The sequence below is a fragment of the Xiphophorus maculatus genome, chromosome 15 (genome assembly GCF_002775205.1).
Source record: "Xiphophorus maculatus strain JP 163 A chromosome 15, X_maculatus-5.0-male, whole genome shotgun sequence".
Taxonomy (NCBI): domain Eukaryota; kingdom Metazoa; phylum Chordata; class Actinopteri; order Cyprinodontiformes; family Poeciliidae; genus Xiphophorus; species Xiphophorus maculatus.
Window position 1 is genome coordinate 13046527 of NC_036457.1, and position 57868 is coordinate 13104394.

At 37.4% G+C, this 57868-nt stretch overlaps 3 protein-coding genes across 3 annotated transcripts; 1 reads left to right on the forward strand and 2 right to left on the reverse strand.

Annotated features, from left to right (window-relative positions):
• Positions 1-18360: 18360 nt before the first annotated feature.
• tcf21 (transcription factor 21) lies at positions 18361-21016 on the reverse strand. The gene is made up of 2 exons (XM_005800233.2): positions 20439-21016; positions 18361-19615 (listed from the first exon to the last, which is right to left on the reverse strand). The coding sequence occupies exons 1-2, from the start codon at positions 20874-20876 to the stop codon at positions 19526-19528; spliced, it is 528 nt and encodes a 175-aa protein (XP_005800290.1). The 5' UTR covers positions 20877-21016; the 3' UTR covers positions 18361-19525.
• Positions 21017-37420: 16404 nt separating this feature from the next.
• Positions 37421-44039, forward strand: tbpl1 (TATA-box binding protein like 1). Its single transcript, XM_005800234.3, has 7 exons — positions 37421-37522; positions 39253-39468; positions 39963-40045; positions 40721-40784; positions 41420-41523; positions 41846-41940; positions 42904-44039. The coding sequence occupies exons 2-7, from the start codon at positions 39334-39336 to the stop codon at positions 42984-42986; spliced, it is 564 nt and encodes a 187-aa protein (XP_005800291.1). The 5' UTR covers positions 37421-37522; positions 39253-39333; the 3' UTR covers positions 42987-44039.
• Positions 43595-54189, reverse strand: slc2a12 (solute carrier family 2 member 12). The gene is made up of 6 exons (XM_005800290.2): positions 54071-54189; positions 53275-53397; positions 47534-48829; positions 46546-46668; positions 44954-45086; positions 43595-44858 (listed from the first exon to the last, which is right to left on the reverse strand). The coding sequence occupies exons 2-6, from the start codon at positions 53366-53368 to the stop codon at positions 44765-44767; spliced, it is 1740 nt and encodes a 579-aa protein (XP_005800347.1). The 5' UTR covers positions 53369-53397; positions 54071-54189; the 3' UTR covers positions 43595-44764.
• Between the last annotated feature and the right edge of the window lie 3679 nt (positions 54190-57868).

Sequence of the window (57868 nt, forward strand, 5' to 3'; positions counted from 1 at the left end):
CGCATGTTTGGTGTTTGACGAAGACACAACGATACCATTGAGTCAGTAGCCGGGCCAAGACAGTATTATGTTGCTTGTGGGCGCAAAGTTTCTCAGGTAAGAGAATATGCTTTAATATGCTTTTAACATTTTGTGTCCTATGTCAGAACAATATCTGCTGGTGTCTGGAGACTGTGTAAGTAAATTAAATCATTAACTTCTTCTAAATTCACAGGGCTACATGGTGGCACAGTTGGTAGAACTGCTGCCTTTCAGCAAAAAGGTCTTGGGTTTGAATCCCGGCCTGGGAACTTTCTACATGGAGTTTAGGAGGGTTCTCTCCAGGTTCTCCAGCTTCCTCCCACAGTACAGAAACATGACAGTTAAATTGTACATTTGAACTTCTCCTCCAGTCAGCACATTAGTGACATCATCTATAAGTGAAATGTTGTGAGAAAACTAACTGTAGATAGACTTATAAGGTCTTACAGGGAAGAAAATTGATAGATATTGCATTTGAACATCAGAGTAATTAGATTATAAGCAATTAGAAAACATTGTTGCCTGAAGGCTTTTTTGTCACTTTCTGCTGTAGAGAGCTGTGGCCAAACTGTTGCCAGTCTCAGGGCAACACAGAGACAGACAGGACAGACAACCATGCACACACACACTCACACCTAGGGAAAATTTAGAGAGACCAATTAATCTAACAGTCATGTTTTTGGACTGTGGGAGGAAGCTGGAGTACCCGGAGAGAACACAAGGAGAACATGCAAACTCCGTGCAGAAGGACCCCGGGCCGGGAATCAAACCCAGGACCTTCTTGATGCAAGACAACAGTGCTACCATCTAACACAGTGCCTTACCTCTGTGATATATATATATATTCTGCTGTTTTGAAAAAAACAACACCATTATTGTCTGCAAGAGTTCCATTTAACCTTTTCCTCGCCTGAGTTTGCTTTCTTATATGCAACTTTAATTATAAGAACAACATTTGTCTCTGTTTAGATTTCTGTTTTGTAAAGCCTTAGCTAACAGCATCCTCTTTTCTACTGCCTCTTTTATCCTTTATGTTTCATACCAACAATATCATTTTAAGACTTTTTTTTTCTCCACCCCTTATCATTCTCTACCTTCATGCGGTGCCACAGAGAGCTCCGTTCACAAGGTGGAGGCCCCAAGGGAGCTTCGGTAACCTGGTCTCCTCTACCTACCAACTGCTGTGTTGAATAGAGGGTAGTGTTACACATGCATGCTCACCCCCCCACACACACACAAACTAAAACAGTAGTTCACATAATGAAATTAACAAACCCACCAGGCTATGCTCGCAGATATCAAGTCAGATCTCTTTCTTCTCTGCAAATTGAAGGAAATAAAGAGTGAAGTAGAGGAAAAATGACAAATGGTGATAATGCCCTTGCATTGGAACTTTTACATCAGACTCCATTGTGTTTTTAAATGCAAATCAATGCACTACATGACGGACACTGTGATCCAATAAAAGTACTTCTTCCCTACATTTCAAAAGCATTTTGAAATGAAAATAATTTCCCCGCTCTCGTGTCACTTCACAGAGTGCAAATGTGTTTAATCAACGTTGAGTTTGTGTGTGTGTGTGCGTGTCTTGAGCCCGTAAAGCTGTTGTTACTGGCTGCTGGAGTTGAGTCCAGCTCCAGTTTGGCTGCAGGCTGCAAACCTCAGACTTATACACACACACAAAGTGGTCTGTTAAAGTGTATGGAGGGAATGTTGTGGTCACACCTGGGAATGCTCTTTCAGCGAACCTGCCCGACCATTTCTCCCTCCCCATCATTTCCACTGATTTTGACGAGCAAAGAAAGAAAACACATAGATTTTTTTTACCCATTTTTGATTCAACTTTCAAGTGGAACGGAGTTACAGAAAGAATATAACAGATTTATTATTTACAATTAAACTTTCTTCCCATATGTCAAAAGATATTCGGACGAGATTTAAATGTTGTCCAGAGAAAAAAAAGTATTTCTTTAGTTCAGTACTTGCCCATGGTTAAAAACTAGCAGAAATATATTTAACTTTTCATTCGTGACATAACTTCATCATCTGCTACTCTTGTACAGGAACACATGAGTGTATTAAATCATTTCAAAAACACTCAGATCTCATTAGTAAAGTAAATCTTCAGAAGATTTATTTTTACACCCACTTTTGTTATACAGTATTATGATTTAATTTCCTGTTTAGGTCTCTTTAGCTCTTTAAGTATAAGAAAATATGACCATTGTTTACTCCAAACAACTTTGAGTGAGCTGCTGTTGATTGGGATATATCAATTACCTACCAGCTGACTATCCTGACAAGATAGGTGCAAACTTGCTAATGGTCAATGTATAATTTCATGTGGAAGAGGACCGTAACTGTAATTGTAATTGTGAAAGGATGAAATGTCTAGCAGCCTTTTGCAACCAATGTTCAACATGATTCACAATGCATATATTGCAGACTAACAGAACTTCCTATGAAATGTTATAAACTTCCTAAGCAATGTCTCTGGATTTCCAAGCTCAAATGAAACCCTTTTACAAGAAAACTGCTTTCCAATGCAGACTGAAACAACAGAAAGTCTCAAAAAAACAGCTCTGCATCCATGTGCAGTGAGACCTTTGGGACATTTTGAGCGTGCGGGGGCTTGTATTAGTTTTATATTTGGGACAGCATAACCAGTTGTTGAGCCAAAAGCCTTTTCACCCATTCCCTCTTTTTTATCCTCCATTTTGCACATTAATTCTTGAGTGATCTAATGACATTGTGTGCTTCCTATCTGTTTGGTGTCATTTAATCAAGCAACTGTATCAAACACAAAAAAATAGGAAAAGCACTGTTGTATTTATCCTTTAAACATGTTGATGTCATAATAAGCAATACAAATTGAAGACTAATATATAAAATTGTACTTTACTATGATGTCAATGAAAAATTTTGTTACTTAAAAGTGCTATTTTCATGGCAATAAATAAACAGTTGCAGCTATGTTAATGGTGGAGAAACATGTTACCATCACAGGAAAATTGCCTATTCGCAGTTTTTGGTGGCTATGCTAACTAGCGTTTGCGGTAGACTTCAGTGGGGGCAGCGTGTAGCACAGCAGAGACCAAGAGGAAGGGTATCAGAATGTGTACACAAGTATGATTGACAAAACTAAGACCCTTCTAATTGCTCTGATTGGTTGTTTCTGACCAAGCTGTGTATTTCTGCAAAAGGCAGAAGGTCTACAAACTACAGAAAAGAGGTAAAAGAGCTTGATTTTTTTTTCACAGATTATCTGTTTCATATTATGCTGTCATGACATGGTGACAGTTTAAATATATCTATCTATATTTTGTATATATATCTATATATCTATATAGATATATATATCTATATAGATATACTGTATATATACAGTACAGACCAAATGTTTGGACACAACTGTGTGTCCAAACTTTTGGTCTGTACTCAATACAGACCAAAAGTTTGGACACACTTTCTCACTGAATTCAATGAGAAGGTTACATATATATATATATATATATATATATATATATATATATATATATATATATATATATATATATATATATATATATATATATATATATAGTTCACAACCGGATTTATTGTAAAAGTTAATATATAGTGAAATATATATATACTGTATATATAGAACTTTCACAATAAATCCGGTAACATTTTGATAATTTCAAGTTGGTATTTTTGTCCACTAACTGTTATTAAGTTTAAATGCGGAAAAGTCTAATCACACTGCAGCTTATTCATTAAGAAGACTGTGTCATTTCTCTCTTCACACTGAAAAAAAAGAATGGAACACAAACCCCAAAAAATTAACTTGTTACATGTAATTGAATTAAGTTTGCCAATTTTTTTTTAACATGACAACCTAATAAACTTAATATATTTGCTTGGATAAACTTAGTTTGATTGCCTGTAACAAATTAACTCACTTTTTTAAAAAGTTGGACCACCTTATTTTATTTTTTCAGTGTTAACAATTAATCCATTCAAGGTATCCCACACAGACTGTCAAATAGTAAGCTGGTGTCGTAATGCATGTGGTCTTACAGTGCGAATGTTAATTCTGATTTGATTGGAACTGACGTGATTTTAAGCCAGAGTTAATGGATTTAGACCTACTCTAATCCCAGTTTAATGAAGGGCTCTTTAGTAGACTGCTTGTCTCTTTCATCATCCTGGACTTCAGCCCATCGCAGTATAAGTGGTTAACTCATCAACCAAATTTTCCTAAATAAGACTGTTTGTGTCTGTATGATTTGTCCAAACATATTTCGTAATGTCTTAAAAAGAAACCCTGTTACGTAATAATGTTGCTTCAAGGAATTGTTGGCATTGTCTGTTTCCATATACTTAGTATCTTGCAGAATCTTTCAGACTTTCTTTTTCAGTTGTTAACAGTGCAAGTATGTGTATCCGTGCGTGTGTTTGCTTGAGTACGTGGGCCGCTCACTGACTCCCCATCCCTATGTAACTGGAGCCCACCCTTCCCTGTCAAAAATAAAAATCATTTGTCCATTGCATGAGTGTGTCCATTAAAAATGCATGGGAGCTTGGGGCCACTGGGGAAGAAAGCTGATACTTGGCTCTCTCCGGAAGGGCATCAGAGTGTACCACAGTGGACAAATGGCATCCAGAGAGAAAGTACAGAAAGGGGAAGGATGTTGATGGTGAAGGCAAAGGGTGAGCAGTTGAGTAGTGTTATTTCTGAAACCAGCTCAATCCTGACATGCTCATGAGGGCCTAAACTATCTCCTTTACGTGTCTGTCAAAATCGCATGTCGAAATTGCTAAATGTATCGATTGGAAATCTGTCAGTGGTTGCTGAGTACAAATTTGCTGTTTTTCAGTACAGAAAGTTCCAATTGTCTTTAGCTGTCTCACATCAGTTTACGTTCTATGCTTGTATAAGATCTCTAAAGTATTTCAAATCAAGAGAACTTCAATGAGAGACTTCACTATTTTAATTATTTAAAGAAGTCAAAGGGAGGCCTTTTTGGGAGCAAAGCTGGCAAAACTGGCAGTGATTGACAGAGTTCTAACTGGCTCTAAGATTGGTGTCATTAAGTGAAGATAAGGCAGCACATTTACAAGGAATTATATGTTTCTCACAATTTTAAGAAAGCAACAAAGGCTACCTTACTAAAACACAAGCATTTCAGTACTAATGTTGGTATGGCCAGAAAAAGGTCATGCAGTTCAAAACTATTGCAGTTTACTTATGGCATTCCTTACAGTTGGTAAATCCCCAAAGAAAAAAATCTTAAAAGTTATTTTTCTTTTTACTATTTACTGACTTGTGCATGTAGTAAATCTTTAAGGTAAGCATAGGAGGTTGGGAGCAGGGTTAGGTCCTGAAAGCTAATAATTTGGTGAATGCATGAATCAGAAAACACCTGAGAATGGCAGTACTGGAACTAAAAAGGTACTTGCAACTTGATACGTTTCAACATGAACTGCAAGTTGGAACAGTTGTTTGCACTGCCGCCTTGCAGCAGAAAGGTACTGGGTTTGAATCTCAGCCTTTGTCTTTCTGCAAGGAGTTCACATGTATCTTCTCTGTGGTTTGCTCGGTGTGAACAACAGAGCGAACCACAGACTTCTTCTTATTTTTTTGACTTCTTCCTCCAGTCAGAAAAGATGCATATTATGTGAGCTGCTGTCCCAAATCAGACCTTAGGTATTAGTGCCTGTGTGCAGGGATGTGTTCTCCTGTGTGCCGCTGTGATGGGCTGGTGTCCTGCCGAGGGTGTTCCATATCTCCAGATCAATGACCACTTGAGATAGGCAGCTGCCATTCTGAAGCCCTGCACGGACAAGCAGATAAGGACAATTGAAGGATGGACACTTCAACTTTGCAAGTACACAAACAAAGACACATCAGCTGCAGATTGCTTTCTTTTTAGACACGATTGTGTTCTGGAGATTCACTTTAGGAAATTGCATTTGCTTTACCTCTGTGAAAATTCTGTTAAAGAGTCTGTTAAAAATGTCTTTTATGTTCCCTTCACCTTTGTATGAGACACACATAAAATTAAAGATTTGAATGGATAAAATGCCTGTCTCACACATAACCCTGCTCCTAGGAGCAGTGGATCTTTCACTGTTCATGACTTGGTAGCTCGCCTGACCTGTTGGTTTAAGTAATAGCAGGAATTGTGCCACTACATTCACCAGATAAATCTGTCGAAATACAGCTGTGCGTGAATTTGTGTGTTCTTGAACATATGAGACTGGGTGTATGTTGATGAATGATTTTTCCTGTGTCAAACCTGTTCACTGCTTTGCTTAATACTAAAAAAAGATGTTGAATTTATGGATTTTGCAGATTTAGATCCCTGGAAGCTGATTTTTTTCATTTTTTTCAATTTCATTTTCATATTACTGCTTTTCATCCATCTAGCAAAGTTTGATTTCAACCTGAACCTCCTTAATCCCTCTTCTTGGGAAACCTGCTTTGCTTGTTTTTCATCTCTTCCATATGCTTCCTATAACACACTAGTCCAATCTGGTTTGAAGAAACACCTCCTGCAAAATCAGACATTTATGCACGTACAACCAAAATAGTCCTCTCTTTCAACCAAGTAACCCCGCTAAAGAAACACATTTGGTTGTGTTCAGTAGGGTGGTCGTATCTGGAGCTAATTAAAAGGGGACCCTCTAAATTTCCTTCACACCCAGCATGAGGAAGACCTCAGATTAGGGGAATATTTTCCTTATTGCCAACTTTACTTTTTGCAGAATTCCAGCGGATAATAATGGAATCCATGTGTGCTGAGATGTGTTCCCATGTTGTTGTTGTTGAAGCCATTGGGGCAATAGCAGGTTGATAAATTATTTCTTTTTCTTCCTCTATTTGGGTTTGCACTACAACCCTTGGAATGTTGCTTAGTTTTATTAGAAGGTTGTGACTTGATTTTTTTTTTTTTTGTATGTCTCAATGCACATCACAGTGGAAAAAAGCTGACGAAGTGAGAGATTTTGGCTAATGTCAAGAAGCAACTTCAATTGGTAAAATGTCCATTCATAATGGCTTGTGTTCTCATATTCACTTTGCTAGTTCTTTTTTAAGCAGGTTCTGCTGACACATTAATGTTCTGCCACTTGGTCCATGTGCTCCAAGTACATGCACTTGCACAAACAAGCAGGGAAGATCACCTGGAGTTTTTTTTTTTTTTTTTTTTTAAACTTCAACAACAGTGGTTGCTTGTGTTCTGCCCCCCTAAGCAGTGACCCATCATCCTCCCTCTGGATTTCAGAGAACTTTAGATATGAATAGCTACTTGTTATACCAGGATGGTGCTTAGTTGTGACGGTTGTCTAGAGGTGTTAATTTAAGTGATAATAATGAAAAAAGCAACTTTTATTTTCTGCTCTCCTAGAATAACTACCTTATGATTGCTAAGGAGAACCATATAGTAGTCAGGCTTTGATTTGCTTCTTCCTAATAGCGATAGACCTGAATCCCCTAAAACTAACACATGGGTAATTCTTATACATACACAGACACACACAGAGCCACTCCTGCTGCAGAGTCGCCCACATGCTGCACGCACAGGTAATTGTGCCCACCTGGGAAAACATAATTTAGTCAGGCGCCCCTTCCTTCCACTAACACGCTCCTATACCCTGGGTTTGTGTGTGTGCATGAGTGCATATGTGTCTAAGCATGACCTCCTTTAGCTTTTTCTTGCTCTTTGATCCTAGAATGTATTTGGTTATCATAATTCCCTGAGCCCTAATCCAATCAATTACATTACGGGATTTCATAGAGCAGCAGTTCAAGATTTCTCTATGCATTCAACTGTTATTGTCAGATATTCAGCTGGTTAGTTAATTATTTTAGCTTATTTATAGTAAGGTGGATGGGTATAGCGAGACATGCAGCTTAGATGGTGAAAAATAATTGATGTTCCTCTGTCAGCTAAAGAACACTTAGATTTGTTCTGTTTGACAAAGCTGAAGACCGGGACAGACACTTTTGCTGTTTTTGAATTTCATTGTGATTGAAAAAAAATATTTACACATATTAGCCTTTATAAAAGTTCAAGTGGATTCAAATTACCTAAGTTGCATAGATTTTGAGTTTAGATATTTTTGGTGAGGACGCCATGGAGACGTCCTCTGAGGTGCATGAAGAAGTTTTCAACTTCTAAAGAATCTGGTTTCCTCTTTGTCTTTGCACAAATATGTCATTTTAAAAAAAATCCTTTTTAAATGTTCTGATCTGATCTGAATTGTAAGCCATGTATTGCATACATATTCATGTATTCCCCCAAAGTTATTTGGGGGAATTTTAGATTTCTCTTGTGTTGTCTAGCAAAAAAGGGTTTTCTACTAGTTAAGGAATGACAAAAAAGCCATAAGGCCAACTACAGGCACCTACTCTACTCCTTTTAATAATAATGATGTGATAGCAGCCATAATATGGACACACACATGCATGCACACTCACACACAACACAAGTGCAAGCATGCCAGTAAACATGGGTTGGTGATCTGGGCAGGCCCCAGCTATCTTTGGCATTTCCTCTGCTCTGCTTGTTGCTGTGCCACTCTGTCAGGTCAGCGATGCCATCTGATACAATTTGACACCAACACCAGCTGTCATCCAGCTTTTGCCATGCTAATATACAGTATCTGGCAATTTTTTGAGTGCAAGTTCAGCGGCTTTACATAATCTGAAGCAGCATGGGTGCCAAGTACTTACCTAACAGAAGCAAATGTCACAGCAGAGAAGATTTTTACACTAAAACCTGCTCACCCCTGGAATTCATTAGAAAAAAAATCTGAAGGAATTAATTTAGGCCTTGACTGTTAGCAGTCTGGTGAAGATGTAGCAGTTCGACCTAAACACGGTTATAATCCCATGTTGTTTTCTTTTAATGGAATCTTCTCGAATCACTTTCAAATGGGACACACCACAGAATAACAATTTTCTTGGAAAGACAACTTTGAATTAAAGCAACAAAACCATTGACGTAACTGCAACATTCTAAGAGAGTCTTTGATCAGTATGTTGTGCAGCTTTTCACTATTTTTGTATTTTTGAGCTCTTGACATAATCTTCAAGTTCAAGTTCAAAGCTGTAATTTTAAACTAAATGTAAATCATTCATGTTGAAATTTGTCCTTATTTCCTTCACAATAAAATAAGTCAAAATTTTAAATATGTTGCTCTGCCTGAGGATTTATGTTGCTATTGGGTTTTTTTTATATAATAACTTAGTGAAGTTATTATATTTTATTATTTTGTTTTGTTTTTATTTTTCTGTACAGCATTTTAGTCTAAATAACGTTAGATTGGAGTGAAATTGTGTTATTACACTTTCATATGTGCTTGTTAATGCTAAATAAATAAAGTAAAAAGCATTTTTGTCTCATAAGATCAAAATAATTCTGCTGTTGTTTGTTCTATTGTTGTAAAATATCATCTTTGTACGGAACTTTAAATCCTCATATGTCTGGCATTTTTGGCCCCTACCGTGCTGCCTAAAATACGCCACGCATTTCATCATAGGACCTCCTCTGCTGCCATCTACTGGCTAACGTTGACAATCAACTGCAAACAATTACCCTTAAATTCAGATCTTTAGGGCTAAAGTGTGAAAGCAGCAGATAATTGGTGGGAAAATGTCGTTTGTAAATTATTAGCCCAAGTATTTACACAGATTGTTTATTTTGATATTTCATTAACGTAGGTTACATTAAGCTGCAAGAAAAATTGATTTAGATTTTAGTAGAACTGAGTTCACCTTACTCTGTCATGTTTGTATACATATTGTATACTTATTTATATGTATACGAACATAACGGAAGGGAATGTTGTTAATAGCTTACCGACTTTTTGAAATAAAAAAGACCTGATAATTGCTGTTCTTTACAAAATTACATCATATTTATAGTTATTACACTATACACTTATTGTTCAAATAGCCAAATACAGTTTTTGAACCCTATCTTAACACAAGCCTTCCTCCCATACTGATGAGAGTAAATCAGCTAAGCAATATAAATACATTTTTTAATGTATTTCACAGGAAGACTGTTGTTTTTTGCCTAGCAATATATATATTGCGTCCAGAAGAGGGCGCTCTCTGGGTGGAGCATGCCTTTCTGTCCATAGAAAGAAACAGCATGAGTTGTAACAGTAAAGAAAAATCTCCAACTCTTTTCAGATGGCAGCAGTTGGAGTTGTGATTGTTCAGATTTAGATTTGAACAAGAGAAAAAAAAAAACATTAGTTAATGAATTCATGACGTCTTGCATGGTGTATGAGTGCCTTGCATAAGTATCTAAATCTCTCACATCATATATAATGATGTGACACCAACAAACTTCAACATATTTTGTTCTGATTCAATGAGATCAACCAATACAAAAAGTTGCATAACTGGGAAGTTAATGGGAAAGTTGTACAGTTTTCTTATTTTTCTTGTTTTTACACTTTTAACAATTTTATTCATTTTATCTCAATCTGATACACCAAAATAAAATCTGTTTTGAACATTTATCTTTAGCAGCAATGCAATTTGTAAATGAGTCTGCCTGTCTGTAATTTAATCTCGGTATGAACAGAACATTAGTGAACAAGCAGCAACATAAAGAGCAAGGAACAGATAGGTCAGTGATAAAGTTGTGGAGAAGTTGAAAGGAGGAGGCTATAAGAAAACCAATACAAGACTTTGATGTCTCAACAAGCACTATTCAATTCACTAAAATACTTATTGAAAAACCTTTTGACCTACATTAAAAATGCTGTTTATGAAATAAAATTAACATTGGTAATCATCCAGACCCAATGGAGCTAAATACAGGGTAATCGAAACCATGCTAGTGATATTAGAACCTTGACATTAAACGACAAGAGAGGGTCAATAAACATACAGCCGGGGCTGTAATGGATTGGCTTAGATCAAAGAATAGGGAGTTTATAGCATGACTGTAAATACTAAGCTCACAAATCAAATATGAATGATCAATAGCTACTTTGCAAACATTGTGCACAATTATTATTCTCAAGATATGTAAAATTGGTATAGACTGGCAGCTGTAACTGCAAAGAGAAGGGTCCCTTAAAGTTGTGGCAGTATGTCACACATGCCACACTTTTCAGATTTTACTTATAGAAATGTCATATTTCTTTGTTTTCATAAGTATGCGTCTTTTCTTAGCCCAAGAAAAAAAAGTCTAAAAGTTCAATATGAAAAATATGATAAGGCATCATTTGTGAACAGAATGATTAGTAGAATGCAAAACACATAGCTGAAGCACGCTAGCAACAGAACTACTGTGGAAATGCTGTCCACAATGGCAACTTGTTAAAAGTTAGTATTTTGAAAGGACAAGAACCAAAGAGATGTGAAACATGACGGGATCAGAAGGAAGAATATTGGATTTTTGTCCTCTCCTCGGTGAGAGTACTTTGTTCACATCCCAGTTTGGGCAGCAGTCCAACAAAACAATTAGCAAATATGGGAATCCCAGTCGTGCTCTTAAACAAACCCCTCCCTCCCGCCTCTCTTTCCCCTATTCTTTCTGGTTTTCTGCAGATGGCCCCAGCAGAGAGATGGCCAAGTTTATTTTCTCCACGGTGGTCCCTGTGTGGCGACGGCGAGGCCCCTGCCATGCAGCTCCTGATGTATTAGGTGAGGGTCCCTTAAGAGATGTCAGCAGGACTCTTTTATTGCTAAAGCACTCAATCTTATTTTTCCTGTTGGAGAGGACTTTGGTGGCGTCCTGTCTGAGAGGACAAGGTGAGGTAACAAGTGATTACAGTCTAAGAGGGACATCCATCCTACTGTAGATGGATGTAGAGTAAGCTATTAATGAGAAATTAAGAAAACATATATAACATAGCACATTAGCACATAATTAAAGCAAATATCTTCATAAAACAAACATTTAAAAAAACACTTTTCATGTAAATGTAATTTAAAGTGAACAATTAGAACAAAATCAGCCAATTTATACTTCTTCAATTTGTACTAAGTAAAGGCTTATTCAATGTTTTTATTAATAATAATAATAATAATAATAATAATAATAATCATATTCAAACAGATGTTTTGTAATTAATGGTATTGTCCAACATTGTTTCCTCACCACAAACACATTTAAACAATAACAAGAAATATACTGTATATATAAAATAAGGCCACATCTAAAATTTTGATGAGTTGGGACCAGAACATGTATATTAGTTTATTTTATGACAGCCAGAGCCCATGGCAAATAGCAGTGACGTCACTGTGCATGACAAAATCTAAGCTGTAGATTCGCAGAAAAAAATGTGATAAGTTTATTTTATTCCTATCTAGCAAGGATTCAGACCAGTCGTGATTGTCTTTTCTGCAGAATAGGAGGGAAGATCCGAGACGCGACGAATCGCTGTAAAACACTGTCTGGGATCAACTCTGCCAGATCTTTCTCTGCATTTGGCTTTATTAGAAAATACAAGGAAGGAGGTTGGGCCTTCTCACATAGTCACACAAAGAATTTGACCAATGACCTTTTTCTACAGGGTGTCCTAGAACCTTCTGTGGGCATGCCCTTAAAAGGGCATGGCTGACCACAACTAATCAGTTACAGATGGAAGCTGATACCACAGGAATGTGCAAAGTCTCTAGCCTCTAGGCAAACATCCTACAAATGGTTAATAGTGTTTCACAGAAGAGAAGAAGTCAAGTAACATCAAATAATAATATGAAAACATAACCTTTCAAATAAACTCACAAGTAAATGAACTTAGATAATTATTCTAACATTCCCTCCTGTTTTTCATATTATTACTTATAAAGTCTAACTCAGACATCAGAAATACATTTCTTGCTGGTACATTTCAATGCATGGTCACAACGTTAGACATCAGAGTTTCCCTCAGAGATGGAGGCAACAAGTCGATATTGATACATAACATTTCCAACAGTTTTGGCTATCATTGATTTTAAACATGGAATTATGCAGGCAGTAAAAATACAAAACAAGAAAAGAATAAGAAGAAGCATCATTAATTTCAACAGCAGATGCCACCATAGTCCAGATATGAGCCAAAAAAACTTCTCCATATGAGGGAACTGCAACATGGCCTGTTGCAGGTATTTCAAACAGACATTGTCATCAAAATGAGTTTCATTAGCATCAGAAATATAAGTACAACATTCTCTAGTGTCATCTTCATCAGTGTCAGCATAATCAAACAATGGCTTAACTTAAAAAAAAGTTTTGCTCTGTTATTTTCCATCAGGGGAATTATTTTAATCTTTTATCAAAGAACGCAGACTTTGAATGAGACCACATCCGCAGGGCACCAGGAAACCAAACTGAAACGACAAAACAGAGATCAGATTTGTCCAAGGGCATCATTCATTTGTGTATTCATCACAAACATCTTCAATTCACTGTGTCTTCGAGTGAATCCTCCAACGCTCGTGGCTCTGTGGCTGTTATCTTCGAAATAAGTGTGAAACCGCTTCTCCAAGCAGCCCCACCCCGCCTCGCATGACAACAGCTTGTTTTTACAGAGTCCAGAGTCCTACCTGGAGCTCGGAACTCCAGGGCAGTCCGTGTGCAAAACCATGAGCAACTCATCACGTGAAGCCTTATCTCCTACTTTGTCCAGTTCTGCTCATTAAATGGTGGATGTGATCCATTCAATCTACGTTTCTATTATTATATACTACACTTCCAACAGATGGAAAACACCAAAATCCTGTAATCACTTGCTTCAAAAGACATGTGTCCAAAGTAACGTTTTGCCAGAATGTTCAACAAATGCAGATCTTCATTTGAAACTAATCTTGTAATATAAGACTGAACAAAACAAAACAATAACAAAAGCTTAAAGATGTACTGTAGTTGTATAGCTTACATTTATCATCATAACTATGAATATCAGTGTAAATTAAACAGTCCAGTTTAAATTACTTTTATAGAACAAACTAGATCTTACTGGTTGTTTGTCTAAAACATTCTACATGCTTTCCTTAAACAAAGATTCAAAAGAGTTAGACCTGGAGAAATTATAATGTCAATGTATAACTTAACAAATCCAGACATTTTCAAAATACACCAATTTTTCTCCAGGCCTTTTACTGGTAGTAGAATTTAAAGTTTTATTCAAAGTCATTTTAAATGGATGTAAATCAAAAAATCAAGTTTAGAAAAATCATTATAATCCCACATCTCAGACCCACCTGAGGACTTTTCCTGATTAGTGATAACTTAATCAATAACAGATTCTTCAAAACATTTCTTAAAACATTCTTAATCCATTAAATTAATGCTCTGAAAATGGCTAACACAATAATATTTTAATTTCTATAATTATTTTCCCAAGTTAATTAACCAAAATATGCTTCATTATCACTATAAATTTGTCTATTGGTTTCAACATACTTTAGCCCATTGTCAGAACATTTTTTAATGGAGAACAACTCAAATCCATTTAAAATGAGCACATATTTCACCAGACAATATCTTTCCTTTCACTTTTGTGTTTAGTACAGATCAGACATGTTCTTCAAAAATTTGTTTAAGTAATATAAGTGTTTCAGTAATCTAATTAAGTAATATAAAAATAAACCCATAACATATTCTCCCCCTTGTGATGCATTATCTGCTAATGCAGCACAACTACCACTACTTCAAATAAAAATGTTGATGAAACAGGGTTATCATGTTAGCTGAGAAATCCCACCGATATGCAATGCTGCCTTTGTCTAAAAGGTAAATTTTTCAACAACAGAACAATTTATTTTAGCATGGTTTAAATCTTCAAGATTACCCTATTTTCCCAAAACACTTCACATTACAGTTTTAAAGCTCATTATTTCATTTTACTCTTATGATTTTCAAATAATTCATTTTACAAACTTCTCAAGAATTTACACTCATGTGTGATAAAGCATGTTTACCAATTAAGACTCTGTGAAGGTTTTGCATAAACCAGCCAGAGAGACGTTGAAGAAAATTCAAAATATAGTCTTAATTTATTAACAAAGAAAATCCAAAACTGATAAATTGGGCCCAAACTGAGGTCAACATAACAAGGTACAACTCAGGTGGTAACAGAACAAACTCGAGCACAAACTGACCTAACAAACAAGACATGAGGGGAACTTAAATAGTGGCTGATCAGACCATTAACACACACTAGGGTGTAATTAAACACATAAAAACCTAACAAATACTGGTCAGAATATTACTAAATCTACAAATGAAAGAAATTAAACTAAAGACCAAATTTCCCCCTCCCCTGGTGAACAAATGGAATGGCCCGCTAAGGAAGTTTGACACCCATATATGGACACCAATCAGCTGGAGCTCATCTGTATGATTTTCAGCAACAGGTCCAGAGGAAACTGGCAACTCAAAAGAAAGAAATTAATTTGTTATATTTAACAAAATATACAAAGAACTGACACATAAAGTTAACTAAATGGGTGCACAACAAATAGCCAACTAAAGAGTCAGACAATTTTAAAGATAAAAATCTAAACTACTCACTAATCAATATATAAAATAATATGAAGGGAAAACAGAAAACCATTACCAAGAGTGTCTGTGTGTGACAGTCAAGACAGCTGTCACAGACTCAGTGTTTTGATGCTAAAAACTTACATTTAACATTTTCCACATTATTTAATTGCTCACTATGTATTTGCTTGCCTTACTGCTGCTTGTTCTATAGCTGAGCTGCTGTGAGCAGGGGTTGCTTTGTACTTAAAAAAAAACATATACTAGTGGTTTGTAAAGAGGCTTCACATGTTGGTTAGTTGAATCTAGTGGAGGTAGAAGTTACAGCCCAGCTCTGTGGCCCCCCTGCGGAGCTGCTGCAAGGGGGGGGGGTCTACAAGTCCCCTGATCTACATTATTCTCTACAAAAGTTCCACCAGATCCTCTTTCATTAACCCATAAGTTATTTCTAACTTAATATTATCCTTCAACAACAAATTTGTCAATTTTAGCAAACTTTTCTATATTTAATCAATTTCTATTTAACAAGAGAGTGACTTCTAATTTATTCTGTCTTAATTATCAGTAAGTCCTGTAGATTTAATGATATTTATCTATCTTAAAGTTTTGGTCAGTTTTAAAAAGACTGATTGTGAAACTATCTAAAATCGGTTGCATGCTACAGTTAGTTGTTATCTGAGCAATTCCTCTTAGAGTTAGAGCCTGTTTCTCTAAAGATCTTTTCTGTTTTTTCTTTATCCTCAACTCATTTAAAGAGGTCCTATTGTAACTCATTGTATTTTATTCTATTTTTCTGCTACCTTCTCAGCCTAGAAGGAATAATTAACATTTTTATCTAAAATTTTAGTTTTCAATTCTATATAAATTTTTTATTTTATTTATTTCTCTACCTAATCATTTATGTATTTATCTATTAATTTGCCAATACATCATTTCTACAATCCTCTGTGACCTAATTTTCTTGGCTTATTCTTTCTTTCTTTCTTTCTTTATTTATTTAACCATAGAACCCATAATTTATTTTCAATTTGTTCAGATGATTTATTTTATCAGGATTCTATCTTTCAATAACCTTCCAATCTTTACACTGCAGGTCACATTTACTGCTGTTATTGCCTAATTTTAATAATTTAGTCCAATTTAACACATAGGATGTTTGTAAAAACTGGAAATTTTGCACGACGAGACAGCACTAAAAAAAATACTCTGTAGGGTAATTTCTACTTCAACTTGGTATCCCAAGTGAGAAATTCTTGCCTATTGCATCCACTTACAGAGGTGCTGTTTACATTCTCGTTGTATTTATATGACATAAAATACAAAGTGGTATTTTATCTCCAATCACACAATCTTTCACACCAACATGAATTGCAACACAATACAAAACACAAAGCACAGTACAAAAAAAACACAAAACACAACACATCTGGCCAGGTATGTAGTCCGTCAAAGTTTCAGTCAGTCATTATTTTATCAAAGTTTTACTGTAATTTATATCAAATTTTACTGAAGCTTCAGGAATTTTCCAATGTTTTATTAACATTTTTCATGTTTTAATTTAATTAATTTTTAAACTCTCGTCTTCAGGAACCTGTTTTAAAAACCCGTGCACATTTAAAAAGAGACATCTCAAACTTATGTTAGAATCTAACAACAACCAATAACTTCCCGTTTTCTGGTACCAGTTTTTTACTTAACCCTTATTTTAAAACCAAAACACCACGTTTCTTCTTTACTTTCAACATGCCATCTGCACCGTACTTCTTTTTCCATTTAGTCAGGTACATTAAGTTTCCTGGCTCCATCTGACACATTAACTTCTCATCCCCTTTAAGACTTTTCTCCTTCCCGTGTGAAAAACCCATTTTTTACAGTGTTTTCGTCCCGTTCTTTATGACACCTAGGGTGGCCGCTATAGAACGGGGGATTGGAAGTGGGGTGGTGGTTAAATTCTTGTTGTGGCAATCCTCACTTCGACTCAACTCAATAAATGATTTGAGTGGAGGATTCTTGCTACTCAACCCCAACAAGGCCCACCACTTGCTTTCCCACCGTTTTTTTCAAAGGTTTCACAGTTTTCTTTCCCTTCGTGTGTGTGTTTTATACTTTCCCTTCTTTATTTTCAAACGGGGGACTGAAAACCACCCGGATACCACATTATTTACTTACTTGGCTGATTCCTGCTCTGTCTCGGTTCTGAGTCCCGTCAATCCGCCGTTGGCCGAAAGAGATTGACCTAAGACACTGGCCCAGCGAGGAATTTACCCCCCGGGACTTTCAGGTTAAAGAACCTGACTGCCGGCAGTTTTCAGCGCGTCTTTTCTCTGTCCGTCAGCGGCGGGTATGTTGGGAATGCCGGACGAGCCTCCAAAAATGATAAGTTTATTTTATTCCTATCTAGCAAGGATTCAGACCAGTCGTGATTGTCTTTTCTGCAGAATAGGAGGGAAGATCCGAGACGCGACGAATCGCTGTAAAACACTGTCTGGGATCAACTCTGCCAGATCTTTCTCTGCATTTGGCTTTATTAGAAAATACAAGGAAGGAGGTTGGGCCTTCTCACATAGTCACACAAAGAATTTGACCAATGACCTTTTTCTACAGGGTGTCCTAGAACCTTCTGTGGGCATGCCCTTAAAAGGGCATGGCTGACCACAACTAATCAGTTACAGATGGAAGCTGATACCACAGGAATGTGCAAAGTCTCTAGCCTCTAGGCAAACATCCTACAAATGGTTAATAGTGTTTCACAGAAGAGAAGAAGTCAAGTAACATCAAATAATAATATGAAAACATAACCTTTCAAATAAACTCACAAGTAAATGAACTTAGATAATTATTCTAACAAAATGTGTCAAAAACACACACACACAAAAAAATTGAAAAAGCATTGTAAAACTTACACTTGTTTTCTTTCTTTTTCAGAATGCACGCAACGAAGATCATTTTGATCCATTTCTGTTCTCTAGTCAAGTTAAAGTGTTTGTTGTTTTAATTTAGGCAGATAATAGCTGCAGGGTATTTTCTGTTGGAAGAGACACCAGAAAATTAGGATAAAAGTGAAGGAATTTCTATGAAACAAACAAAAAAAACAACGAGATGTATGCAAACACTTTTTCTTTGGGATCCTTCTGTGAGAAAAAAAAGGAGAGAGGGAGAGCGAGAGGCGGTGTGTGCATAAATAACTGTCGGCATGATGTAAACACTGCGGTCATAACCCGGGCAAATTAAAACAACTGGCCTGGGCGGGTTAAACTGGGGATAGGTTCCCCTCTGCTTTGAAGGGCCACACATTTTTATTGACTGAACCAAGGAGGAACCAATCAAGCCTTTGCCTAAACAAATATAATCCCTTGGCCAATTAAATCCAATTAGCGACTACTGAATGCATTAAAGATATGAAATAGCCCAAGCAGAACAGATTTACCAGAATGAGCCGCAGGTCCATTTCGGGACTTGGACTCATCTCTGAAAGCACGAGCGGTTTGTTTATGCAATGGTATCCACGTCCACCGTTATCTTTCAGAAACAACAGAGAGGGCCTTATCAGGAACCACGCTTTGTCGGTGCTCAGGTTCTGCTATTCTGAAGGAGAACACTGATAAGAAAGGTGAGCAGGTCAGAGAACTGGCCCACACAGCGACATTAAAAAGGAAATAATAATAACATCCAACACACATGGTTAGAGGTGGAGAAAATATTTTATATACATGCAATCTGTACAGAAATTTAAGACAGGAAGAAAAAAACACCTGCAGATTATAACAAAGTACAAAAAAAGTATAAAAAGGTTATCTTTGAGCCAGCAAAGATAGCAGGTGACGGAATCTACTTAAATAAATTGATCTTTTCAAATACGGGAACGTCGAGAGAGAGGATGCGCTCCCTCTGTTATTCCCACTCACAGCCTGCGGAGATGAGACTGTATTTTAGTCAAACTTAGATGTTTTTCTGTCTTTTGAAAGAGAGACAGCGAGAGAGAGAGAGAGAAAAAAAGCTTCTCCCACTTCATCGCATCAGGACGCGGTCGTTCCGCACAACCGAGTCCCGTTCAGCATCTCCTTCAGGTCAGTCTCCGGTTTCCCTGCGACCATGAAGGGCCACGTCTGCGGGAGGGAAACAGAGTTAATTTGAACACCAGTTATTAAAGAAATCCAAGTCAAACAGAAATTCTAGTAAGAGCGTGAATCGTGGCTTTCGGCCTTCGTGACTAAAATAAATAAACAATACAGAAGCAAACTCGTGTCATTGTGGTTTGGTTTTATTCTCAAATTAACTTTAATTCTTGACATCTTTTGTGGATTTTCTTTAGTTTAAGTCGTTGTTTGGCATTTTAATTATATTAAAGCAACATCAATTCACTCTTAAAAAATAACTCTTCTGCCTACAGCAAACCGTTGCATCAATATCAAAGTCTTTCTGTTCTCTAAATATATTTGAACTTCAGATGTAATATACAGTTTGACTTAGAACTGGTCATAAAAAGAGGCTTTCTTCCTCCGTTATGCACCTGCCCTGCAACGCCATCACCTACTCCATCCATAAGGCTTTAGATGGGCCTTTGGAGGCCCTATAAAAAATTGTTGACATGCAAATTTAAAGCCACCACAAATAGGTAACAGCGGGACAATTTCATCCTTTATAGTATCATATACATTTCAAAACTATTTATCTAAAATCACGCCTGGTATTTATCCTTGTGTCATTTTAAGCTTTATCCTATTTTTAAATCCGTCGCTCACTCCTGGCTCCACCTCTCTATCTGACAGCAGCACAATACGGCACTTTTTTCGAAAATGGAGGCGCCAATTATAACAATAAAAATACATTATTTTCTGAAACCTGCGGCCTTGCATGTTTTCCTCAACTCTCTCCTGCAGTGGATAGCATAACCTGCGTTGTGAATAAACCCTCAGGTTGGAGTCTCACCAGGTTAACTGGGTGCGTATATCCGTTTTCATACTTGTCGTTAGCCAGAATCTGCCGGAGATGCGCGATGTAGCTGGACGCCAGGCGCAGCGTGTCCAGCTTGGAGAGCTTGGTGTCCGGCGGGACCCACGGCAAGGAGGTCTTCAGTCGCGAGAACGCCTTGGACAGCACGCGCATCCTGGCTCTCTCGCGCGCGTTGGCTGCGTTCCTCTGCACCTGTTTGCCCTCCTGCTGCGCCACACCCTTGGGCGCACTTTTGCGTGACGAGCTCTTGCGCTTCTTGCCAGACGCCTCTCTCCTCCTGCCCTCGGTGACGAAGCTGCCCTCGCAGTTGGAGCTCTCCTCCGTGCTCTCATTGGAGTCCTTACCGGAGGAGCCGAACTTGAGAATGCCGTCCAAGAGCTCGTCGTCGACGTCGCTGAGAGATCCGGTGGACATGGTGATGCTGGGACAGGACGGGAGCGGGCTCAAATCATGGGAACGACAGAGTTGATTCTTGACAGAACCGAACGGGGTGCACAAACACACTCCTGGGAGTTCATGTACAAACTAAGTGAGCGTGAAAGAAACAGAAAAAAAAGAACACTTTTTTATCTCTATGAGCTGAGAGGGCGTTACCTCATGCTGGGAGGAGACTGATCTGAGTCGGTTCCCTAAAGTTTCCAGGACCCTGATGGACCCTGGATGAGTCACTGGGAACAAGATAAAGCGTCAGATATTGAATTGATTGAGCAAAATGAACTTTAAACAGCCTCATTTGAAATTGATTTAACTGAGACGAAGAAAAATATATCAAGCAGACACAAAATGAAGTTGTGTCCTAATGTAGCCTGTTGTTCAAATTGTAGTTTGAGACCACTTGCATACTATGTAATATACAGTATGCACTTTAAATTTCCATATAACATTATCTCTAATCTGTTTGCTAACAAATCTCTGAGGCCTCTATAGGGCAGCGGCATTTACAAAGTAAGGTTAATTCTGTTTTAAAAGATGGGGATTTCTGAAGGTATAGTTGTATCCACTGGTTTTTATTTTAGGGTATCACAGTAAAGGAGGTCAGGCACATATTCATCCTCCACTTTTCAGGGTTTAATTTCTAAGAATTATTTATCTAAATAATTTTTTATCATTTCCCAGTTCACAGTGATGCACTACTTTGTGTTAAGGTCCAATTTAAATAATACATTAGTGCTACAAAATAAAAAAAAATGAAAAAAGAAAAAATGAATAGTTTTGAAATGTGATGCATAACATTACATTTCTAGCTCCTGTATACAATATTGCTATTGTAGGTAAGAATCTGCATTTTTGTCGTTCTGCTCTGTTTCTGCAGAGCTTTCTGCACTTCCTGGCTCTTAAGTGCAAGGACAGGGGGTGTCACTTCTCAAATGGCGAACTGGCGCCTTGGTCCCCTCTGATGTAATGGATACCTAGCACCCACAATCCTCTGTTTGGCCTTCCACATCATTCCACACTGATGCTCTTTGCACCAGCCCACTCAGGGCCACGTCCAAACAACTGGAGCGCTCTGGAGCTGCATGAGAGGAAATCCTGAAGGCCTGTGATAATCCTTTACTTCTTATGCACTTCCGCTTTACTTTTCTTTTTTTTTTTTTGCATTATTCCTCAATGCAGCCTAAGATGTTGATTATATTTCTAACACGAGTGCGCGTTTGCCCAAGTATGTGTGAACGCAATGTCTTTGCATGCACAGTTTAAGCATGCAGGGTTAAAAAGTGTGTCTCCAGAGAGCTGACCTTTAGTTATTTTGTTTTTGGTGTCTCAGCCCATCTAAACAGGCATTACCTTGTTAATCAGTCAGAAATAAACGATAAAGCTACCTTTTGTTGATTCCTTTGCTTTAAGCTTTAAATACATTATCATAAATAAGAGAAATGGACATTAGCAATACTTAATTGACTCGCTGGGAAATGTACATTTGCAATGATAACAACAAAAATAGATTAGGATGGTGCCAAACTAAGCAGAAAGCAGGGGATAGATAAGTGAAGGGATAAAGAGAGAAAAGAGGCCATAGACGGGGATTAATCTTCTGGGTGGGCTGAAAATCAAAGCACTACGAGGAAAAGTAATAATAGAGTCTGTTAGATTGATGATCACCTCTGAGATACATGGATCTACACATGAGAGAAACAAGAAGACAGATGGAGTGGGAGCCAAACTAAAATAGCCTATAAAAGAAAAGTCAAGGGACTCTTTTTCTATTCCCTGTATAGCAATAAGAAATTATGTAATATAGCTATCATCAGTGCTGAAAAACAGCTTAATTTCTGTATGATAGAGAACACCAGCCAAAGAACTAAGTACTTGCTGTTTTGTGAGCGGGTGATTTTTTTTTTCTTTTTGCAACAACCCTTTATGAGAATGATAAAGTGTCTCGGAAACCCTCTCTCAGAGCTGCGGTCACACTGAGAGTGACACGAGGCAACAGGTGAAGAGGGGGCAGAGAGAAAAAAGAGGGGACCCTGGCAGTCATGGAGGGACATGCTGCTAATTAGCCGGTTTGGGGGCAAAGGTTAGGCTGGTTGTGTGATGTCACCATTAAAGGAAGGGTTCCAGATGTTGGTCACATGCAGGACCGCAAAGGAGGGCATCCGATCCCCCCAGTCATTATCCGGTCATGTTTTCGTTTAAATGTGTTGGTTGTGCAACAATAGGCGCCCCCTCTCGCACTTTTATTTCTCTGCTCTTCTTGGGCTACTGCAGTGTTCATCTTTTTTTTCCAAACTTTGGAAAGCTGGATGAATTATTTTTGTAACATTCTAACAACAAATAGGTGTAATTATCAGGCCTTGTTGTATCCCACTCAGCAGCGGTTTCTGATTTTGGTGAAATAGTTCTTTGCCCAATAATTCCATATTTTAGCTCTGAACCGTAAATAAAGGGATGTTGCCTTGTTTTTTTAGATGCAGAAAGAAATTGCAGACAGTGTGGCAAGACAAAAGGAGTTAATGGCAAAAGGTGCAACCGTGGATGGATTTTGTATTTTGTACCCTTTATTTTTAATTGTTGCCTATTCGTTTTGTTCAAGATCACATGCAAGCAAAACTGTAACTTCAGCTGCTTTGTACTCTGTATCTCTGTAACCTATGAGCATTTATCTCTAAAAAGAAATGTTTAAAAAGGTTAAAGCCATTCATTTCGGAGGAAGTTGGAGATTAGGTGTCAGTGTCATTTAAGATGCTTTTTTAGCCCTTTTAGCTCTTTGCTATAAACGGAATCAAATGGGTGTGCAACCACTGATTAATGCAAGAACAAGGGGTCCATAGTGCAAATCAAAATACCATTTATTTACAAGAGAAACATTCCCATGTATTTTTGTTGCACACAAAGTGAAAAGAAAAACAACAAAAATAAATGAAAGGCAGAAACTGATTACTTGGTAGCTGTACAAACCAGACCAGAGCTGGAAGTCTGGAGTCAGGCTTAGGGTGAGAAAAAACATCATCCATCTATGTCCAAGCAGTGCAGTTGCCCTGTCCCTTATCACAGCTGTACTCCCCCTGCCAACACACACTCTTACACACATATTTACAAATTGTTTTTCACCTCAGTTCAAATATCTGAAAAAAGATTAAAAAAAAAAAAATGAAGCAAAAATAACCAACAGAGAGGTTGCGGAGAGTGCAAACACACAGCAGGGAGTGAAGAAAACCGGGCCAAAGGGATAGGGCGGACAATCTGAGCAATAAGAGAGAATTATGTACAAGATGATGGGAGTAGGAATATCATGCTGTATTTCAAAAAAGCCACAATCCTTTGATATTCAGTGACAGGAATATCCGGGACGAGGCAAAAGGGATTCTGCGAAAAGAGATGAATTTTCTGTCATTGTGTGGGTTGCTGACCCGGAAGTCTTGGCCCTGCAATGTAAGTGAGCTATTGGTCTCTGGAATGTGAGCGCACATGCACACTTATCTATGCAAGTGTATGCATCTGTGGTGAAAGTGCTGGTTTCACAATGTGTGTGACGGATGAGTTTGGGCCACGGGACATTCAGCATGCCAATTCATTAAAATTACAACTCTCAGTACTGTTCACCATTTTACGTAGTTTTGTTTGTGTTTCTTGCCTTCACAATAGTCTCACATCACAAAATAACAACTGGCCAAAGATGACTCATCATAAACAAGTTACAACGTGTAGCCTTAAGAAATGTTGACTGAACATTTTAAACAGTCTTACTTCAACAATTATTTTGAAGAATTGACTTGATCCATTTTTCATCAGATTCAGATTCAGACCTTGAAATAATCTGACCTCTTTAAATGCTAACCATTAATTTTGACTAGTCTCTGAGATTTATTTTGAAAAGCCAACATTCTCTCTTGCAACATGGAACATTTAGTTTTACAAAACTCTATGAAATGTCAAGGCCTTTATTGTGAATAGCATTTTTACATTGTATTTTCAAATTCCAAATTTCTTATCCTGAACAGACCTGTTAGATATTTAATTTTTTCCTGATTACTGACCACACTGAAATCAAAACACACACACAGTGATTTGAAAATCATTAAACACACTTATAGTATGTGTCTTTGGTGTTCCAAGGAAATAACAATATGATGATTACAAATGGTTATACACAGCCCCCAGATGTGCACAGATACAGGTGAATGATTAGGGACACACCAATCAGATCATCTGTTTCCAACAAAAAATTATAGACATTGATGATGGCCACATTTTACCTGAGTACATCAAGAAGAAGAAGACATATTATTTGCCACAGGGCTATTGTCAGTGAGTATAAAATAAAATTTTGTGCAACAATATCATGGTTTAACAAAAAGCACTATTTACAGTTCTCCACCGTCCTCCATACAAGCCCCGTCCTGGTATGATCTCCGGCCGTATGTCCAGATGTCGCTCATTCTAGCTACGGAGAAAGCCAAGGCTGTAATTAAAAGGATTTCATCAACAACATTTAAACAAACAGCACCCTTCTTTGATCATGACTGGCTGTATACAACACAGATCAATTAATGCCTCCATCAATAAAAATAGGTGTTATAATTATTTACAACTTCTTTCAGGAAGACTGACTGGCAGTTTATGGTCCAATGTTTCTGAGAATCTGGAGGGGATAAACAGCACCCTCTGGTATTACTTCAGCGACTGGTCCATCACATTGTTTTAGGAGAGACAGTAGCATTAGACTGTGAACCCTCTGAGTGTCCTTAATGTCTTCCAGGAAGGTTAGAACATGAACACATGTTGGTGATTTGGGATATTTCTTCATGATTTGGTAATAACCACAGGTGAAAGAGTTGAGGAGGGTGATGTTCAGGTGGGGAGTTTCCATTGTAGGTCTCTACTCCGGTGCTCTTCTCAATTTAATAAAGCCAACTGTGCAGCACAGGGCAATCTTTTCATTTCTTTCCTTCTCCCGAAAAAATCTGCCTGTGACACTACAAGGTATTCAAACCTGCCGTGCTTTTTGCCTTAACTGTACGACAGACTAGAACAAAATAAAGAAAATGGTTTTCAAAAAAGCATTCAGACACATCAACAGCTTGTTTGCCTATTTTTTTGTTGTTGTTTTGACTGCCAAAATAAAAGAGTTCATTTTGAGCCTTCTGACTATCTTTACTGTGCAATTTTTGCCCCCTATAAACATTACAACATTTTACATTTTTAGGAAGATTTTATTATTTTATGTTCTAAAAGTTTTTTATATTAAAGACATATTACAAAATAAATTAAATGCAAGGTTAGGGACCTGTGGACAAAATGTGTTTTTCATTTTTTTTTCAATAATGGAAAATGCCAACAATCACCTAAGTAGTCAACATTTTTATTCTAACTCGATTAAGCAGACCATCAGCATGAAAGTCAAAGATCGAGAGGCTTAACCATGACATGTTTTTTTTACTGGATGAGATTCTTTCCTGTGATGTTTTTTTTTTTGTCCCACTGCTCAGAGGGAAATGACAGGTGTGCGTTATGTTTGTTGACATATGGGGACTTCTCAAATAGTGGAAACGTACTTCAGTTGTTAAAAAGAGAAATGTTGTTCATAGAGCAATCCGTATTATAGGATCATCATTGTTGCTCAGTGCAAATGCTTCCAGTGGAGATTTTTTGTTATATTCTGAAAACTAAACTTCATTTTCTTCTCCTGAGATAATAACGTGATCTCATCCCTACATATCTCATCTTTTTCAGCACTTCAGTTAGCAGACACATGCCCACATATATAAAGAGAGACGCTTTATCTTTAACTTTCTGTGGTGTGCTGTCCAATTCCTGTGATTGGTGATGCTGCTATCACACAGCAGGAAAAGAGATAGGATTAGTCCCCAAAGAGTCCACGCAGTTGGGCTAGTGCATGCACAAACTCCTCTATGAATCGTGTATATCTTGCATTCATAAATTTCTGCCTGACTCTCTGTGAAAGGGGGTATCAGGCTGCTCTTGTCTACAGGAACAAACTCCAGGCTTGGCTCAGATAAGCCCCCATAACCTGCTGATATCTCTGGATAAACCATCCAGAACTGCAGATATGTGGGACGTGTTGATTTCTCCAAATGCAGGAAAACTCCTGCTGCCCTGGGCAAAGACATTACACACATCCTCCTCCTCCCTTCCCTTTGCTTCCATCCAGTCTGCAGCCGTCCCTGGTGGACCACACTTTTAAGGAGTTTAGACATGTTGTATTTTCATAGCTGTCTCCAAGAGACTTTGACATGTTAGTTTCAAACCGACTGGAGGCATGACGGAATAGAAGTTTTAAGAAATCAGTTCTGTGTGTGTCAAACTGTGTTATTGTTGGTAATTTTTATAAAGGATTTCAATAAACAAATTGAAATTGAGCTTTTTTGACAGGAAACTTGTAGCGAAGTACAATGTTTAGTAGCCATAAATACTTGGATTAATTATTCATTTACAGAAAGTGCATTAACATATGTTAGACATTTTATTTTTAATGTCTTTTCAAATTTTCTCATAGTTTCACAGGTGAATGTATGACTGATACTGTATGTTAAATTATTAATAGAAACAAATTAAATACATTTACACCAAATTATTACTATGTGTGCTTCAATGTGACTTTGTGTGTTTTTGAAACAAGTGTGTGTGTGTGTGTGTGTGTGCGGACATGGGGGATGTGTGTGTGTTTGTTTGTAAAAGGCTAACCTTTGCAACACCCCCTCTGGTCTCATTTCAGCCCAATCAGATTTCTGTGTGAGTTTGTCCATCAGTTGTCCCTGGAGAGAAAAACGTAAGGCTACCGGAGGCTAACAGGAGATGACTGGAAGGTGAGAGGTGAGTTGTGATAAACATGTTCTTGACACACACACGCACACCCACGCCCATCTAAATATCAAATCTCAAGAGACCCCCCTTTAGGTCCTCTGAACCCCAAGTATCCAGGAAGGAAGCAGGCAAGCAGTGCCGCTGACTCATTAGCATGTGCATATATTTGTTTGTGTGTGTGCAATTTACAGGCAGGCTGAATTAGAAGACCAGGAGCAGACACAACAGCACCATGCCTTAACGCTTTAAACCCAGATATCTGAGCACATCTGTTGCGTGAAATTGTCGGCTGTATCTTCGATTGTATCTTCAATGATGTCTGAGGCAACCAAATTAATCAGTCTGTCTCTAATCAACAAAATTAGTTGACATGCAGAATATTAAAGGTGCTGCCTTTCCTTTAAACTAGTTAAAATGGACAATATACACCAACGGGAATGGTTAATTAAACTATCTTTGTTTTTTATTTTAATCACAGCAATGTTAATTTTGATATTTTTTGCATTATTGCTATATTCTCATTCATTTATGTATTTACTTACTTATTGCCACTGAACAGGAAACATGTGCTTTGATGTAACATTTCTTCTTATCCTTCATTGTTCCAAAATGGCTCTACTGCAAAAATATGTACTAACTAATTCTGTTAGTTCAGACAGTCTCAAGAAGACCAAAGAACACACCACTCAGGTCAGCAGTGAAGTTATGGAAAGGTTTAAAATCGAGTTTAGGCTTTAAAAGAATCAGCAAAACTTTAAACATATCACATAGAACTCTTGAATGAAATGTGAACATTAAAAGGAAGAGCTGCATGGTATGGTATGGTACGGCTCCAGAGGAGGTCGGAGACCCCTGGTCATTGCTTAAATCCATAAATTCCCTCTATCCAGTCTGACCAAACTTGAGAAAAGTAGAAGCATCACTATTTGAGCTCTAAATTACGCCCATTTATATTGTTATGCCTATTAAGTGACCCAAGCTGAGTGCGAGTTTGCTTTAATCAGTCAGTGACACCAAAGAAAACTGTCCAAATAATTCTGACATTTAATTCAATTTCAAACACTAACTGTGCTTTTGACTGCAAAAGTAAAAGCAAATTAAGCCTCAGCTCGAGACATTTGAACCTTCTGCAATACTGATAATATATGTCTTCTACTTTTTCTCTTTTTTTTAGTACAAGGAATAAACACAGAACAGATCCATCAGCTAAGTGGTGGTCCTTATCTATTTCTCTCCCTCTTGATGCTAATTAAAGACAATAAACCTCCCGGATCATTTCTCTGCAGCTTCAAACTCACCGTCACCTCTCGCTCCCCTCACACTCGAGCACACATGGCCAGATGGGGTGAGAGCTCATTTAGCACACCCTCTCATTCGGTCCCCGAGGCGGCAGGTGAGTGTAAACCCAAAGTCTCGGTACATTTCGGATTCACCTAGACGAAAGTGAAGTGTGAGTTTAAATAAGCGCCGGATGATAAAAATAGTGTTGCTGGCTTTTACGTATACATAACGCAAGATCTTAAACATATGACGGCATATGCATTAAAGCAGACACACACACGCACTCTCTCTCTGTGACACACACACACAGTAATTCCTCTGTATGTCTAAGCTTAAACCCCTCGTTTATCTTCACTCCACGCCTTAAACACAGGTGTTTGGAGAGTGCACAGATGAGAGCTTGAAGCCAGATAAAATGATATCATGTGTTTGACTTCTCTGTCTCCATAATTTCCCACACAACATTCCCTCTTTCGCTTAATGCAACGTTTTCCGAGGGACTTAGAGACTTAGGAGCAAGCTACTCCTGAGAGTTTCACGGCGCAAGAACATAAAAAGAAAAGATCTGTCGTTTGTCCGTTGGGGCTTAAAATGGCCTGAAGAGTGTCTGTGGAAATGGGATCAACTGTTGTGGTTAACTTCTCCCTTTGGTGGCTGCTGTAGTGGAGCCAAGTCAGAGGGGGAAAAACATGACTAAGACTACAAGCTCAGGAAACTATGCGATGCTACACAAACTCAAAATCATTCACACAGATTCTACTGCTCACTCAGAGTGCAAATCTTCTGTTCCGTGGTATTGCCCATGTCTGTATTTATTCCTAACCATAACAGAGCTGGCAGATAATGGCTGATGCGCAGGATAGTCGTAAAAATAACCTGGCACAGCTCTGTTAGGATTAGCCTCTTAACCCCTCCCCCGTCTCTGTGCTTCCATCATGCTTTATTACACTCTCCTATCTATCTATCTATCTATCTATCTATCTATCTATCTATCTATCTATCTATCTATCTATCTATCTATCTATCTATCTATCTATCTATCTATCTATCTATCTATCTATCTATCTATCTATCTATCTATCTATCTATCTATCTATCTATCTATCTATCTATCTATCTATCTATCTATCTATCTATCTATCTATCTATCTATCTATCTATCTATCTATCTATCTATCTATCTATCTATCTAATCGACTTTTTTCTCAGACTGAAACATGTTACACTATTTATTTTAGAGAAGCCTTAACAAGAAGAAAGCACCAGGGACTGCCTGTCTTCCCTGGTTTCCTTGTTTGCGTAACACATAAAATATTTTTCCAAATAAGTTAAATTACTGACAATGGGAGGAAATCATAGTCCAAGCCGAGACCAACCGAAACCAAAGAAATCCTTTATATAATCAGTGTTTAAACGCCTTTTTTTTTCATGGATGGAAACAATGAACATAAAGTTGTAAAAATTTCATTTAAAAAAAAAATTGCTGCTGAAAGACCCAGTGAGGTTTTAAAATGTCCTCTGGGCCTTTGGAGGAGAAACGGGCCCACAGTCTCCAGATCCTCAGACATGCAGTGGCCAAAAGGTTCTTTTCCACATTTGTAGACCCATCTATCTGTTACAGTCTCACTTTGCGTTTCACTGATACAGTTTACCAATGATTCAAAATGCCTCCCTTTCCACTAGTAAAATATCCAGGCCTGCTTTACTCCATCATCGCTTACATCTGCGTCAGTCAGGTGAAGGCTCAACTGCAAAGTCTGCACGTCTTCAACTAGAGCCTGAGACAGTAGATGGCTCTGTGAAACATGTATTTATTTATTTATTTATTTATTTATTTATTTATTTATTTATTTATTTATTTATTTATTTATTTGTTTATTTAATTATCACTGAGGGTACCACTTCAGTTTTGTTATGTTCTAGAAACATAATGACAAATAAAAGCTTTTATGTTTTTATTTGTCTAAAAACGCTGTTGTTCTATTGACCCAAATGTAGAAAATGTTAAGTTGCACAAGTTTATTTACGTAAGACCAGTTCATATCAAATATTTGAATTGTGGCTTATCTTGACAGTTTTTTCTTGCACATACATTGAAACTTTTTTGTTTGTTTGTTTGTTTGCTTGTTTTTATATATTAATGCAGTAAGCTTAGCCACTGGCTTCTGAAGAAAAACGAAATCAACTGAAGACTCTTGTTACCCAAGATTATCTGTTATTGTGAGTCATGCTCAACAAAAAAGGAAACAATTAGTTTGAAATCCAACAACAAGAGAGTTGATTGAGTAAACTCTCTGAACCTGCAAAGGAGGACATTGTGGGCCTGTAAAACACTGATCCTCAAGTCTGATGTGAATGGGAGGCCAATATTTTATATCTTTATGGAGGACTGGGAATACAATATATCTGACAGAGCTTTATTGGCTTACTCTTTAAAGACTTCCTGCAAAGAGTCAGACTCAAAGGGGACAAAGGGAGTGTAAATCATGGCGAAAACATTTTTTTTTCAATCTTTCATTTCATTTTGGGGCCTTCTATAAACAATACCTGCCATGGCTGTCACTACCTGTCCCAGCTGTGCATTGAAAGCTTACTGTCATGTATCTCTACATCTCTTTTTTCTTTTGTATTTTCAGAAAAGATAAAGTTCATCTTAAAAAGTACATGAAAGTTGTTGGTGTGCTCCATTGTCTCTCCAAATGGCTGAGATGGGGTTACTAATGAGCAAATGTTCAAATGATGAAGTCTTTTTTTCCAAGAATCTTTTCTCCCAAACGCCTGTGGCCTTTGGATGACTCCCCAAGGAGACCATTAATTTAGATATCTGCATGTGTGCGTGTAGGGGTGTGTGATTGTGTGTGTACATGGTCTGTGTGTCACTCCCATACAAGTGGAAGATTTCTGTTGCCCTGTTTTAACATACACTGATACAAAGTGTGTGCAAAATCAGTTAGGAAGTGTTTGTCTGCGAGCACGCAGCAATACGATTCGCTCCGCAAACAACACAGTCTTAGTTGTGCTAAAGTAATAACCCTCTTATCACACATCCCTCCATCTCCGGACATCCTTCTACACCTTTACCCCAACTCGCTCCCCAAATGTCACCCCAAAACATCCTTCCACATCAACACCTCCCACCCCCATTCCACCTAACTTTAAGCCTTGGGCAGGATAAATCTTCGAAGGGTGCTGCTCACACACATCTACATATGCAGAACAACAGAGAAAATGCAAAATATTGCATCTTGCATGCCAGTATCCTGCAGTGCACTATATTTTGAATATATGTGTAGCCAGAGCAAGATGGATTTCAGTCATAATTGTTAGGCTGCATCCAAATATTTGGAGCCAACTGTGTGTATGGTTAATGCCAACTCCAATGACACCCTCCCCGCCCCCAGTGCGCCGCCTTCAGTGAGAAGCACTTGTGTGGTTCTCGGTTGTGATTGTTATGTGCCGTTCATACCATGCTCCTCCGTGTTCTTACAACAGTTTGTTTTGAGAGTGATCTGTTTTCTAGAGCGAGAGGAAGAATCCACTCCACGGGGCTTACAGCACCTCCTTTCCAATCCAAACAGTGTCTGTCTGAAGTGCTGACAAATTGCACAGGCCCCAGTTCTGGAGCAAAACTGTTGTGTTTTGTCACTGTTGTCAACATTGCAATGTTCTTTTATTTCCTATTTGTGTCATCCTAAAAGTCTTCGATACAAGATTTAACAGCTGGTTTGACTTGAATCTGCAACATGTGCTTCAGATGTTGTCAGCAGAGCTGTTTCGATACGCAGTTCTCAAAAATACCAAAGCAATTTTGCATACTTTGTTCCACAATATATTGCAAATAAAATACATGAATTGCCTTTTAATCCAAAAGATTCAAACACTCAAGCATCCTATTTGCTAAAACTGCTTTTACCTTTCGATATTATGACCTCACTTGCCACACTTATGAACAGGCACCCGCAAGCCTGTGGTCCACATTGAAACATATAATGCAAAGTATAAAGTAGGAATTACTTTTTTTTGCTAAGGTTGATTTTAGATAAAGCTATATACCCTCCAAATGTCTAGAATTTATAATACATACAGTAAAAGTAGTTGGAGGAAATTCCACTTAGGGCCTCATAAAACCTTGGCCTGACTGAAGACAGTAGAAATAATTTTTCTACTCTTTGCTAATTAGTAGCATTAGGAAAATCATTTTGATCCATTAATGGCATTAAACCCTACGTTGAGGAACATGATAAACAAGCCTTTGTTTCTGTGCTCATCAAACAATGAGGATGAGCATTATAAATTCAAAATATTTGTTTTGGTGTACATCCATGAAAGTCATTATAAGTATATAAGGATAATAAATTCCATCTTAAATTAAGATGTATTATTCCATTCTGTGTATTGTTTCATTACAATGCATTTGGTGCTGCAGTTCTCTAGTTCTCTTCTTAAAACAGCAGGTGCTATGCCCTGCAGACCAGACTGGAATTAGATAAAGCTCCAAGCTTCATCAGCTTTCATGTTATCATTTTCACAACTAGTCTAAACATGGCTTCGTAGGGAGCTCCATCACATTTTTGCAGATGTGTTAATGTTGGGCCATAAGTCTTGCACGGTGAGTGTTGGAGTGATTTTCTGTCTGTGCAACATCACCCACACCTCTCGAGGTGTAGTGAAATCGGTTAGAGGACTGTCTGATCAGTGAATGCTGATGTATGCATGTTGTCATGAAGCAAGGTGTGGTTTCAATGTAAGCTTAATAAATATGTTTTGTACAGCATTATTCATTATATTACTTACATCACTTACCATAATCCAATATGTTCTTGTTTCTAAAGAGAATCTTGTAGCACACCTTAAGTCTGAAAAATTGCTTCTCACTTAACCACAAGACCTCTGAAACAATGTTCTTTGGCGAGTGAGCCCAAAGTGGAGGTGTTTAGTCACAATGACCAGTGTCATGTTTGGCAAGGTCACGGCAGGACAGCTAATATGGCACCAACCCCTCATACTGACTGTCAAACATGGTGTTGGAGGGATGATGGTTTGATCTGATTTGCAACCATGGCAACTTGCCACTTTTCATTCACTTTGATATTCCAAAAGAAGGGCCATCTCTCTGACAGCTAAAGCCTGATCAAAAATAGGTCATGCATTCAGTGATATAATTTAGTATAAGATTGTGCCAAATTCTTCCACAGTGACGTAGCAGACAAAAAAAATAACGACAAAATTATAAAGTTATGTAGCGGTAGTTGTATCGAGCATTAAGTCATAGTGGGTACTTTTCATACATAGTTTTTTACTTTTTGCTTTTGCCTTATTTAGGAAAATTGAGAGTGTAAAACATTTTTGTACATTTGAAGTTATATTTAAATAGTCTTAGAACCTGGTGAAGATCAGATCATTTTGTTGTACAGATATATAAAACCATAGAAGATATCCATGGCACTATATCAGTTAAAAGTTATCTGTGACAACACAGGAGCAGGTATGCGCCCCTGTTGCCTGGTGGACTGGTCCTAGTAAGAGTTAAGCTCGTATAAACATGCTCGGTCGTTCCCACGTCTCTGTTTATACTGGGAGACCCTGGAGCAGCACTACCAGAGATCTGGATTCTCTGTATACTACAGCTTCACACAACATTCATCTCTATATCATAAAGAGACACTCATAGGTACACTGTGTGGTAAAATAATATAATGTAAAATAGCATAATATCATATTTTATAAAATCATAGAAAAAATATATATATATAACATACATGATATCAAATATATTTTTACTATACTAGACAATATTATTATACAAATCTTCACACACACCAGTCATTGTCCTTCCTAGTTTCAAAAAGGAGAACTAACAAACATTTGACTCAACTCCATAATCGAACCAGAAGTGATGTCAGTTTTGCAAAAAGTCAAAACAGAAACTTTCAAAAGCTCTAACATCATTTTGTAAGTGCTTTTGAAATGGACCTGTGATGTACACCCAACATAAACAGAACGCGAGGGTCCTAACAAACACACCCACTTTACAGGGAAGAGCGAACTCTCCCTAACAGCGCATCTCTCTATAAAGATGATTTGATGACATGGATGACTCAATTTTGTATTCCTTTTTACCTCCACGTAAAAAGGAGTTCGAAAATTGTTAATACATTTGCTATACTATAAAAACAAGTATTCCTTTCTAGTTGTTCATGAACTGTGAAAAATTAAATGCGTACATTTTTCACATTCCTGTAAATTCAACAAAGTAGTGCGTTGACTTTCATTTAAACATTTAATGCTCTCTTCAATGATGTGTTCAGACTTTCATACAAACAGGCACCAAAATTCCAATGGGTATAAAGAATATTACTTCCTCACTTGTTTTGTCTTTTTGACACGCTCAAAGTGATGTACCGACTGTTTACACATTCACATATTTGCATCTCTTAAGTTGTAAGTGCTTGCATCTGTGGGTTTACATAATGTATCTGATGACCTAATGAGAATAAGAGCATTGTTCCCCTGGGAAAAAGCTGTACTAGATATATTCTGACAAACAAACTGTAAACACACTCCTGCACCCTGCCTCAGCTATCTCACAACACGCACATGCACACTTTAACGCGAGTGGTCCGATTTTCCTAACCTGCTCTAAATCTAAACTTTTATAGTAAACATTTTGGGACAAGGGGAACATGGCTCTTGGGTAGAGTGGATGTGAACTAAAAGGATATATTTCACCAAGAAGAAAACCCCACAAGTATTTAATGAGAGGAGGAAAGAGACAATTTGGTAACCAGGGAGGTAAAACAATCACAGCTCGGCTGAATCATAAAGAAGTTATTTTTCTGTTTTGCTTGGGAATGGGCCAGGCGAGAGAAGTGTGTGGCTCTGAGAGGAAGAGCAGATTGCTGCATTTAGTGTCTTCATAAGCAAGAAATAAGTCAGGCATATCAACGCACACATAAACAAATACACGTTCAAACATGAGTTTGGTTTAAACAGCTTAATCTTATTGAGATGACGACTTTATCAGTTAAATGTCCATGCGGTGCTATGCAACTAAAAACATTTCGAATCAGGGGAAAAATTGTTCACAACGCCTTATTCTTCATCCCTAAAGAACCCCAAGTCACTGTGGAATATTACACTATGCAGGTCCCTCAAGATGACATTCATTGACTAGATTCATTCATGGGCCACAGGAGTATCTGCTTATTCTCTTGCTGATATCACAAACATTCCCAGCTGCCTCCTAACTTTACTCCTTCTTCTGTAGTAGCAAGCTTAAAATTCCCAAAGAAGTGTTTACTGACCAGATGTGCTCATTTTTCCTGGCAAATTCACTAACTTTGCATAGTTTAAATATTACTCTGATATATTTTCAAAGAATTACACATTGTTATGTGAAAACGATGTTAATTTAGGACTTTTATTTATTTATTTTAGTTGCTGCTCTTAGATAATTGCATAGGTTAATTTGTAAATCTTTAAAATAAGGCAATCTTGACTGAGACATGAATTTTTTTTAGTGTTATAATGGTAAATGGAATGTATTCATATGGAATTTTATCTAGTCTAGAGGACTCCAAAAACACTTCACACTACATTTAGTCACTTACTCATTCACACACATTCTCATGGCAGTACATTGTAGTCACAGACTAACAAAAGCAAGACTGCTATGAACAGGCACCACCGGGCCCTTTGACCACAAGTAGGCGAGGCCCAAGGGCACAGCAACTGAGAGAAACTAAGGATTCGAACCAGCAACCCACTGGTACCTACTACCGTTGAACCATGTCCTACAAATGTCAATAGTCTTATGGTTACATCTTTTGATGATTTCGCCTACTTTTATACAAATATCCACAAGGTGGCGCAAGATGCACGCAGTCAAAAACCTGCTAATCGATTAATAATGAATTTGAGCAATAGAAATAACATAAAAATTATTATTGCTGAGGATATCAAACCAAATTTATCCCAAGAGCACAACAAGACAGGTTTACAAATTTACCTGTTTTATATAAAAAATAAAAATAAAAAAACCTATTTTGCGCCTAATTAAGACACATTCATTTCAAGTAGTTTACAAAGCAAACAAATCCAATTCAGATAGAATAAAAAGCACTGGTAATGTATCTCACACTTTTTTTTATGGAAAAGCGCAGCAAAGTTTTCAAATTGTATATTTTTTATGCATCTCACAAAATACTTTTATTATATTTTTTATGCAGCCTCTAACTTTTCGGAACATTTGTATTTTGTTGATTATATTTATTAAACACGCCAATTTTCAGAACGTTATAAAGAAAATTGACCTATTGGTTGTCATAAAAATATTGATTTTAGCTTTTATTTTATTTTTTTTTTAAAAAGCATTTGATTATTTTTATTTTGTAAATTCATCTCAGGAAGTGACGTCACAAACGACACCGGAAATTTCCTAGTTTATCTACATTTGTTTTCTTCTTTTTTACCATTGACTTTTTTGGAGCCTGTGTATCTGCAGCAGGGTGGCAAAGGTAGATAAAATGACTATTTGTTGTATAAGTCTATGTCTTGTTCTTCACACGCAGATTTATCTTAAAATAGTTAAGCTAGCCTTCTTTGAGCACTTAGCCTGATAGCTGTGTTTCGTTGCTAACAACTTTTCATTCATTGCAGCCTGTGCACTCTTCTTTGTCGTAGCTTTGTTAACAACCACATTATCTGGTTGAGCTCTAGCAGTTAGATTTCACCAGCTCTACGTTTTAGCTCGTAAAATTCCAGCTATTGTATCAAGTTTTTGCATGTATTTAGACGAATATTCGCGGTGTTTTGTTCATACCTAGCAACCGATTTGTATCAGGGCTAAACTGTTGATAACACAAAGCAGACTTAGCTATTTAGCCGTAGATTTGTTATTATTTTCTTGGTTTTGCTTAAAAACTAGACAGTACATTGCCAGTATATAAAAAAATTGCATATTTGTGTAGTTATTAACTTGATATATTTTCTTGATATATTTTCGGTGTCTGAGTATTTAGGGTAGTATGAATACGTTTAGTTCATTTAATGTCCAGATAGGGTTGTAGCAGTTAAAATTTCACACTTTCCAAGACGCAAATTCTAATTTTAGTACAGACCAAAAGTTTGGACACACCACAACTACATCTCGTTGCTTGTACTTGTGACAGTGCAATGACAATAAAGTTGAATTCTATTCTAATTCAATGAGTTTCCTTTATTTTCATGACTATTGACATTGTAGATTCACACTGAAGGCATCAAAACTATGAATAACACATGTGGAAATATGCACTAAGCAAAAAAGTGTGAAACAACTGAAAATACCCTTTATATTCTAGTTTCTTCAAAGTAGCAACCTTTTGCTGTGATTACTGCTTTGCACACACTCTGCATTTTCTTGATGAGCTTCAAGAGGTCGTCACCTGAAATGGTTTTCACTTCATAGGTGTTGCCCTGTCAGGTTAATAAGTGGGATTTCTTGCCTTATAAATAGTCATGAAAATAAAGAAAACCCATTGAATTAGAAAGATGTGTCCAAACATTTGGTCTGTACTGTATATGTGCTGAATAGATGGTAAGTGTTACAAATGGATGTGCATCAGAGATGAATGGGTAGATGTGAGAGAAGTAAGTGGATAAGTGATTGATGGGTGGATGATAATTTTGGATGCTGAAATATATTGCGGATAGATAGATGAGTATTATTGATTGATGGTTGTGTAATGGATACATAGATGGATGACTGAAGGGGTTGGACTGTTAGTTGGGTGTATTATTGATGAATGGAAAGAAGTGTGTCATGCGAGGCAGTTCATAATGCCATCTCTGTTGGTTAAACTCTTACAGCGCAAATTTATCTCATGATTCATTTTGTTTTAGGAATTCAATGGAAAAAAAAAGTTGATCAAAATACAGTGATAAAAGTGAGTAAAGACTAAATGCTGCAGAGTAAATTAATCAAAATACTACTTAATTGTGTGTGTAGTTATGTTTTATGTTTGACTTATTAGAAAATGATTGAGTTTGTTTCAGAGTGACATACATTAATGCTACCAACTTGTCCACCTCTTTCCCTTTACTCTCTTGTGAATGAGAAAAGCTCTGACAAATGTTGGCTTTAAATGCAGAATAGTTTTCTAATCGCTCTCATTAAGACAAATAATAAAGGTTCAATATGGAAGATGTGTTTTTTTTCCAGCTCAAGTGAAGGAGCTTTTCAGAAAACTTCTTCTTTTCTCTTTAGCCTCTTCTCCTCAACACTCCTTGACGTTATGGTGAGGAAAGAGTGAATAAAAAGCCACAGTGGTCTTCTGCACAGTTCTCCATGGATTCCAACAACGATGAAGCACTCGACATCATTGTTACAAATGTGGTGGCAACATTCAGGACCAGGTGTCACCTCAACTTGCGCAAGATTGCTTTAGAAGGAACCAATGTCATCTATAAGCCTGAAGTCGGGGTAAGTTAAACTTACGCCTTGTTTCCTTTGAGCCGTACAGTACGGGTCGGTGCAGTTCAATACGCTATTTCATTGTCTGTTGTCATTGCAAAAGTGATCCATATCACTGACCAATACTACTGCATTCCTGTTGCACCTTCTGTTGTAGGGCTATAGAACAATAGTTCAGTACATTTAGAGTGGAGCAACTGGCGTCACACAATGAAGTCCACTGAATTACATTACTGTTTGTGAAAAGCATGAGACATACTTGTGCCTCAAGTTTGTCGTCTCACTTTTATGACACAACGCTGTGCGTTTGGGTTTAACAAACACCTTCCCTCTTTTGAATATGCAGGACCATAATTTAGCGTATCAAACCGCACCAACCCGTGCCATTCTGCTCAGTGGAAACGAGGCATTAGGACCTAGAGGAAACATATCTTCCAAGTTAGAAAGGATTGGAAAATGCACCATTCTGGATCATTGAATCTTTGCCATATCTTTGTTTTCAGAAAGTGCTGATGAAACTCCGTAAACCAAAGATAACCGCTTCAATTTGGTCCTCAGGGAAGATAATCTGCACTGGAGCAACAAGGTGAGCAGTCTTGGTATATATAAAAAAAATATCTTACACAGGTTATAGATTGTTGTGTTCAGAATTGAATTATTTTGTGTATTTATGTATTATGCAAAATAAATTGCACTGGTTTGTTTTGTATAATGTCTTTACATAGCATTGGCTGTGACATGGCTTTAAATAAGGTGCTCACCTCAGGTGACACCTTGTGTTGTAGACACAGAGTTTGACAGAACTTCAGAAAGGGTGCAGAACTATTGCTAAAGCAAAAAGAAAATACACAAAGAATCAATTTTGTAACTATTTGTTGGTCTGTTTCCAGTATCAACATACAGGTTAGCCACAATTGCCAGTATTTTACCCACAAAATGATCAAGTGTTGCTTCTCTGTTGTAAATAAAATAAATTAAATCATGTTACTTTTTTGTGAGTGTATAAATACTGTAATATTTGTTGAGTTTTAATATGGTGAGAATTTCATACTGGCCCATGCCTAATTTTTATCAGGTGTAACTGTGCTTTACATCCAGAGTCAAGTGTTTCCTTATCCTTAGTTAGTATCTTAATAATTTCTTGTGTCAGCATTGGAAAGCTGATAAAAATGTACCGGTAGTTCTTTCAAAGTGCTGTACAGAAATGCTGCTTTGTGTTTTATGCATCCTAAAAACTCATAATCTCTGCTTTCTAATTCAGTGAGGAAGAGGCAAAGTTGGGCGCTCGGAGGTTAGCTCGCTGTCTGCAGAAACTGGGCTTTAAGGTGAGAACCGTCACACACAGAACCCGCCTTTTGTTACACACACAAAGCGAAGCTTTTTATAGAAGTCATGCTAATTAGTAATGAGAGGATGATAGCTTTGCTTTCCAACTGTCTTATTAAGCTTTTAAATGTAATATTCTGCTGATGCTGAGCCGGTTATCAGACAGCATATGCAAGTTTGTGGTTTGTATTTTCCATTACTTGCCCTATCATCACTGCTTTAGTCAATTTGAGAGTGCATTTGCCCTCTCTCAGGAAGCAAAGCACTTAACAGAAATCGGAATAAACACATGCATCATCTGACTGAGGAATATCATGATGAATTGTCTTTTTACTCATCGTTTGCGTCAAACAGGTTATGTGTCATACTGAATGTAACAACAACTCAGAAAACAAGTTCTTATCTAGCCGTTGATTCAGCTTTATATGACCGGGAATGAGTTTTACTCTACAGCACAAATACTTGTCCATAAAATGTCCACACCTTCATTATTATTACAGATCTTTTGATTGCCAAGTTTTGTATAGTTACATTTGGTTTGGCATTTGTCCTAACTTATTACTATACATGAAAATTGTGTACCTGACATTTCATTTTCATCTGTAAATGCATTCATATGTGCTTGTCGGTGTAGGTGAGGTTTTCGGCGTTCAGAGTTGTGAACGTGCTCGCTGTGTGCTCCATGCCGTTTGCAGTGCATCTTGTAGACTTCACAAAGAACAACCGACCCATTGCCAGGTAACACACTAATGTGCTCCACATCCACTGTTATGAGGCCACCATCGTTATGTAGGTAGACCATACAAATTAAATATTGTCTGCAGAGTTAGACTCTACAGTTCAGTCTAAAATCTCCCAGATTTAGTCCACCAGATTAAAATGCTGCCTCTAAGCAAAATGAATAATGATTTGGTCCTTTTTGATAATAAATTAGTTTGTTTGGATTTTTTTAAAATGCCTGTTGGCAAATGATTCCCTCTAGTGGCTGCATTTTGAACTACAAAGTACATCAACGCTTCCAATTTCTAATGTGTGATAAAAGTTTATTTCTGTTTGCCAGTTATGAACCTGAACTCCATCCTGCTGCTACTTATCGAATCAAAAATCTGAAGGCTACTGTCCAAGTGTTTTCTACTGGCAGCCTCACAGTGACAGGTATGTTACTCTCACATGACCACACACACACACACCTACCTTCTTTGCCCTCCTTTATCTACAGCTAGAGGGCATACAAGCTTAAGGAATTGAGGTTGTGTTGTTGTGTGACACTTTTACAGCCTGTTAACAGACGTTTCTGAATACATTTTTAATATATTTAATATACTGTATTGATATACAAGTTGCTATATTGAGTCCTCCGCACTGACAGTAATTTCAGGTATCTCAATAAATTAGAATATTATTGAAAACTTGATTTATTTGAGGAATTACACAGGAAAGTCAAAGTAATTTATGGATTCATTACACTCAGTGATATATTTCATTCTTTAATTTAAATTTCTATATTGAGGGTCAAACTGTACAATGTCCTTGCCTAACAAGCTGACTGTTCAGAGTGCTGCATGTGCTGTCAAACTCCTCTTTTCAGATTAAAGTCAATTCTGCATTTTATTAGGAAAATTAAGTTTTCAGAGTCTGGAGGAAGAGTAGAGCTGTAGCTTAAGGTCCAGTGATGATTGAGGGTGTCGCGTCAGCCGGTTCCTTTTGGTCCACTGTGTCCACAGTATAGTGGACCGCCAAATAAGCTCTTTAGAAATGCTGATTTAAATTCTGCCAGGGCTTGGCAGCTGCTCACATGGCCTTACCCATAACTAATAATAATGAAATGTCAAATCCCTCAATCAGAAGGGATATTTAATTGAGCATATCTCCGTTCTGACCTAAACGATCTACCGCTTATTAAAAGGAAGATTAGATCACTTGGCTAATATTTCTATATTAAAACATATTTTTTTATGTAATATTTACATTTTCTGAGGAGCAATTGTTTTTCCTCATCAGCTTCAATCCATAATTATCAAAATAAACTCTAAACTTTTGTCTTTCATGTTTGTATAATTATTACTCTCTGAACATGCTTCAGTGCTGTCACACATTCCTGACTCCCCTCATATTTAGGACCAAATGTGCAGAGCGTGGCCTCAGCAGTGGAGTACATCTACCCACTACTGTATGAGTGTCAGAAACCCCGCTGCAAATAAAGCAAAAGAGAACAGAGGGGATCCATGGGAGAGCAGGAGAATCATCAGGAAGCACTTTATCCTTGGATAGATGTTGCAACAGCAAGAAATGTCGAAACCACCCGACTGATTGGACTTGGATGTTAGAATCCTATTTATTGGAGTTGGATGAAGATCGTTGCTTTGGGTGTCTTTTTTCCATGGGCACAGAAAAACGCTCAACGGTGTTGATCATTGCAAAGTTGTCGTTTTCAGCCCCATATATAGCAAGTCCTCCTTTTGTGTTTTCTTGCTAAGAATCTCCGTCCATTTGTAGACAGAGTTGAGATGTCGACCCCATGCTGTAACATTTTTTTAAGCTAATGGATTCAAACAACAATTAGGAATGTAAACAAAATGCATCCTTCTTCATGTTGATTTTTCTTGTAATGTTGTTTGGTTCTCTGCCCTTTGTTCAAAAATGAACAGGCATTACTTTGTGTCCTTTCCTCACAATTTCACTCTCCTGCTAAACTTGTATATATTTATTCTCATATGTTGATAGTGTACTAGCGTAAACTATCTCTTACATGTTTTTAAATGTGAATTTTACTGCAGGTTTTCACAATGCTCGAGTGCTCAGAAATTGATTCGGTTTTTCTTGGTTTATTAAAATTCATAGCCATCATTTTATTATTCAGGAATAAAGAAGTCAGTTGAAATGAAACAGTACATAACTGATAACGTCAGCAGCCAGGCTGTGGACAAATGTTTGGCAGCAGTAGTAGCACTTGTCGAGAAGATTTACTCCATTCACAAGTTTTTACATTGAAATACGTAAAGGCAGCACTGAAGCAGCATTTTAAAAAAAACCCAGATAGAAAGCAGTATTTTCCTGGTTGTATAACATCTGAATGCTTTACGTTTTGCATCACTGAGGCATCATTTATATTGTATGTATGCATCTCCTACTAAGATGTTGAAATAAAACTTGCTTTTATGTGTGATTGAGTACTTTCTGAACAAGTGGCGAGTAAAAAATTGTGACACTTAAACTTTTGTATTCTGTATAAAAATTAAAAGGCTATTAAACAACTGCTGTTTTTTTCCTTTGATAACTGGTTTCAAATTAGATAGTTTAGTGTATTCTGTGATTGTGTATTCTAACTAAATGTGGAGAGCTACAGTTTTTTGTTCTCCAAAAACTATTCTACAGAGTTCCCAGTAAGAGCAGGAGAATTGTTTAATTTGACTTAAGAAATATTAGTGTTCTTATTAAAATAAAATATTGTTCTAAAGAGGTTCTACACAAAAGAGTTACCCACCAGACTCCTAATACTAGTAGTTGTAGATGTTAACCTAGCATTACCTCACAGCCAAAAAAAATCAAATGTGTGGTACCATAATAAAAGAAGAATGTATTGCTCTACTGTTAAAACTGGCAGGACTGGTTTGAAGCTCCAAACCAGTAAATACAGAGGTTTAATACTACAAGCAGCACACATTTTAAACACAAATGGGCACATTTGTCTAAATAGAAGTAAAGTATAACCATTCTGTTTTTTCCTCACATTTTGGCAAAAAAATATAAATGAAAAATAAAAAAAAGTTGAAGTGAAAAATTTGCATTTTCCCCACTTTTTGGTATCTTTCCATTTCTGATCTGATCATGACAAAAGTCAAATAACTGCATTTCATAACGTGGGCTAGCTAACACTGCAGAAATAAACAGATGGGACTAAGATCTGTTCTATATTTTCAAGGCATTGTTTTGTTTTTTGATCATGTCTCAGGTTACAGTTGGGGGGGAAAAAATGGTGTTAGATTTTTGCGGGACCCTCTGTAGACGGGCTCCTCCTGATCAGGGTCTCCTGAGGCTGCGCCTGTCTGAAAAGGTTTACCTCAAAGTTTTTCCTGGTAATTCAGAGAAAGCAGAAACAGAAAACAAGGGGTTTACTTTTAGCTTACAAATAAACTTTTTAGAGGACATGAGCATGTTTGTCACTTACTTGCTTGCCAACTCTTTTGATATCTCCTCCAGTGTCCGGCCTTTGGTCTGAGGAACGCAAAGGATGACGAACACCAGCAGGACAAAACTCATACCGGAGTATAGAAACATTACATTGGGAACGCCAATCTTTTCTGGAGAAAAAAAGATATAAGACATGCACTTTATTCACTTAGAATATAATAGGACAATTATATATGGTATAATCTATAAAATTACGAGTGTTGTCAATCAGGTAATCATAAAGTAAGCCACATTGCAGAAAGGCCAGATCAGATAAAATAAATTTTATTTATTGTGAGGAATAAATTAGAACATCTGCATGTTTATTCCCACTTAAAATGGCTTAAATCAACTGCAGGTGTATCATACTGGTGTAATCCTTAGAACATCGATACCAGACATGTTGAAGGAGGTTTGCCCGGTTTGTAGTCCAACTAGTGAGATTGAAGAAGCTTAGTAGTCTAGTAAATGATTTAAAAACGCCTCAAAGAGTTTGAACTCAACAAATCCAATGAATGGAAATGGCATTCGAAGCAATGGCCAACATGCCCTTAAGATGCAAAAAGAAGTCACCAAAACCTTAATATGTCACCACAGGTTTGCTTTCCCTCTACTGATATGAAATGCAAACGATGAGATATTAATTTTTAAATGGCGTCTGCAAATTCGTCTGCAAGCTGAATGAGACAAGAAGCTCATTGAGTAGAAAACACCGGATCATATTTTAGTAGTATTAGCAACACCGAAGAGCTCATTTTTGCCATAATGGCCAGCAGAGGTGATTTGTGACGTCCACAGTGTATTTGCTGTAGTTGCTTTGGCTCAAAGCCTGTCTGTATTAACACTAGAAGCAAACTGAACAAGAAATTATTTGGAAGCAAACTGAGACCACTTCAGAAAGTGTCTTGGTCCAGTTGTTTGATCCGCACCAGGGTTCCCTTGAGTGTATTCACACCTGCACAAAATGTTCAGACCAACTGGGGAAACAAACCAGAGTTTGTTTCCCCAGTTGAAAACAAACTCTTGTTTGGTTTGTTTAAAGCGGACCAAATGTGTCAGGTGTGAATACACCCTTAAAATGGGCTGCAAAGAGCACCTCAAAATCTCACAGCTGAAAGTGAGAAGTGGGGCAAACTTTCCTCAGACTGGTCTCATAGTCTGGTAGATGGATACAAAGAAGATTGTAGTAAAGTTATTTCAACCAAAGGGGGATAACATTATCTCCTAAGTCTAGAGTGTCCTAACTTTTTCCTTAATTGAAAAATCAATGTCCCTGGTATATTTTTTGTTTAATAGAACAAGGTTAACAAGGTTATTAGAGGTAGCTAATATAAGGGTTAGAATGGAGCAGTCTGATTTGAAATCAGGGATTTTGCAGATCTTGCATGAAATAATAAATTTTTCCCCTTCCCTAAGGCAAAGGTCCAAAATTAAAGTTGTGTTGTGTGTAAATCAATTGTTTGCTAGTGATTACTGTGCAGGCAAGTTGTTTGCATAACCAGTGGTCATCTGTTTGTCTAGCTGTATGGTTACTAATGAAATTTACGCAACCTAAGCATTACAGAGCTCCACAGTCACTAACATACAAACCTGTGATGGTGAGAAAAGTCATGGAAATGAGCAGGTTTGTGGCCCAGTTCACTGCCGACACGACCGACACAGCCCTGCCTCTGACTCCCATGGGAAAGATCTCACTGAGAACCACGTAGACCACTGAGAAGGGGACCAAAGGAAGACACATTTTTTAAAAAAAGGATAATTGGTGGAAACGTCATAGTCAGGGTTCATGTTGCATTATCTGGGGAGCTCTGTTGCTATGTATTACCTAATTTACCTAATCCTAATTACTGTTCAACTGTAACTCTTGTACTTTGCTCTCTGTTGTGTAATGTGCTAATTTACAGCTGTCTTTAAACACATAAAGATCATTTATTGGGACGAGAAAACCAAGGGAAAACTCAGCCTGTTCAGCATTTATCAGCCAGTAATAAAATAAATAATAAAGCACAGTGTGTGCAAAAGTATTCACACCCCTTGGACCTTTCTGTATTTTGTCACGCTACAACCGCAGTCTTTAATTGTACTGATGTTTCTGAACTTTCTAGTTTAATGCAAAATATATGAGATGTAAAGCTAAAACTATGGTGTGCCAGTGTCATTCTGTGGGATTGTAAAACATTATGTTCGCATCGCACTAAACACGTACCCAATGACAAACATGTTAGAGTTATGCCATAAAGACCTTTGGTAATTCTACAAAGTATTCATTTGATGGGGATGGAGGCAAATGCACACTTTTCAGATATTTGCTTGAGCAAATATTGAACATGTACTACTTTGTGTCTGTCTATGAGATAAAATACATAATAGTACATTAAAGATAGAGGTGGCCAAATGACAAATTGCAATAAAAATCTAAAAATGCATAATTTATGCATACATTTGAAAGCCTTGGTTTATGGATGGTGGTACTGAATAAGCCTGGAAGTATCAACAAAGATTAACATAATATTTCAGTGACTATGTTTTCATGCTTTGTAGAGGATAATGGGGAAAAAAACAATGAACAGATACTTACTGGGTCCGAGGCTAATCGAGAAGGCAGCCACATAGACCAGCAGGCTTATCAAAGATGCCCACTTTAATGAAGAAGACAGTTCTACATGAGTTTTTTCGGGATCCAAGCCCCAAGACCTGTCAGTCTCGGTGTCAGTCCTTTGTGCTTCCTCAGCGCTCCAGTGGCTGGGGAGCTGAGTGGAAAAAATCTCACTGCTGTCCAGTTCTACTGAGGTTCCGTTTAAATCCCAAGGTAAATTTGTATGGTTTACTAAAGTCTGACTTTTACACAGGCTTGTTAGGTGAGTGTGGCTTTGCAGAGTCAGAGTACCAAGTGTAGCCAGAGACGTTCCCATTGCGACCGCACCCACACACAAGAAAAGCTTGGTTCCCACGCGGTCAACCAGCAGCACGGCGGGGATTGTGCCGACTACCTTGACCACTCCAAACCCCGTGGAGGCCAAGGTAGCAGCAGCGTCGCTGTCGAAGCCGACACTACGGAGGAGAGGCGAGGCGTAGGAAAGGATGTTGGGCTGCCCGGTGGCCTGCTGGAGGAACACTAAGGCCATGCCCGTAGCCAACCGCGACCGTAGGTTTGCCTTAGAACTGAACAGCTCCCAGAAACTGTATTCGGATTCTTCCTTCAGTCCAACCTGGATCTCCCTCAGCTCATCTGCCACATGTTTCTTAGCTCCACCTCTCATCCTCGCCAGCACCACTCTCGCCTGCTCCACTTTGCCCTGAGTCACAAGGAAGCGAGGACTAGGAGGGAGGAAGAGTAGTGCACCCATCTGGAGCAGTGCAGGAGGAATCACAAGTCCAAATGTGTACGCCCAGCCGTGCGGTGTAGTAGTGAAGGCGTAGCTACAGCTGAAGCCCAGCATCACCCCTACAACCAGCATCAGCTCGTACAGGGTGACCAGCAGACCCCTCCGCTCCCTCGGTGAGATCTCTGCAATGTACAGACACGCTGCGGTTCCTGACAAAGACGTCCCCATTCCGACTACCAGACGGCCCAGCGTGAGAGCTGCAAGAGAAGTCAAAGCAACGAGCACAATGGTTCCTCCAACCACCAGGGCGGCACTCAGGAGCAGAGAGCAGCGGCGGCCGTAGCGATCCAGAATGGGGCCCCCCACCAGGCAGATGAGGAGAGCTCCGAGCAGCTGGGAGCTTACCAGAAGTTCTTGTTCTCTGCAGGAGAGAGCGAATACGCTCCGCAGCTGCAGCAGGACCCCAGAGGTCAGGCCCATTTCATAGCCCAGCATTAAGCCGCTCAGTGAGGCGGACACAGCAGCGAGCACCACCAGCCAGCTGCAGCCTGAAGGAAGAAACGGGGAAAAAAGAGGAATTGTTAGAGAGATCGGACAGCAGGGTTTACGAAAATACTGGTCTCTTATTCCTGGTCCCAGTATTTTGAGGACCTAAGTTGCAATATTTTCCATGTGCTGATCTCGCAAGAACTGCTGCTTGAATGGAAACAAAGAAACTTCTACTTATCAAAGTGCAGTTTTGATTACAGAGATTACAATTTCATGTTGGAAAACGATGATAATAAAGAAACAGCTGTCCCTGTTATTTGGTAGTTTAGCTTTGAAAAACTTGACATGTTTTGAGTCGTTTAGAAATTTCTCACACATTTGTCTAAACTAATTCTACAAACATGGTCTGAACAGTATTGGAACTAAATAACAACGTGACTGCTATGGTCAGATAGATGAAGAGTGTCTGAAAAAAATATTTTTTCAAGTTTTTCCACAGTTTAAAAATTGGATTTAGGTCTGAACTTTGACTAAGCCATTTAAACACATAAGTGCTGCTTCGATGTCATTCATAGCTTTCTAGCTCTGGTTGAATGTTTAGGGTAATTTTTCTGCTGGAAGGTGAACCTCCACTACAGCGTCATGCCATTTGCAGCTTTTAACAGTTTTTTTTGTTTGTTTGTTTTTTTTTTACCCGAGCAGTCCAGAGCTCCATCTATCTTCTTCTACTATGACCAGCTCCTCCTGTCGTGCTAAAGAAAAGAAATCCCCACGGCATGATGCAGTCACCACTCTGTTTCACTGTAATCATATTGTGCTAGATATGTGGAGTTGTTGCCACACAGGCAACAACTTTACTCATCCACCCAGACTGCCTCCTCCACATGTTTGTTATCTCTAGTTTGAGCCATATCAAAATGCAAATCAAGCTTTCAACAAACGCTATCTTCTTGCCAAAATTTGAAAATGTTTCTTCCTCCACTACAGATGTAGCTGTTATTTTACATTGGTGTATCACATTAAAACCCAATAAAAAAAATTAAAAAACATTGAAAACTATAAAAGAACTCAATCAATATAAATCCTTTCACAAGTCACAAAAATCTATAACAATTATGGCATTTACTGGGAGTTAACTGTCAGAGAGAAACACAATCTGACATCGTCATATTAAGGTACTCAATTTTGAACTTCTCTGAGACCGTTTTTATCAATCAACAGTTTCTTACTCATAAAGTCTGACTGTATCCGATATTACCTGATTGAACTGGTCTATGTGTAATCAGATCAGAAACTGAAAGCATTCATTGAACTTTATTTGAACAGAAATGGATGTGAATCGAACTCATTTGCTTTTCAGGATATCATACGGAGATGATTTGTTGCAATGTGACTGTGATGAAACCACATTTTGCTGTTCAGGTCTTTCTTTAAACAAAGAAGCCTTCTTTGCTTTAGATCTCCACAAACCATATCGCCTTAACTCTGCTGACTTTGTGGAAATACAGGTCGGAGGTTCACAGGAGAAATGATAACGCAATCTTCTGAGCAGCTGTGTGTGTGTACCTAATACACAAGTGGGATCATTGTCGTGAGACTAGAAAGATGTGGAAGCTGCAAAGACGACAAAGCTTCCAGCTTCCAGTGATCTGCAGTATTATTTCACCCTTAAGGTGCCTAAAATCTGCAACGTTAATTCATATTTTAAGGCACAGTCACACTGAAGTTTGTTTGGAAAATCCTAACTTTAATTTGAGTATGTTTAATCAAGAAATATTCATATTGGTGCATCCCTTTAGTAATGTTACTATTATTTGATTTTTGGCTACTCAAATAGCCAGAAATTGAGTTACTTCACTGAATAAAAAACTAAATGTATAAGACACAGAAACACACTTGCACTTTGCATTAAAGTGAGACTCCTGGCTTGTACACAAGATCCATTGTTGTTATTTTCTACATACTAAGTAGTATATACTGTGACTAAAAGACTTTGCGCTGTTCTCACATACTTTACTAAAGTAGCTATATGTTTCAGAAGCTTCATGTTTTAAAGTAGACTTTGCAGTGTTTAATGTTTTTGTTATTATTATTGAAATTTAACTGTATATGTGGACATAATCCTATATTGTAGGTCTGACTACATAATCTTGTACCAATGAAATCTAATGATATGTTTAAACAGTTAGTCAGTACTTGAGCAGCCTTTATATCCAATTACGTCTTAAGTAAGATGTAATAGCTAATAAAAAAGTCTAAAAATACATCTAATGTTGAGGTTTTGTTGATTCATAGAAGTCCGATTAGTTAATATTTAAAAATCTTAGGTATAAAATGTTTGTACTGCTCCACCAAAGGTCAAAGTGAGAAAAAAGTCAAACGACTTTTGGCATCAACATAAATCAGCATTTTTGGAGGAACTCACCACAGACAATTTGCACATGCAGCTAATACTTTGTCTTTCGTTCAGTCATCACTATTTGCAAACTCACACCATTTATACGGTAATTTAAATGAGAACATCTACTGCATTACCTGTTTGGTTTGCTATGTACGTGGATGAGCAGGGTATTGGGATTGGGGTGGAGGAGAAGGTCGTTACATGAAAAGAAACTGGATAGGAGTGAAGTATTGACACCTCTTGATTTTTTGCATACTTAGGTTAACCACAATCTTGTATTTTATAGTCATTTTAAACGTTAGACACATAAAATGAAGTAACTTTGAAGTGGAAGAAAACACTTCACAGGTTCTGTGTTTTTTGGTCTTTTCTCTCATAGACCAAAAAAGTAAAAAATTCACCTGAATCTAAACAACTGCAGTAAGAGGTGTACTAATTAGTCACTAGTCACTCATTTAATCTTGGAATATGGCTAGTAAGGCCACTGAAGTTCATTGCAGAATATTCATGATCAAACAACACATTGAAGACTAAAGGACGTACCAAGTAGGTTAGCAGTAAAGTTGTTGTGAGGTTTAAAGTTGGGTTAGGTTATAAACCATCATCACAAACTTTGGGCTTTTCATAGAGTCCTGTTCATCTTTTGAACATGGACAGCAGGGCTGTACACCTCAAAAATATCTTTAGTAAAACAACACTAATCAGTTAATTGGCAAGGAGGTCAATGGTGATCTGCAAAGATTCACAGGTCCCATAAGAAAATCTGTCAAAAAGACCATTTTTAAAGTTGCATCCTTAAATTTGGCCTGTGGAAAAATGGCAAGAAGATCTCCTGTTTTGGAGTTGAAAATATCTGGAAAGAGGAAGTTCTGGTCAGATGAGACCAAATAAAACGTTTTAATCTATTTCGAAACACAATGAGTGGTGGAAATCTAACATTGTACTTCACTCTGAACATACCAACCCCACAATGAAACATGGTGGTGGCAGCGTCAGACTGTGGATTTTTTATTTTATTTTTTTTTCCCAACAGGCACAGATAAGCTAGTCAGAGCTGATGGGAGTGCAGAATAAAATAAATACAATCTAGAAGAAGAAACATTTTAAATATTTTTTTTTCTTTTTTTAGAATAAGTTACATTTTTGTGTAACTTCATCATTTCAGACAGGCTCTTCTTCTCCCAGTACGGAAGCAGTTTGTAACTTGTTGACAAGATGTCACACTAACTTTGTGGCTGACTGGACACTAGGGCAGACTAGGGGATATGGATTTGGTTTTACACTCCTCCTTCTGTTTGGACTATCACATAAAATTCAACAAAAAAAAAAATGAATAAAAAGCATTCTGATTGTAGCATGAAAAAGATTAAGGGAAATTAATACTATTTTAAGGCAGTGTATCTGAACTCTTTTTTATTTTGCTTTTGGCACACTTAAACTCTAATTCTCATTTTAACCAGTTTTATATTACGCAAATGTGTTTATGAAGGCTCATTAATCATCTTAATCTTAGTGGATTAAGATGATTGGCAGCAGAACAGTAGTACACCACTGCACTAACAGGTGCACCCACTGCAATAATTCAGGATTAATTCTCCACCATAAAACCTTTTGAGACAGTCTGTTATGCAATAAGTTTTAAACTATTTTGATAATAGTTCTCACAATTATTTTAAGTTCCTCCAAAGTTTTATTTGCACATCAGTTTCCTTTCTACTATTTTTTTTCCAACCAACGGCTCATAAATATGTAGCATACCATAAATAATGAATATTAATGCCTTAAAATGTTTGTACAGATAACAGTATACAAAATGACCACAGTTAGGGATTTCCACTGATTATATCTGCCATTTTTGTTGATAGAGCTAAATTGTATAATGTCATGTATAAGTAATAGAACAAGAATGAGTAGAAAGCACCACTTTATCATTAGATCCTCGTTAGATTACTGCTGCAAAGCTGGATGTTTGTGCCAAATCTGATCCCTTCAAGATATTTTGAGATATCAGCTAAATTATAACTCATTCATTTATTGGACAATAAAAATATATATTATTTTAAATACTTAATACCTGATTAGTGTGTGTGTGTGTGTGTTTACCTGGTCCTTTGGGTGGGGTCAGCCTCTGGGTTTCAGAAGCATGATCGACTGGCAGGTGAGTGGGGGTCTTCTTGCTCTCATTGTTGGGGTCCATTATCAACGAAGAGACAAAGATGTCTAGGCCTAAATTACATAATTAACATTAATTTTGCCAAAAAACAAGCAAAAGAACAGACCTTTAAATTGGGCGACATCAGACCGTAATAGTGTCTTGTTAAGAGAAGTGTGAAAAAAACATTAATACAGAAATGTGACGTAAATTCTGCAACAATTGAACAGAAATCTGATCAAGACAAGTAAACGATCACAGTTGATGCTAGTTCCTCACGTGAATTCTGTCAATACAGCGTAAGCATGCTGATCGATACAAAAGAACAATAAACTATTACCGTCTGCTTTCTAGTGTAAGTCATACATCACCCTTTTTTTGATAGTAAATATGTATGTAAATATATGTAGATGTACAGTATGTACAGCCGTTTATAAACGGCTTTACTATCTAACTATTTCTGATTAAAAAAAGGCTGAGGTTAATTATTTCAACGACCAGTGCAGGCGTAAGTTTTTGGACCCTCTGCCTAACCTAATCTAACCGCCAATAAACCAGAGTTAAGTTTTTGTAACTGAGGCTGACCCTCCTTCTTATAATGCAAACCTATTAACTAACTCTCAAATTAAAAAAAAAATAGGCACATGTAAGATTTGGCTCCAGGACAGTATGTCTAAGTTAAACTTGAAAAGTGGAAGAAAGAAGTGTTTCAGTGTGTGACAGCAATTCAGCGTGACAGTGTCCTACCTAAAAGTCCCAGCTGTCAAAACTGCGGTGGGTTTAAACTCGCGTCGGTCGGGCCATTGGTGTTTTTTTCTTCCGTCCTCCTCACCCGGCTGAGTTCTGCAAACTCCTGTAGAGCTCGTGTCAGAGCACGCGTTCATTCTTGTTATGGTGAGGCATTTTCTTAACCCCGCCCCTTTACGTCTTTGTCAACCAATAGGAAGAGTCGATTTGGCCTCAAGATTTCCCAATGTGGAATACTATTGGTCGGAGCGTATCTAAGCGCTAACAACGTTCATAGGAAATTAATTTTGTAAGAAAATAAATGATCAGTCAGCTTCTCAGCAAAAGAGAAATTGATACATTAACTTGATCTCGTTGTGCAACCTATTGTAACAGATGCTTTTTTTTAATTTATATATATAACCACGATATGAATACACCTGTATCAATACTGCTTTTTCCCACATACAGGAAATGAAAACAAAAACATTTTGCCACCTGCAGTTAATCCAAGGTACTCAGATGACTGTTGTCAGTCCAGAGTTTCTGAATGTTTCAGAACTGAATTGTCACACCTGCCCTGCTGCCTCACAAATGACAGAATGTAGCCTTTCCCATGCCTGGAATGACATGTATGTGTTTGGCCTACTTGAAACACCTGTAGATCATCTGACCTGCAAGATTTAAAGCTAAGATAATTGCGTGTGCTCCAAGTATTATAGCTGAAGCCTAGAGATGTTGACACAGAAACTCAAGGGAATAACATTTTTCTTAATGGGATAAATAGCCTACATATCCTTAATGCCCGTGATAGGTAATGGTTATGGATAACATTAGCTGAAATCAGATGTAAGTTGTTCCCATGAAAGACGTAAAGGCTGTATGTATGAATGTGTTCATGTGTTACGTAATGATCTGATAGCCAAGAATTTTGGGGGTGGCCTACTTGCTAGAGTTTCTTTTCTGCTATGTGAGCATACTTAAGTTGCTAAATCTTTCACTAGAAAGTCAAAGATATCTTATCAGGCTCAGTTCTTTGAATGCAGTGTTACATATTCCTACATTTATTGTTATTCAAAAACTATTTCAAATTGGCTTTGGGGTGTTTATGCTGAGTACCCAAAAGCACTCCGTGTACATACTCGCAGTTTTTTTTTATTTTGACCTCCAGTCTCCTGATACCTACATAAATGTTAGTGATCTATCAGTATATGCAAATTGGCTGTCTAAAGGTCAGCGTGTTTGGTTTGGGCTAAAGACAAAAGAATTTATTTATTTTTTCCCTCAAGCTGAGAGTGGCAAGAGCAGTGGTTCTGAGTTCTTGGCGTCAGAGTCTTCCTGTATTTATTACATAACCAAATGTTTGTATGGCTTGTTTATTTGTTTGGGTCTGCCCCATGCAATGCATGGCAGTCACTTATTCTACACCTCGATTTCTTTAATATTTGATTTTGTTACATCACTATTAATGCGGTCCGAAACGCTGCATTTTTAACAAATTTTAGCTTATAAACTAAGCTAAAATGACTGGAGTAATTTTATGTAAGTTAACATGCTAGTGATAACCCACATCTTACTTGTAGTGACAACTTGCTAGTCACTCATTATGATAGCCATCATACTAACAATGGCCTTATAGCTAAAAAAAAAAAAAAAGCATTTGAGCTGATGTTTTATGTATTAACTATGTTTAACATACTGAATGTAGTAAGTCAATGTAAGTCAACATGATGTTCATACTACACATGCTACTGACAGCATTTACACTAACTTTAGCATTTTAGCTAATTTTAACTTACACTATGTTTGCACACTGAATGGAGTAATTTTATGTTAGTCAACATGCTAGTTATAAACCTCATCCTTCTGGTAGCATAAACATCCTAGTCACTTGATAGTGATAGCCCTCATGCTAACAATAGCATTGTACATAAAATAAGCATTTTAGCTAACATTTGATTTAGTAGCTACATTTGTCATACTCGATGTATTAAGTCAATGTAAATCAACATCCTGGTGATACCACACATGCTACTGACAGCATGGAAGCTAACCTTAGCATTTTGCCTAATCTTAGTTTATACATTAATGATATCATACTAAATGGAATAACTCCATGATAGTCAACATAATACTCCATATTCTACTGACTACATTTTAGTTCACCTTATGTGAGAGACACCAAATTTATTACAGTCAGATCACACAGTTGTTACTGTTTGTGTATATTACTGTACACAGGTACCCCAACCAATTTGTTTTGTTTATTATAATAAGTTAAGTTTCCATTGTAGTTTGTTTGTAGTTTCAGAATCTAGTTTTTTATCTCTATTTTCTGTCTTAATTCACAGTACTGATATTTCTGAGATGTCATTGAATGCTTCTGTTTACACACGTATATCAGAACGTTATGTTCAAACCTACACTCACTCTTTGGTAGGTCCCTTTTAAATGTCTTCAGACATGTTCTAATTAGTGAAGCTAAACTGGTGTAAAAATATTAGCTATGCCAAGTTTACTGGGTGGAGACTCCTTTTATGGAAAATGCTGTTTAACCTGCCACAACTTGTCTGTTTTTCTGAGCTGAATACTAATGGAATTCACGGTAGATTGCTTACAGACATTTGTCATTGAGCAGACAGATGTCTGTAAGACCTGAAACCAAAACAACAAAATGCTTTAAATAGCCAACTTGTCGTGGAAAAAAACAGGTGTGATCTTACTTTAATTTTTCCACTACACAACTCTATACTACCCAACACCAAACAACATCAATTCAAAAAGTGTCCCCTTTTCTCTTTAAAGTATTCTCTCTTGGGTCATACGTGCATGCAATGAAAAACCTACAATTATTCATGTGTAATTTGCAACTTTTAGTGCTTTGATGAGTTCCATATGTGGTTCCACAAACCAGCGACTTAGGCACCATGACAAAAACTTGAAGTAAAGAAAGCAATTACTTTAACTTGGAACAGAAGTTGAAGCAGCGTCCTATCTTATGCCTCAAGCATCCTGCTCATTTCAAATGCTAAAGGCAATTCTAACAGTTCACTTTATTTTACAGCAAAATAACCTTAGAATGTTATATCCTCAAGAGTAGGATATGTATTGCAATTTTTTTTGCCCAGGTCCCTCTTGAAAATGAGATCTAGATTTCAACAGGGTTTACCTGGTTAAATAAAGGAAATATATATATATACAGTATATATATGTATGTCAGATGATAAATGGTGTTAATAGATGGGGAAAGAAATGAAGTTATGTTGCAATAAGTTACCAGTTTAATAAATCCATGTCACTTTGGGGGGATTCTTATTTGTTTAATCTTGATAAAAGTAAAATGTTCATATAGTTTCAAATAAATCAGTGAAAAGTTATTATTTATTCCTCTTTGATCTCATACTGGTTTAAATTTTCTTAATAATCCTCAACGTTATTCAATGACACTCAAAGGATGAACAGTTCCTAAACCTAAAAGTGACAGTACAGTGGATGCATTCTCTTCTTACAAACAGTCTATAGTTAAACAGTTCAGCAAAAGTTGGCAGAGCTTGCATTTTTCTGAATTAAAGTTCAAAAGCAACTATGATTACATAACACTTAATCATTTGTTGTGTAAGTTCAACAAATGCCCACTGATGTAAAAATATATTTAGTCACATTTAATGCTGTGCACCATCAAAACAGCATAGTGTTTGTTAAAACTCTCAAAGTTGCGCAAAATACAATGAGCAAAATGTTTTCAAATGAAATACATGCTGGGTTACAAATATCAGATGCATCTTAATTGGTTAACTATATCATACAATATATTTTAAG

Excerpts from the sequence above, each read along its gene's own strand:
- tbpl1 (XM_005800234.3), top strand. The coding sequence starts at position 39,334 with ATGGATTCCAACAACGATGAAGCACTCGACATCATTGTTACAAATGTG. Across the intron at positions 39,469-39,962 it reads TCTATAAGCCTGAAGTCGGG|AAAGTGCTGATGAAACTCCG; the intron begins GTAAGTTAAACT and ends CTTTGTTTTCAG. Across the intron at positions 40,046-40,720 it reads ATCTGCACTGGAGCAACAAG|TGAGGAAGAGGCAAAGTTGG; the intron begins GTGAGCAGTCTT and ends TTTCTAATTCAG.
- slc2a12 (XM_005800290.2), bottom strand. The coding sequence starts at position 53,368 with ATGGACCCCAACAATGAGAGCAAGAAGACCCCCACTCACCTGCCAGTC. Across the intron at positions 46,669-47,533 it reads CTCGATTAGCCTCGGACCCA|TGGTCTACGTGGTTCTCAGT; the intron begins GTAAGTATCTGT and ends TCCCCTTCTCAG. Across the intron at positions 44,859-44,953 it reads TCAAAAGAGTTGGCAAGCAA|GAAAAACTTTGAGGTAAACC; the intron begins GTAAGTGACAAA and ends CTGAATTACCAG.
- tcf21 (XM_005800233.2), bottom strand. The coding sequence starts at position 20,876 with ATGTCCACCGGATCTCTCAGCGACGTCGACGACGAGCTCTTGGACGGC. Across the intron at positions 19,616-20,438 it reads ATACGCACCCAGTTAACCTG|ACGTGGCCCTTCATGGTCGC; the intron begins GTGAGACTCCAA and ends TCCCTCCCGCAG.